The 71,014-nt window shown below is 42.0% G+C and overlaps 3 protein-coding genes and 1 pseudogene across 12 annotated transcripts; all 4 read left to right on the top strand.

The window, feature by feature from the left end:
* The first annotated feature begins 13,881 nt into the window (after positions 1-13,881).
* On the top strand, positions 13,882-18,649 carry LOC147356403 (PRAME family member 8-like). 6 transcript variants are annotated; one of them, XR_015142725.1, is made up of 5 exons: positions 13,901-13,980; positions 14,749-15,059; positions 15,413-15,985; positions 16,388-16,842; positions 16,997-17,124. XR_015142725.1 is itself a non-coding variant. In XM_086342475.1 (4 exons), exons 2-4 carry the CDS (start codon positions 14,677-14,679, stop codon positions 17,547-17,549), a joined length of 1,509 nt encoding a protein of 502 aa, XP_086198601.1. In that variant the 5' UTR covers positions 13,898-13,980; positions 14,413-14,676; the 3' UTR covers positions 17,550-18,649. The 6 variants fall into 6 exon arrangements, 5 of the variants coding, with proteins under 5 accessions (XP_086198603.1, XP_086198601.1, XP_086198602.1 ...); XM_086342475.1 differs by lacking the exon at positions 16,388-16,842 and having other exon boundaries at positions 13,898-13,980; positions 14,413-15,059; positions 16,997-18,649; XM_086342476.1 differs by lacking the exon at positions 16,388-16,842 and having other exon boundaries at positions 16,997-18,238.
* Positions 18,650-24,783: 6,134 nt separating this feature from the next.
* On the top strand, positions 24,784-30,325 carry LOC147356402 (melanoma antigen preferentially expressed in tumors-like). Of its 3 annotated transcripts, none has more exons than XM_086342473.1 (4): positions 24,784-24,879; positions 26,262-26,572; positions 27,006-27,578; positions 28,568-30,325. In XM_086342473.1, exons 2-4 carry the CDS (start codon positions 26,286-26,288, stop codon positions 29,139-29,141), a joined length of 1,434 nt encoding a protein of 477 aa, XP_086198599.1. In that variant the 5' UTR covers positions 24,784-24,879; positions 26,262-26,285; the 3' UTR covers positions 29,142-30,325. The 3 variants fall into 3 exon arrangements, with proteins under 3 accessions (XP_086198599.1, XP_086198598.1, XP_086198600.1); XM_086342472.1 differs by having other exon boundaries at positions 26,253-26,572; XM_086342474.1 differs by lacking the exon at positions 26,262-26,572.
* Positions 30,326-42,868: 12,543 nt separating this feature from the next.
* On the top strand, positions 42,869-49,356 carry LOC147356401 (PRAME family member 8-like; annotated as a pseudogene). The gene is made up of 4 exons (XR_015142893.1): positions 42,869-42,932; positions 45,888-46,167; positions 46,592-47,161; positions 47,932-49,356. The product of XR_015142893.1 is annotated as a PRAME family member 8-like (transcript).
* A 9,573-nt stretch (positions 49,357-58,929) lies between these two features.
* On the top strand, positions 58,930-64,474 carry LOC147356400 (PRAME family member 15-like). 2 transcript variants are annotated; one of them, XM_086342470.1, is made up of 4 exons: positions 58,930-59,038; positions 59,765-60,075; positions 60,496-61,068; positions 62,317-64,474. In XM_086342470.1, exons 2-4 carry the CDS (start codon positions 59,789-59,791, stop codon positions 62,360-62,362), a joined length of 906 nt encoding a protein of 301 aa, XP_086198596.1. In that variant the 5' UTR covers positions 58,930-59,038; positions 59,765-59,788; the 3' UTR covers positions 62,363-64,474. The 2 variants fall into 2 exon arrangements, with proteins under 2 accessions (XP_086198596.1, XP_086198595.1); XM_086342469.1 differs by lacking the exon at positions 62,317-64,474 and having other exon boundaries at positions 60,496-61,379.
* The last annotated feature ends 6,540 nt before the right edge of the window (positions 64,475-71,014 follow it).

The raw sequence follows: 71,014 nt of genomic DNA, 5'->3' as shown, positions 1-71,014 counted from the left end.
TACAGTATGTGGGATCTTCCCAGACCAGGGATCCAACCTTTGTCCCTTGCACTGACAGGTGGATTCTTAACCACTGGCCCACTAGGGAAGTACCTTTCCATGCTTTTTTATGTATGTGAGAGGGAAGAGTCTGGGCTTCTTTAAGTCATTCATATGATATGCATCTTAACTACCTTAGGGCACACTGTCTTGGGGGGAGGTGGAATTTAGTAGATAATGGCCTTTTGGCTGCAACAGGCTTTGTTTACTAAGATAGCAAGTGAAATATTTGTCCCCAAGAAAAAGCTTAGAAGACCGAAAGTTAACTGAGAGAGAATGTCTACTGTGTCCCCTCTAGATGTTTCTGCTCACCAGGTTACAGAAGTGAAACTGAGAAATCATTCTTATTCTGACCAAAATTTATTCAGGCTCATGAACCTTCTCCTAGAATTATCTGAGAGCTTCCTTGTAAAATTCAGTTTGAACAAGATTCTAAGTCAGTTCAGCAAGAACCCAACTCTTGATATATGATCACTGCAAAAATCTGATCAAAATTCCTCACTGTTCTCTATTAGTACCCAGTCCAGCTGGGCTGCTGTTAGCAGAAAATCTATTAGCTTGGTTCAGCCAGAATCCTCCACAGACCTCATGTCTCCCCTTAGGAATTTACCAGCTAGGAAACACACTGCTTCTTAGCTGTGAGTACCTACCACCTGGTTCTGTTGAACTTGAACGAAGACAGATGCTAGGGTATCCTTGCCTCTATTGTCATCATCCTAAGTAATATTTGATGTCACCTCTCACACCTGTCTCTGTCTCTGATTATCCTTGGACATAATTCCTTCAGCTGACTACTGCTCAGGCAAGAAGGCTTCTTCCACATATCCCCAGATTCTCATACACCAAGAATGACCCACTTGGAGTCTGGCTACTTTGGTAGCTTCTGTGACTTTGGTAGCTTCTGTATCGAAACCTGGAGTTTTTTCAGAGAGTTAGTTTCAAATAGCTACTTTAAAACAATGTTCTTTCTGATCTCATAGTAATTGTAATCCCATGGGAACGTCCCTAGCTTATATTCTGAAATTTCCACATTTGCACTCACATCACGGGAAGTCTCCTGAACAGCCCTTTCCTACATTTGTATTGTCTGACAATTGGAGGGATCCTTCTCATCCCTTCAGCTAATCATTCACTACTCAGAAATGGGCAGATTCCTCCACCTGGCAAAGACCTTGGCTCGCCAGCCTAAGAATGGGGGAATAGTAGTGATATTCAGATATCAGTAGTGAATAAAAACTGCCCACAGAATTGCCTACCCAGTTGTCTTCAAAAAACAGAGATGTTTATGAGTAACATTATTACTAATCTCACCCTATTGTAGGTTGTTAATAAAAGGGATTGATGACTTAGGGTTTAAAATGTCTATTGAATAAAATCAATTTAACCCTACTTTGATGGACTTAGAAAAGCCTATAAAAGTCTCAAGTACTGAAGAAGATAAGCAGAATCTTCTGGCTCTGGAGTGACCAGTTAGGTTCTCCACAGAGTCTGAGGTCTGAGTACCCCTCCAGTCACATCAGAGTAACTTTCCAACCTCATATAAGGACACCCTTTTCTTACCCATGGTTAGCTAATCTTAAAGAGTAACGTATATTTCTTGATGGCAAGGAAAGTTTTTCAAAAAAGTATTTTTCATATAACCACATTTAGGAGTACATCATGAGAAATACTGGGCTGGAAGAAGCACAAGCTGGAATCAAGATTGCCGGGAGAAATATCAATAACCTCAGATATGCAGATGACACCACCCTTATGGCAGAAAGTGAAGAGGAACTAAAAAGCCTCTTGATGAAAGTGAAAGAGGAGAGTGAAAAAGTTGGCTTAAAACTCAACATTCAGAAAACGAAGATCATGGCATCTGGTCCCATCACTTCATGGGAAATAGATGGGGAAGCAGTGGAAACAGTGTCAGACTTTATTTTTCTGGGCTCCAAAATCACTGCAGATGGTGACTGCAGCTGTGAAATTAAAATATGCTTACTCCTTGGAAGAAAAGTTATGACCAACCTAGATAGCATATTCAAAAGCAGAGACGTTGCTTTGCCAACAAAGGTCCGTCTAGTCAAGGCTATGGTTTTTCCAGTGGTCATGTACGGATGTGAGAGTTGGACTGTGAAGAAAGCTGAGGGCCGAAGAATTGATGCTTTTGAACTGTGGTGTTGGAGAAGACTCTTGAGAGTCCCTTGGACTGCAAGGAGATCCAACCAGTCCATTCAGAAGGAGATCAGTCCTGGGATTTCTTTGAAAGGAATGATGCTAAAGCTGAAACGCCAGTACTTTGGCCACCTCATGTGAAGAGTTGACTCATTGGAAAAGACTGATGCTGGGAGGGATTGGGGGCAGGAGGAGAAGGGGACGACAGAGGATGAGATGGCTGGATGGCATCACTGACTCGATGGACGTGAGTCTGAGTGAACTCCGGGAGTCGGTGATGGACAGGGAGGCCTGGAGTGCTGCGATTCATGGGGTCGCAAAGAGTGGGACACGACTGAGTGAACTGAACTGAACTTGCGTCACAGTGTAGTTTTGCCTGAATCCCAAACATTTTAATTTGTGCTTTGCCTGATACTGTTTGTATGTATATGTGTAAATTAATTTATTTACTTTAAGTGAAGTGAAGTCGTTCAGTCATGTCCGACTCTTTTCGACCCCATGAACTGTAGCCTATTACGCTCCTCCGTCCATGGGATTTTCCAGGCAAGAATACTGGAGTGGGTTGCCATTTCCTTCTCCAGAGGATATTCTTGTCCCACGGATCGAACCCAGGTCTCCTGCACTGTAATTAGCCTCCAGTTAAAGAAAATAAATTTATTTACTTTAACTGGAGGCTAAGTACTTTACAATATTGTGGTTTTTGCCATATACTCACATGAATCAGCCATGGGTGTACATGTGTTCCCCATCCTGAACCCTCCTCCCACCTCCCCCACCATCCCATCCCTCAGGGTCATCCCAGTGCACTGGCCCTGAGCACCCTGTCTCATGCATGGAACCTGGACTGGTGATCTATTTCACATATGGTAATATACATGTTTCAATGCTATTCTCTCAAATCATCCCACCCTCACCTTCTCCTACAGAGTCCAAAAGTCTGCTCTTTACATCCGTGTTTCTTTTTCTGTCTTGCATATAGGGTCATCATTACCATCTTTCTAGATTCCATATATATGCATTATTATACTGTATTGGTGTTTTTCTTTTTGAATTACTTCAATCCGTATAATAGGTTCCAGTTTCATCCACCTCATTAGAACTGATTCAAATGCATTCTTTTTAATAGCTGAATAATATTCCATTGTGTATATGTACAACAGCTTTCTTATCCATTTGTTTGCCGATGGACATCTAGGTTGCTTCCATGTCCTGGCTATTATAAACAGTGCTGCGATGAACACTGGGGTACACGTGTCTCTTTCAATTCTGTTTCCTCAGTGTGTATGCCCAGCAGTGGGATTGCTGGATCATAAGGCAGTTCTATTTCCAGTTTTTTAAGGAATCTCCACACTGTTCTCCATAGTGGCTGTACTAGTTTACATTCCCACCAACAGTTTAAGAGGGTTCCCTTTTCTCCACACCCTCTCCAGCATTTATTGCTTGTAGACTTTTTGATAGTAGCCATTCTGACCAGCGTGAGATGGTACCTCATTGTGGTTTTGATTTACATTTCTCTGATAATGAGTGATGTTGAGCATCTTTTCATGTGTTTGTTATCCATCTGTATGCCTTCTTTGGAGAAATGTCTGTTTAGTTCTTTTACCCATTTTTTGATTGGGTTGTTTATTTTTCTGGAATTGAGCTGCAGGAACTGCCTGTATATTTTTGAGATAAATTCTTTGTCAGTTGCTTCATTTGCGATTATCTCCTCCCATTCTTAAGGCTGTCTTTTTACCTTGCTTATAGTTTCCTTCATTGTGAAAAAGCTGATACTGTTTTTAAGTGACCTGACTAATTAGATATTTTAAATGAAAGCCATCAGTTTGAAATTGTATTTATCCAAACTTAAAATGATTTTTATACACAAATATAATTCAAGTTAGGTGTATATCCTTCATTTTACCAACCACTTTAATGGGAGCAACTGAGGATGGAGGCTGTGTTGATACACATGACTCTCCTCTTCCTATAGATTTAGGGCTCTAAGTCATAGTTGGAACATTTTCTGCAAATAAATATTGGAGTGAGCTTTCAGGCTCCTTGGTACTGACTTCCAGGTGAGACATGAATTAGGCAAAGCAGTGGATGTACCTGAATGGGCTAGTGGTTGCATTTTTCCTCATCAGTACTTGTGAGATGCTTGTGCCAAATCCAGTAGGGAAAGAGGTATTGCTTTGTGCCCCTGAGCTCACCGTGTAATATGGGCTGTTTTGCCTCATTTCCACCTTTTCCAGCTTCTTGTTGTGTGCTGTGTGATATTTGAAGAAAAAAAAGTTATGTGCCCGAAAATATCTCCTACCTTCCTGTACACTCTTTCTATCCCATTTATGTGTGTCTGAGTCAATTCATGCCATTATAACCATACTCATTGAGGGGCTTAAACAAAGAAAATTTACATCTTCCAATTCTGGAGGTTGAAAGCCTGAGATCAGAGAGGCAGTGAAGTTAGGTTGTGGAGGGAACAAGCTTCCTAGTTTCCTCATTTGGTGTGTGAAGGGGAGCACAAGTCTCTTCATTTGATTCTAAGGGCACTGAATGACTCAAGGATCTCCAGCTCCATGATCTCATTCAAATCTAGTTATATCCTAAGGTAACTTCAACTTCTATCACCCTGGGGAGTAAAGCTTCAAGGTATGAATTTGTGGTGTGTGTCTGGGGGGGGAGGTGTGTGTGTGTGAGGTAGAGTAGGAGATAGGGAACAAATATTCAGTTCATAGAAACCCATCACCGTGAAGAAAAGGCAAGATTACAGTGTACCCATCAATATTCTGGTGGTCATCCTCCTCTCTATGTTTTTGCCACATCCACACCCAAGCTGCCTGCAAACAGCCAAGGCCATGGCATCTCCTGTGTCTGTCCACCTATGTGTGTCCAACATGACTGCTCTGATCAAGCCAGGATGCAGGTTGTGCCCTTTCCTTTCTCTCCATTCCTGCTTCTCTGTCTAGCAACAAAATCATTTCCCAACAAACATTGCAGAGATTGAGAGAATATTACTCAGATCATGGAAATCTTACAAAGTATTTCCTCTTTATTCCAAGCCCATGTGACCTGCCTGACCCCTCCCTGCCCAGCAGCAGTGATCTTCACCTGTTCCCAAGTTGGCCACACACTTCACTACATCAGTGTTTGCTCAGTCCACCCAGTGCCCCAACAAAATCCTCTCAACTAAAACCATTCTTTGTTTGATCAACAATTATTCAGGTTCCTGAACTTCTCCCAGGAGTGTCTGAAGGTTTTCACATAAAATTCACTTTGAATAAGAATTGTAACTCTGTTTAGGAAGAAACCACACTCTTAATATCAGGTCACCCCCAAAATGTTACCAGAATTCCTCACTGTCCACTCTTGTTATCTGATAAAGTGTTCAGCAAGAAAATTGGTTTAGCCAGAATTCCTCCCAGAAGTGATATCATCTCTTCAGAATTTACCAGCCAGCAAAACTCTGCTTCTTGGTATTGAATCCATACTTGCACCTGTTGAATTGTGAATGAAGTCCATTTACATAACGGGGTATGTTTTCCTGTATTGTATAGTTTTGAATAAAAGTTGACTTTACCACTGACACCTGTGTCTGTGTCTGAGTTTCTCTGTCACAACTTCACAGGTGATTACTTCTCAGGCAGGAAAGGTCCCCTGAATACCCTCCATGTTCCCAATTCCTTGAATGGCCTACTTGGAGTCTGGCTACATTTAGAGCTTCCTTATCAGTCTTTGGGGGACTTCTCTGATAGCTCAGTTGGTAAAGAATCTGCCCGTAATACAGGAGACCACAGTTCAATTCCTGGGTTGGGGAGATCTGCTGGAGAAGGGATAAGCTACCCAGTCCAGTATTCTTGGGCTTCACTTGTGGCTCAGCTGATAAAGAATCCACTTGCAGTGTGGGAGACCTGGGTTTGATCCCTGGGTTGGGAAGATCCCCTGGAAAAGTGAAAAGCTACCCACTCCAGTATTCTGGTCTGGAGAATTCCATGGACTGTATAGTCCATGGGGTCACAAAGAGTCAGACACGATGGAATGACTTTCACTTTTCACTATCAGTCCTTGCTCCCAGCATGTCCCACACTTCTGAAAACTGCCACATCATCGCAGCACAGTGTGAATCACCTGGAGGTCTATCACTCTGTCAGAGAGCAAGTGGCTTCAGATATACTCTCAATTTTAAAGAGGACCATCTGTGAAGTCTTGGAATCACAATCTGTGTTATATTGTTCCTGCCCCTCCTCCAAATCTTCCCAGTTCATGCAGTGGTAAGGAACCTGCCTGTCAATACAGGAGACCCAAGAGACTTGGGCTTGATCCCTAAGTCATGAAATTCCCCTGGAAGAGGAAATGGCAACCTACTCCAGCATTCTTGCCTGGAAAATTGATGGGCAGAGGAGCTTTTGGGCTACACCCCTCAGGTATGACTGAGCATGCATGCATGCACCCACTTCCTTCAAACCTACAGGTTCCTTTCTTTACAAGTCCACAAATAAAGAAGTGTCAAACAAGGAGTATCATGAGTGCAGAAGACAGGCTTGAATGTCAGGAGAAACTGGAGGGACCTGCATTACCTCCATTTCACACAAGAGAAAACTTAGACCTAGAGATATAACATGACTCCAAGTTCTCAAAACTTGTTACAGACCCTCAATGAGTAATGTTCATTGAATGAATGACTGATGGGAGAATAGGAAAGAGAGGAAGGTTGGGGTGAAGACACAGTGACAGCTGAGCTGGAGTCAGCTGGCCTCCTCACACCTCCTGCACCATCCATTCATCCCACAAACATCTATTGAGCCACAGTCAAGCCAGACTCTGGCCTTCAGTCCAGAAGGAAAGAGATATTAAGCAAATACTGATGTGAGAGTGTGATGTCAGGGGGCAGGCTTACAGAAGTGGGTACTTTGTAGGTCAGTGGGTCCTAAGGGAGTTCCCTGGGGGTGTGTTGAAGTGGAGGGGCACATGGCAGCAGCAATGGGGTTATGAGGACATGACCTAATCAGAGACAGCTTCTTTAAAGAGGAAACATTCATGTTGAGACTAGAATGCTGTGAGGAACCATCCAGGTGCAGGGACATTGGGATGGAGGACTAGGTGATGCAGACTGTAAAGATGGCATGTGTTGGCACAGCTGGGAAGGAGCTTCAAGGGTTTGCTGAAGTCCCAGAAAGATGGTGTATTAAGTCCAATTGCAGCTGTAACAATAAACAAAAGCTCCAGTGTCTTAAAGCAACACAGGTTTATTCCCTTAGAGCTCTAGAAATGAGAAGTCCACAGGACGTTCTGTGCTCCCTCTGGAGGCTCTAGGAGTAAGTTGTTTGCTTGTCTTCCAGGAAGCACCTGCATTCATTGGCTCCTGGCCTCCTCCTCCATTTCTAAAGCCAGCAGTATAACATCTTCTTTCCTTCCTGTCTCCCTCTCTGTAAGGACCCTGTGATTACATCTGGCTCACTGGATAACTAGCCTGATCTGCACATCTCAAAAAAGTTCATCACAACTGCAAAGTTCCCCCTGAATATAAATGATCAAATTCACATATTCCAGGGATAAGGATGTGAATATTTAGGGGATGGGCATGATCAATCTGCATCCTGGAACCAGGCAGGAGTCCTCTGGCTTAGTACCTGTTCCATAACTTAGACCTCAACCTATCTATTCCTTTCTGGGCAGTTGAGAAGGTGGAAGACAATGGTTGGGGGTTGAGGTGTACTGAATGGATTCCAGTGCTCTATAAACTTACACACATGAACACACATGCACACACATGCACATATGCACACACACACAGAGTCCAACGTTGACTGTTAACCCTGCACTAACTGGAAGTCTGTGAGACAGACTGCTAAGCGTTCAGACATAAGACTGAAAGTTTGCTACCGGGTTAACAATGGGGCTGCCTGACCACTAGCTCTAAAAGAGTGGAAATGAGGGTGGAACTGAGCCAGAGAGGACCTTCATCCCACATCCCTGTTTCCCCTGCACTCTCACAGTGAGGAAGCTCAGCCTCTTTGATGGATGTGGTGAGGACTAAGGGAAGTGCTTATTCAAGCACTGATGTGGGTCTCACCCTCTGAGTTTCTGGATCAGTAGGTTTGGCATGGGGCTCAAAAGTCACTTTTTAAAAAGTTCTCAGGGCTTCCCTGATGGTCCAATGGTTAAGAACCTGCCTTGCAATGCAGGGGACACTAATTCTACCCCTGGTCTGAGAAGGTCCCACCTTTCATTGACTACTACTGAGCCAGTGATCTAGAGCCAATGAATCACAACAACTGAAGCTGGATTGCTTAGAGCCTGTCCTCCACAGCAAGGAATGCCACCGCATAAATGGCAGGCACATCAAAAACTAGAGTGTAGCCCCACTCTCTGCAGCTAGAAAAAGCCTGATAGCAGCAGTGAAGACCCACCACAGCCAAAAATAAAATAAATGGTAAAATAAATGAAATCTTTAAAAATAAAATTTTTAAAAGTTCCCAATTGATGTTGATGCTGCTGGTTGGGGGACAAGACATTGAGAGCCACTGTAGTGGGTGGAGCTACTCCATTGTTATTTTATCTGTACAGTTTTTGGAGTAATAGATTCTTCAGAGAAAACAATGTGGAAAAAATCTGAATCTCATGCTCCTTAAAACTTCCTCCTGGAAGTGAAAAGCCTGTGACTCCAGGATTTTATTACAAAGCTCAAAGTGGGCAGAACACTGCTGGCACAGTGCAGTATTTAAGAGCATCAACAAAAAGAACTTCCAGTTCCATGACTTACAGGCTGTGTGCCTTGGAAGAAGTTACTGCCCCTCTCTGAATCTCTCTCCCCTCTACTGAATGGGTTCCATATTGGACTCAGATAAAAACACTAAGCTCAGAGTTTGGTGCAGAATAAATCCTCCATAAGTGGCAGGGCTATCTGACATTCAAAGACCACAAGCATTGAAATAGCCAAGGCCACAGGGACAACCAGAACCTGAGGCAGAGTCTCACATGCTAGCCATTCCCCCTTCCAAACTGTATTGTTTTGATCCTAGAAACAAGTACTTTAAGAGAAAACCCTGGGAACCAAGTTCAGCCCATTGACTGGGAGAAACCTGGTGGCCAATTGGACAATTACCTATATTTGGCTACGGCTCAGGCTCCCAGGTGGCCCAGTGGTAAAGAATCTGCCTGCAATGCAAAAGACCCAAGAGGCAGAGGTTCCATCCCTGGGTTTGGAATTTCCTAGAATAGGAAATGGAAACCTTCTCCAGTGTTCTTGCCTGAAAAATTCTATGGACAAGGGAGTCTGGCAGGTTACAGTCCATGGAGTGGTAAAGAGTCCATGGAGTCCATGGAGTTACAGTCCATGGAGTGGCACCTTTATGACTTAGACTCAGGATTTCTCTGATTGGCACTAATCCAGGGAGCAGATGTGAAAGAAAATCACATCTTTCAGATGTGAAAGTAAACCATAGTTTACTTCCATGACCTGGCTATTGTAAATAGTGCTGCAATGAACAATTGCATTAGTTCATCTGTGAAAAGAAATTCACAGAAAGATATGGTAGGAAATATCTACCAATGGAGGAGAGGTTAAAGATGTGACATTTATATGACAGAATGTTGCTCAGCCTTAAAAAAGGAACACAATTGTACCACATGCATAGATACGGATGGAACTAGAGTCTATCATACAGAATAAAGTAATTCAGAAAGAAGAAAATCAGATTTTATTTCAAAATTTATTCCCTAATGTCCCTTGGGGAAAAAAATAGTAAAAGAAACATGTAGCAGCACTGATGCACCTTCTTAAAGGGCATCACTCAGCATTAACTCAGAAACAGCTTCTCTGATATGAGCTCCCCTGCCCTCCAGGTTTCCCTGGTCCCCACCTACAGTCCTTCACTCACCCACCACCTGGCCTTGGGGATATATGATTTCTGTCTCTTGCAGGAAGATACCAGACAGTTTGAACTGAGACTGGAGGTTTATACCAGAGAGAGAAGAAAACTGTTCTCAGCAGTGAGCAATGGGTGAGAAGACCCCCAAGTGTGGGTTGGGGGCCAACCAAGTCCAAGTCCAATGAACTTAGTCCAATGAACTTTCACAATGAACTTAGACTCAGGATTTCTCTGATTGGCACTAATCCAGGGAGCAGATGTGAGAGAAAATCACATCTTTCAGATGTGAAAGTAAACCATAGTTTACTTCCATGACCTGGCTATTGTAAATAGTGCTGCAATGAACAATGGGATGCATGTATCTTTTGGAATTATGGTTTTCCTTAGGGATATGTCCAGGAGCAAAATATATATGGAATCTAGAAAAAATTGTACAAATGGACTTACTTGTAAAGCTGAAATAGAGACATAGATGTAGATAGCAAACATATGGACAACAAGGAAGACAATGGAAGGGATAAATTGAGGGACTGGGATTGACATGGACACACTACTATGTATAAGATAGATAACTAATGAGAACCTACTGTATTACACAAGGGATAAAAAATGTACAGTCTGTTTGTAGGATGTATATTAATTAACCTTAAAAATGCAACCAATGGATTGCAGCACAACAGGCTTCCCTGTCCTTCACCATCTCCTGGAGTTTGCTCAAACTCATGTCCATTGATTCAGTGATGCCATCCAACCATCTCATTCTCTGTCACCCCCTTCTCCTCCTGCCCTCCATCTTTCCTAGCATCAGGGTCTTTTCCAGTGAATCGGGTCTTCATATCAGGTAGCCAAAATATTGGAGCTTCAGTCATCTTCTTGCTCTATTGAATGATTACCATGTAATCTCTAACAGAAAAAAGCTCTGAGCCTACAGTTTGGTGCAGAATAAATCTTCTGTAAATTACAGGGCTGCAAGCATAATCAAGACAATATTGAAGGCCACATCTGATGCAGAGCCTCACATGCCAGCCATTTCCTCTGCCAAGTTGCGATGTTTAGATTATGGAAGCCAACACTTTAAAAGCAAGCCTGGGTGTCTCTGCCTGGAGTTCAGTCTATTGGCTGGGAAAAGTCTGTCCTCTGATGGCCAATTTGACAGTTCTTTAACATTGGCTTTGGCTTCAGGATCAGGGTTTTTCTGATTGGCACTAACTCCAGGGAGCAGGAGTGAAAGAAAATCTAAATCAGATTTCCCCATCCAGTGACTTTCTCTTTATTCTTGGAAATTTCCTGGGTCCTGTTGGTGATTGTAGGTTTAGGGATGCTCAGAGAATTCATGCCTAAATTGGAAGGCTAAGCCCTGTAGACCTACAAACACTTCGAGGCTCACTGCCAGGTCCCATTAAATTTCTGGCAGCTCAATTCATGCCCCAGGCCTTGAGTGAGTTCTTTTTTTGAAAAATAGTTTTTGGGGTTTTTGTGACACTGTAGGTGCCCTGGATTGCTCATGAATCTGGCTTTTAATGTTGTATTTTGTTTATTCTTAATATGGACTCCCATGGCCACTGGAAAAAAAGCTTGGGCATATGTGGTTCCTGAGACCCAGGACTCCAACTCCCACCTGGGAGTTAACACCATCACCCCCAGCCCCCATTTCCCACTGAAGTTGTGGGAGAACAGAATTCTTCTTTCCCTGGCGCAAATCTCCAGTCTCAGATCCAATTGTCTGGGATCTTCCTACAGGAGACAGGAGCCCCACATCCTTCAGGGCCAGCTGGAGGGTTAGTGAAGGATGACAGGTGAGTAGGGAGACCTGGAGCGCATGGGACCTCACATCAGTGCACTGCTTTTGAATGAATGCTGAGAGAAGGTCTTCAGGAAGGTGGGTTCAGTGTTGTTACATTTTTCTTTAAATATTTTCCCCCCAAGGGACACTGGAGAGTAAACTGTGGTGTAAAACATGGTGTTCGGTCTCTGGTCACAAATTTTATTTAAAATCTTGTGTGTGGTACATATGTGGCCACCCTGTAGCCTCTGGTTTGAGAAAACTGTTAAGCCTGGAACTCTAACCTGTCCCACAGTGACCCTTACAATATCAGAGGAGAAAATGCATGTCTTTGTTGTTCTAGACCTAAGACCTCCCTTGGTCTGTGGGCTTGGTGGGGATGTTGCTGGGGCTGGAATTGCCTTCGCCCCTCCATGATTCTGCCACACCAAATACAAAATTTAAATTTCATAAGAGACATTTACCATTAGCACTTGAGTGAGTATGTGTATGATTTTATGTGAATAGGATTTTGTTTCAGGTGCTATTCGGTACTTGATATTTCTTTTTACTTAAGGCTGTCACTATTTCAAATCTAATGTGACTTAATAGATTACTTATTTTATTTTTCCATACCTGCTCCTGCCTCATCCTTCCCAGTCTCAGGAACCCACAACATCCTTATAAGAGCAAGGTGCTTCTGATTCTGCCCCCAGAACATCCTCAAAGCTGTCCTGAGGCCCACTCAAGTGCTGTCCCTCACCTCCTGCCTGGAGCAGCAAAAGGCCTCCTGCTGGTGTTCTGTTTCCTTGTCAACCCTCCCAACATGGTCCAACAGCAACCAGGTGAACTGGGAAATGGGCAGCAAGTCATGTCTTTACCCTACTCACAAAGTAAGTATCAAAGTAAGTCAAGTATTATCAATGTAATATCAGTAATTACTTAGAAAAGGGGCCAATGTGGTTATAGTTCCATTCCAAGAGTCCAGAGAATATGCCTGGGGTTAATTGCCATCTCAGGTGCATCCTCTGTGGGAAGAACTGCAAAGACAATATTTACCGGTAACAGCTGCTACATTGGGGACAAGGTTAGATGGGACTGATCCATGCTTATTTCACTCCTCACCCTAAGTTCGAAGAGTCGACACTGACCACCTTCACTGGCTCTCAGATGTGAAAATGTACTCCTTCATAGAACTAACTAGCCACGTCTCCCTATGCTCACATTTTCAGATTTAGTCTTTGCAAGTCAGTTTGCTGTCCTGACCTCAATATTCTAGGAGGAAAACCCTCAAAGAAGACTGTCTCCTCAGCCACACCTGTTTATTTTCTAAATATCACCCAAATAAAAGTCTTTAATGTCTGTCTTCCTCAGATAAAAAATAAAAAACATCCATGAGGCTGTTTGAGTCATTCATAGGGTCCCTTTAGGAATGGCCACTACCACACTGCCCAGCAAGCACCCTCAGTTCTCACTAGGATTTTGACCAGATATCCTTTAGAAAAGTTAGGACTTAAGCCTGAATGGTCAACTGCATTGCCAATTGCACATTCCTTGCTCTCTGATTACACTCACAATCTGCTGTGTTTTCCATATAATCCCTAAGAATAACTTGGAAGCAAAAGGAGTTAATTTTGTTTCCTTTGGAAATGACACCCCTACCTTTATGAAGCTGCTTAATTTTGATATTTAATCAATTTATTTGGCCAAAGATCTCCCAACAATGATGTATTCAGGACACTTGGTTTTGTTTTTCATATGATGTCAGGAACTCATAACCTTTCTCCTACTCAGAAACACAACTGCCCATTTTAGCAAAACTCAATTCAATTGTATGGTGTGAATCAAGAAATAAGTCCTGGATTCCTCGCCCCCCCCCCCCCCCCCCCCCCGCAACAAACCACATTCTTTCTCTTTCAAGAATGGAGTCTGACTCAATCAATTCACCAGGAGATTGACAGTAACCCAATCAGGATTAACCCGATGGACACTCTGGAATCTAATCAGGTAGTGCTTTGTGATTGGAAGTTAGCAGTTAGAAGGAGGGCAGACGTGGTTAAAAAGTTCTATAAAAGCCTAAAGCAACAAAGAAGAGACACAGAAGCTTTTCACTCTAAAGTCAATGCCTGTGTTCTCCACCAGGTTTGGTCTGAGAAGCCTGCAACATCAGATCTGGTAAGTTACCAACTTCAGGGAAGATATTCTGCCAATGCCAGCATGTATGAAAGATGGAATGTAGTCTGACATGACAAGAAGAATTTTCCTCTTTCTTTTCTTTTGGTTAAACAAATTTTAGGCTTTCTTTTTGGCTCAAAGTGTAGCTTTGCCTTCATCCTAAACATTTTGATTTTGGCTTTGGTTTATATCATTTAAATGTCTTATCAAGCAGTTTTTCTGGATAATAAAAGACATCTGTTTGAAATGCTATTTCTTGACATTTAAAGTTTCAATCTATGCACAAATGGCATTTCTTTTAAGGTATCTCCGTAAGCCTTCCAATGAAAGTTAACTTTGGGAACTGAGAATGGAAGCTCAAGTTCCACATGAACTTCTAACCCCATAATTTGGGCCCTATGCGATACTTTACATGTTTTCTCCTTTGAAAAGGGGAGTCAGCTTGTTCAATCTCCTGAAACAAATGCACAACAAGGAAACACATTAAGCAAAGCAGTGGAAGGAAATGAATGAGCTACTGGTTGCCTTTCTTCATTCTTCATACTGGAGAGATTCTTGCTCAAGTGCCAGAAGGGGCAGACCTATGGCTTAATGCCTACCAAATCCAGACTGGAAGTCAGACAAACTGAGTTTCTTCCATTCTGGTTCATCATTCCCAAGACAATGACTTTGGCTCTGATTTGATTTTCCTGAAGGATGGGGAGAGAGACCACCCTAATGGGTATGATTGACCTGAGAAGAATGCTTTGTTCCCTTGCATTTTCACAGGATTCCATTCAGAGAAGAGTCATTATGAGTGCTTATGACCCACACAGACTTGTGAATTTGGCAGCAATGAGCCTAGTGAGAGATGAGGCCTTGGCCATCTCCTCTTTGGAGTATCTGCCCATGGAGCTGTACCCACCACTATTCATGGCTGCCTTCTCTGGAAGACACAGTGAGACCCTGAAGGCCATGGTGCAAGCCTGGCCCTTTGCCCACCTGCCTCTAGGAGGCCTGATGCAGAAGCCTCACCAAGGAACCATACAAGCAGTGCTGGATGGCCTTGATGTCCTGTTGGCCCAGAAAGTTCACCCCAGGTGAGTCCAAACCAGGTAGCTTGGTAGGATCTTGGGTGTCCTGGAAGACACTGCTGGTGTCAGGGAGAGTGAATGACCAAGGGGTGGACCAGAGACTTCTGAAAATGCTCAGAAGCTTTGAGCATTGCTGAGATCACATTGGGAAATACCTTACAAAAGTATAATGAGAAGGATGGAAGGGGAAAAGGAGCTGGAGGAAAGTGAGCAAGAGAGGAAAGAGAAAAGACAGAAGGTATATCAGGAATGTGATGTAAAAGCACAGATGGGAAGTTAGAATGTTGCCTAAGTTCTGAAGCTGTAGTTTCGTTGTGAGTATTTTAAAGAATCCCACCCAATCTTCTGTTTCCCCACAGGAGATGCAAACTGCGGGTGCTGGACTTGAGAAATACTGGCCAGGACTTCTGGAACATGTGGTCTGGAGACATGGACCATGTGCCCTCAAGCTCACTGATGGCACCAGTGGCTGAGGACATGTCACGGACAAAGCACCCATTGACTCCCTTGGTGGTATACATAGAACTTTGTCTCAAGACAAAGACCTCGATCAAATTCCTCACCTACCTCCTCAGGTGGGTGGAGCAACGGAAAGGCTCCATGCACCTGTGCTGTAAGAAGATAAAAATTATTTCAAGGTCCAAGGAAAATATTAAGAAAATTCTCAGTATGGTGAAGCTGAACTGTGTACAAGAGGTAGAATTGAGTCTCACCCAGAAGCTGTCCACCCTGGCCAAGTTTGCTTCTCTCCTGGGCAAGATGAGAAATGTTCAGAGACTCCTTCTTTCCCCGATTCATGGGTCTGTTGCTGAGGAACAGGACCATCAGGCTCTTGTTCAATTTACCTCTCAGATCCTCAGGCTGCAGAACCTCCGGGATCTCCGTATGGAAGGTCCATCTTTCCTCGAAGGCCGCCTGAACCAGATGCTCAGGTGAGGGGACTAGCAATGATTGAGTAACAGTGAACACAATAGTAAAGTATCAAGTGCATTGTCTCATTTGCTGCTCTACTGTGACCTGTGGTAACACATATGCAGAGCAATCAGGGTGTGAGAAAACCAGTATAGAAAGGTTAGCAAAGGGACATCAGGTTAGGAATCTACAAATAGGGGGGCATAAATATAGTGCAGACATGTATGTGATTTCTTCTTTGGGAAGGGATATCTCTGTTCGGATGACTTAGGCAAACAGGTTAGTGAAGGTGGCATTGACAAGGAAAAACCACATCAGACCTTAGCATTTCTAAACAGAAACTCTGTCGTCACTAATCTGTGACCACAATGAGCCTGTCTTAAAGTCCCAGCCCTTAAAGGTGGTCTTGTGTTGCACATAAGGTAATATTCTGGAAGTGCATGACTCTAAAGTTAATGGTAATGAAGCAGAAGCAAAAGGAGAGTGAACAATGATAGAAGGTTTGTAGATGATGCCTGGTTGGAAGTTGCTGAAGTTTGGCAGCCCCAGGGCAATGTATGGGGTCTTATTGTTTCTACACGTCTTCCAAGTGCTTGACCTGGCCAGAGATACAGGCATCTGGAGCCCAAGCATCGACTGAAGGGATCTGAATTAAAAGCATATTTATCTCATCTCCTGATACTAAAATTCAGTGGTGTCCACACTTGATAGTGACTGTCTCAGGCTCTCCTTTGAGCATTTCTAGTGCATTCTATTATCTTCATTCATGCTCCTAAGGAAGTGGAATGTGTTGTACTCTGCTTGACATATGAGGAAAAGGAATTTTCAAGATTCTTTGAGCTTGATCCAGTCACAAAATGAAAATGGCAGGACTTAGGTAAAATGAGACTTGACATTCTGGGTACTGAGTTTTATCAGATGGTAATAACAAACTTGGCTTCAGGCCAATCATTTATCTCTCAAGTGGAGATTGCTTATCACTCTGGTATTCCAGATCTAATTACTTGTTTTTCTTTTTTTTTCCCCTCCAGATGCCTGAAGACCTCCTTGTACAACATCTCAATAACCAACTGCCTGCTTACAGAATCAGACTTGACTCATCTGTCCCAGTGTTGGAACATCTGCCAGCTAAAGGGCCTGAATCTGAATGGTGTTACCTTGACCAACTTTCATCCTGAGCTCCTCCAAGTTCTTCTGGAGAAAGTTGCAGGCACTCTTGAAGAGCTAGACTTAAACCTGTGTGGGATCATGGACTCCCACCTCATGGCCATCCTTCCTGTCCTGAGCAGCTGCTCCCAGCTCAGGGTCCTCAGCTTGTGTGGAAACCTCATCTCCATGACTGTCCTGAAGAGTCTCCTGCGTCATACTGATAGGTTATCTGCTTTAAGTCTAGAGCTTTATCCTGCCCCTCGGGAGAGTTACAGCTCTCTGGGTATTCTTCACCAGGAGAGACTTGCCCAGCTAAAAGCTGAGCTTTGGGAGTTCCTTACAGACTTAGGATGTCCCAGGAAGATTTGTGTTAGCCCCAGCCCCTGTCCTCACTGTGGTGATGACATGTGTGATCACCTGAGTCCCAATGCATAATACTGTAATACCCTGCTTGCTGCTGCTGCTGCCAAGTCGCTTCAGTCGTGTCTGACTCTGTGCGACCCCATAGACAGCAGCCCACCTGGCTCCTCTGTCCCTGGGATTCTCCAGGAAAGAATACCTGAAGTGTGTGGCCATATATTTCCTTCTCCAAATACCCTACCTAGGTGGTTCCTTCTATCGAAAACTTTCTTCTGGATACTTGGAAACTGAAATCCAGGGCATAGGTCCATTATGAAGGGAAAATGCACCCCTGGTTTCTGATATCTGCTCAGTGTGATTGAGAGAAGCAAATGTGATCCAGCAGGGGTGCAGGATTCTAGAAGGATGTGTTGATTTGGGTAGTTGCTGGGGACTTTTAGAGACATATTTATAAAGTCAAATATGAACTTGAATTTCTGGATGATTCAGTTTGAGTTATTTCTGTATGCACAGTTGTACAAATGATCAGAAATAAAGAGACCTTCATTGCAAATGAAAAATGTTGTCCATGATATCATCATGCTTTCTGTGTTTACATCTCTGGAATCTCCAGTTTCTGATGTGAGTGAAAAGCACTTCATAGACTATGATCTGAAACTCCATCATTCCTTTATATTTTTTTCCTTTTGATTTCCTTACTTTCTTCTATTGGTTAATACAAGCAACAAAGGAATCATACTCAGTGTCCTCAACAACACATTCCAGTTGGGAACAAGATGGCAGAGGAGTAGGTCGATGTACATCTCTCTGCAGGTACATCAGGAATACACCTTCAGACACAGAAGTGCTTGCAGAACTCCAGCTGAGAGTAGGCAGGAGTACCTGACCACTGGAAAAGAATATATAGAACCACGCAAAACTCAGTAGGATGAAGGAACTAGGGGGAAAAACCGGAGTGTTAGTAGGACTGGACCTGCCCTCAGTGGGTGGGGGAACTGAAGCAGGGGTCTGATCCCCACATTGGGGCAATTGTCTTGGTCAGAGGAGAAACATTTGAGGCCAAGAGTGAAGAAGCTGATCTTTGACAGCCTAAATGGAATGAGAATCAGACAATCCTTGCCACAGCCCTATTTACCCTAGACAGGGATGCAGGTAACCTAGAAATAGCTAGGAGCTGGAGCTTAGGGATTGTGGAACGATCCCAGGGCAAGGGCTGCTGTTGACTGCTGGGAGACTGACCAAGGGGATGTGAGGGAGGAGATTGTGGTGAGAAATGCCTGTGGAGGAAAGCCAGGCAGCCACGGAAACAAGACAATACTGCTGAGTCATGCATAGGGGGTGGGGCCATCACCATAACCTCTCCCCACCTGTCAGCATTGGCAGCTGGACAATAGAGAGGCTGCCCATCAAGCGCCTGATGCATGGAACAACAGAGTAGGACCCCACCCAGGGTGCATGATGCAAAGAACAACAGGGTAGGACCCTAGCCAGGGTGGCCACTTTATGTGCCTGAGGCACTGAACAACAGAGAAGGACCCCAGGCAAGAGAATCCTCTAAGTGCCTGAACCAGTGGAGCAATGGAGAAAGACTAGCCAAAGAGGTCTGATCACCAGCTGCCAGAGGCTCCAAAAGACTCTGTTAGGGCCATAACTCCTTAAGCTGAGGCAGTCCGTGTCCCTGAACACTTGGTGCCTCCAGGGTTCCCATGACCAAGCAGCTGTGCCACCTTCAGGCTCAGCCCTCACTAGGGCAGAGTTGCCATAGGTAAGAAAAGTCTTGCTTCTATATATGTGGGGTTGCTTCAGTCATGTCCAACTCTGAGACCCTGTGGACTGTGGCTTGCCAGGCTTCTCGGTCAGTGGGGTTCTCCAGGCAAGAATAGTAGAGTGGGTTGCCTTCCAGAGCACTATTTTTCCTACTTCTCTAGGCACCACCTCCCCTGAGTACCTGGTGCTGCCAGGGCCCCTGCGACCCAAACACCTGCTCCACTTCCACACTTGACACTCACTGGGGAAGACCCAAGTCCTCCAGGACAGCCCCAGGAGCAAACCCCAGTGGACGACCCACATACAGAGGTGAAGATAAAACCACAGGTGAAACCCAGGGGTAGTGTGGCTAAGGAAGAGGACCCAAAACCTTCCCACCAGCTGTACAAGCTGCAGGTTAAATCTACATGATCAACTAGGCAGACTCTGTCTATGGAATATATAAAAGGACATTGAGAGCTCCCACAGAAGGAAACACACTAGTTCTGACAGCTGTGGACAGTGGGGGCAAGAACACACAGGAGCAGGACCAGATTAGAGTCTGAGCCTGCCCCACAGCATGTTCAGAGTCCAGCACAGTGTTGGAGGACATCCTAGGGAGACAAGGTGGACTGTGACTCCCAGCGAGGGAAAGGGCACTGACAGCAAAAGCTCAAGAAAAGCATTTATTAACCTTATATTTTGACTTTTTCTGTAGTTTATTCTGATTTTTTTTTCCCTTTTTCCTCCCTCTGTTGTCGTTGTCAATTTTATTAGCACTATGAAATCTATTTAAGCTTTTGAGATTTTTTTTAATCACACTTTTTGTTTCTGTTATAAACTTCTGCCTCTATGCTGCCCTTTTGCAGTTCTATAAAGTTTTCCTTTTGTACTTTTCCCCTTTTTTTAATTTAAATTTTTTAAGTTTATTATTTTTCTACATTTATTCCTTTGTTTGCTTTTCCTACTGTTCTTTTCCTCTTGCAATTAATCTTATATATATATATATATATATATATATATATATCTTCTTTATCTACCTCTAACTTTACATTTCTATTCTTTCTTTTCTTTCTTTTTCTCACCATATTTGTTCATTTTGCTTTCATTGCTTTTTTATTTCCAATTTGGTACCTTGCTTTAGTTTTGTTTTCCAGATTTTTTTAAAGTTAGTTTTGTTCTTAATTGATGGATATCATTTTTGGTTTTCTTTGTTCACTGGGTCAATCTATTGTACTTTATTTTTGTTGGACTATTTGATTTTGCTTATGGGTGTATATGTTCTGTGTATATTATTTTAATTATTATTTGCCTGATTTTGTAATTGCTATTTGTCTGGGATTTGCCTTTGGTTTCTCATTTTGGGGTATTTGTTTTAAACCCATTTAATGTCATAACAGACCACCTGTGAAATTTCCATTCCTGGCCAGAGATCAAGCCCTGAGCCTTTGGAGTGGGAGTGCTGACTCCAAGGCCCTAGAGTAACAGAGAAATCCTAACCCTGCTGCTGCTGAGTCACATCAGTCATGTCCGACTCTGTGCGACCCCACAGACAGCAGCCCACTAGGCTCCCCCATCCCTGGGATTCTCCAGGCAAGAACACTGGAGTGGGTTGCCATTTCCTTCTCCAATGCATGAAAGTGAAAAGTGAAAGTGAAGTCACTCAGTCGTGTCTGACCCTCAATGACCCCAAGGACTGCAGCCTTCCAGGCTCCTCCATCCATGGGATTTTCCAGGCAAGAGTACTGGAGTGGGGTGCCATTGCCTTCTCCGAATCCTAACCCTAGGGAGTATCAAATAGTGAGAACTCCCACAAAGACAAACACTTGTATATAAGACCAAGTATCACCCAACTACCAGCAGCACCCTGTACAGGCCACCTCATCCAAACAACAAACAAGACAAAAATACAAATCCAGTCATCAGCAGACAGAATTATCAGCTCACTCAGCCCTGTCCATCAGAGGGAAAAATAAAACTCACCTCCTCCCACTAGAATGTAAGCACAAAGTTATACCCTACATGCAGCTTATACAAACCACTGGGACAATCTCAAGCGGGCAGAAACCAAAAGAAAGAAAGAGTTCAGCCTTGAAACCTGGGAAAAGGAGACCTCAAACACAATAAGTTAAAAAAAATAATGAAAAGGCAAAGAAATACTGCACAAATGAAGGAACAAACTAGAAACACACAAATCCAAATAAATGAAGAGGAAATAGGCAAACTACCTGAAAAAGAATTCAGAATAATGGTAGAAAGATGATCCAAAATCTTGAAAATAAAATGGAGAAAATGAAAGAATCAATTAACAAAGACCTAGAAGAATTAAAGGATAAACATGCAGAAACAAACAACACAATTACTGAAATTAAAAATACTCTGCTACTGCTATGTCACTTCAGTCATGCCCGACTCTGTGCGACCCCATAGATGGCAGCCTACTAGGCTCCTCTGTCCCTGGGATTCTCCAGGCAAGAACACTGGAGTGAGTTACCATTTCCTTCTCCAATGCATGAAAGTGAAAAGTGAAAGTAAAGTCCCTCAGTCGTGCCCGACTCTTAGCGACCCCATGGACTGCAGCCTACCAGGCTCCTCTGCCCATGGGATTTTCCAGGCAAGAGTGCTGGAGTAGGTTGCCATTGCCATCTCCAAAAAATACTCTAGATGGAATCAATAGCAGAATATCTGAAGCAGAAGAATGGATTAGTGAGCTGGAAGATAAAATGGTGTGGAAATAACTGCTGAAGAGCAGAATAAAGTAAAAAGAATGAAAAGAACTGAGCATAGTCTCAGAGATCTCTGGGACAATCTTAAATGCACCAACATTCAAATTATAGGGGTCCCAGAAGAAGAAGAGAAAAAGAAAGGGTATGAGAGAATGTTTGAAGAGATAATAGTTGAGTTTGAGTAAGCTCTGGGAGTTGGTGATGGACAGGGAAGCCTGGTGTGCTGCAGTCCATTGGGTCACAAAGAGTTGGACATGAATGAATGACTGAACTGAACTGATAGTTGAAAAATTTCCCAACATGGGAAAGGAAATAGTCAATCAAGTCCAAGAGGTGCAAAGAGTCCCATACAGAATAAACCCAAAGAGAAACACACCAAGACAAATACTAATCAAACTAACAAAGATTAAACACAAAGAAAGGCTATTAAAAGCAGCAAGGGAAACCCCATATGTTTAACAGCTTACCTTTCAGCAGAAACTCTGCAGGCCAGAAGGGAATGGCAGGATATATTTAAAGTACTGAAAGGGGAAGATGTACAATGAAGATAACTCTACCCAGCAAGGATCTCATTCAAAATTGGTGGAGAAATCAAAAGCTTTATAGAGAAGCAAAAATTAAGAGAATTCAGTTCTACCAAATCAGCTTTACAACAAATATTAAAGGGACTTACATAGTCAGGAAATACAATAGAGGAAAAAGATCTACAAAAACAAACCCTAAACAATTAAGAAAATGGCAATAGGAACATATATATATATCACACAGTCAGTCAGTTTAGTTACTCAGTCGTGTCTGACTCTTTGCAACCCCATGGACTGCAGCATGCCAGGCTTCCCTGTCCATTACTAACTCCTGAAGTCAGCCATCTCTTCCTCAGTCATCCCCTTCTCCTCCTGCCTTCAATCTTTCCCAGTATCAGGGTCTTTTCCAGTGAGTCAGTTCTTCACATTAGGTGGCCAAAGTATTGGAATTTCAGCTTCAGCATCCGTCCTTCCAATGAACATCCAGGACTGATTTCCTTCGGGATTGACTGGTTGGATCTCCTTGCAGTCCAAGGAACTCTCAAGAGTCTTCTTCAACACCACACTTCAAAAACATGAATTCTTCAGTGCTCAGTTTTCTTTATAATCCAACTCTCACATCCCAACATGACTACTGGAAGAACCATAGCTTTGACTATATGGACCTTTTTTGGCAAAGTAATGTCTCTGCTTTTTAATATGCTGTCTAGGGTGGTCATAGCTTTTCTTCCAAGGAGTGTCTTTTAATTTCATGGCTGCAGTCACCATCTGCAGTGATTTTGGAGCCCGCCCCCCCCCCAAAAAAAATAAAGTCTTTCACTGCTTCCATTGTTTCCCATCTATTTGCCATGAAGTGATGGGATGGGATGCCATGATCTTCATTTTTTGAATGTTGAGCCAACTTTTTCACTCTCCTTCTTCACTTTCATCAAGAGGCTCTTCAGTTCTTCTTTGCTTTCTGCCATAAGGGTGGTGTCATCTGCATATCTGAGGTTATTGATATTTCTCCTGGCAATCTTGATTCCAGCTTGTGTTTCATCCAGCTTAGCATTTTGCATGATGTACTCTGCATAGAAGTTAAATAAGCAGGGTGACAATATACAGCTTTGACATACTTCTTTCCCAGTCTGGAATCAGTCTGTTGTTCTATGTCCGATTCTAACTGTTGCTTCTTGACCTGCATACGGATTTCTCAGAAGGCAGGTAAGGTGGTCTAGTATGTGCATCTCTTTAAGAATTTTCCATAGTTTGTTGTTATCCACACAGTCAAAGGCTTTGGTGTAATCAATAAAGCAGAAGTAGATGTTTTTTCTGGAATTCTCTTGCTTTTTTTGTGATCCAATAGATGTTGGCAATTTGATCTCTGGTTCCTCTGCCTTTTTAAAATCCAGCTTGAACATCTAGAAGCTCATGGTTCACGTACTGTTGAAGCAGGGCTTGGAGAATTTTGAGCATTACTTTGCTAGCATGTGAGTTATCTCGAAAGAGAAGATGAGTGCATGTCCTTCTACTCTGCCAGCAGTAAATAAATAGATATACATCAATAATTACTTTAAATGCAAATGGACTAAATGCTCCAACCAAAAGACACAGACTGGCTGAATGGATAAAAGAGCATGACCCATATATACGCTGTCTACAAGAAACTCACTTCAGATCTAAAGACACATATAGACTGAAAGTGAGAGGATGTAAAAATATATTGCACGCAAATGGGAAGCAAAAGAAAGCTGGAGCAGCAATCCTCACATCAGACAAAATAGACCTTAAAATAAAGAATATTGCAAGAGATAAGGAAGGACACTACATAATGATCAAGGAATCAATCCAACAGGAAGACATAACAATTGTAAATATCTATGCACCCAACATAGGAACACCTCAATACATAAGACAAACACTAACAGACATAAAAGGAGAATTTGACAGTAACACAATAATAGTAGGAGATTTTAATACCTGACTTACACCAATGGACAGATAATCAAAACAGAAAATTAATAAGGAAACACAAGTCTTAAGTGATACATTAGATTCTTTGCCACTGAGCCACCCAGGGAGCCCCCATAAGTGACCCTATTAGTCGAATTCAGTCAGTGTTCATAGAGTGAATCCATGGTTGAATATTTGACTCCCTTCCTGCCATGTATTCCTTTCTGAATGAATACCTGATTCAGTCAAATCATGTGATTATAAGCAAAGATCCAATCAGGATTTACCTGATGGACGTTTGGAAATCTAATCAAGCCTCACTTTCTGATTGGATGGACAGAGGAAAGATGTGATCAGAAAAGCGCATAAAAACCTGAGGCATCAGGAAGAGGTGTAGAAACTTCTTCCTCTGGAATTGCTGCCTGGTTTCTCCACAAGATCTGACCTCTGAGCACCCTGTCAACGCCAGCAGAGCTGGTAAGTTACAGACCTCAGCAAAGGAGCCCTCCTCTTTCCTATGGTTAGCAGGTTTCCACTGGTGGCATGCAGCAGTGGATGTCAGGGAGATGTCTTTCTTTTCAGATGTATACATGTAAGCCTTTGGTTTTACCTCTAAGTGTAATAATGCATTAATCCCAAACATTTTGTTATGTGCTTTCCTTTATATCGTTTAAAAATATCTTAACCAATAAGATTTTATTTTCTAATGAAAACATCTAAATTTTTGACATTTTATTTCTTGACATTGAAAAATATCCAGTTTGTGCAAATGATATTTATTGAAGGAATATCTGTTTCATGTTTCTCAGTTCAGTAACTGTGGGAACTGAGGATGGAGGCTGTGCCGGGCTACATGATGCTCTTATTCCCATAGTTTTAAGGCTGTAAGTGATGATTTAAATATTCCCCCCCCAAAAAAAGATGGAACTTAACCTTCAGCTCATGGTACATGCTTCCCAGTGAAACCTGATTAAGCAAAGCAGTGAACGGATATGAATGGACTAGTGGGTTGGGTTTTTTCCTCTTTCAGTTCAGTTCAGTTCAGTCACTCAGTCCTGTCTGACTCTTTGAGACCCCATGAATCACAGCAGGCCAGACCTCCCTGTCCATCACCAACTCCCGGAGTTCACTCACTCATGTCCATCAAGTTGGTGATGCCATCCAGTCATCTCATCCTCTGTCATCCCCTTCTCCTCCTGCCCCCAATCCCTCCCAGCATCAGAGTCTTTTGCAATGAGTCAACTCTTTGCATAAGGTGGCCAAAGTATTGGAGTTTCAGCTTTAGCATCAGTCCTTCCAATGAATACCCAGGACTGATCTCTTTTAGAATGGACTGGTTGGATCTCTTGCAGTCCAAGGGACTCTCAAGAGTCTTCTCCAACACCACAGTTCAGAAGTATCAATTCTTCGGCACTCAGCTTTCTTCACAGTCCAACTCTCACATCTGTATATGACCACTGGAAAAAACATAGTCTTGACTAGACGGACCTTTGTTGGCAAAGTAATGTCTCTCCTTTTGAATATGCTATCTAGGTTGGTCATAACTTTCCTTCCAAGGAGTAAGTGTCTTTTAATTTCATGGTTGCAATCACCATCTGCAGTGATTTTGGAGCCCCCCAAAATAAAGTCTGACACTTAGTCCTTGTGAAATGCTTGTTTTGGTGTCTATGGGTCATAGCTATCACTTTTTCCTCACTTAGCCTGGACTGGCATGAAATTGTGCAAAACTGAGGCTATTCCACAACTATCAGAGCAGAGACTTTCACTCAGAGATGGTTCCTCTGAAGTGTGGGGAGACAGATGAAGGGGTGTTCATATTTACCTGAGAATGACGCCTTCTTTCCTGCAAGTTCTCACAGGATTCCTTTAGGAGTAGAATCAGGATGAGTGCCCCAAACCCCCAGAGACTCCTGAACCTGGCAGGAAAGAGCCTACTAACTGTTGAGGCCTTGTCCATTTCTGCTCTGGAGCATCTGCCCATCGAGCTCTTCCCCCCGCTCTTCATGGAAGCATTCTGTGGAAGACGCAGAAAGACCCTAAAGGCCTTGGTGCAAGCCTGGCCCTTTGTCCGCCTGCCTCTGGGAGGCCTGATGCAGACGCCTCATTTGGGAACCTTACAAGCAGTGCTGGATGGCCTTGATGTCCTGCTTGCACAGAAGGATCAGCCCAGGTGAGTCTGGTGCAGGTAATCTGATAGGTTATGAGCAGTCAAGAAGAGACAGCTGACATCCGGAGAGTAGATGACACATGTATGGATCAGTCACTTCTAGTGATGCCAATGAAGAAACACAGAGACTTGGCCATGGCTGAGCTCCCTTTGGGAAATGCCTTCCAGCAATGTAGGAGCACCTAAGATGCAAGGAAATGTGAAAGTACATGCACCAGCCTCCTCACAAGGATGCTTAAGGGAACTAGAGTAGAAAGTTAGGGAAAATTTAAATGGAAAAGGAGATGGAGGAAGGTGAGGCAGAGAGGGAAGAAGAGGGCAAGGCAGCTTGTGACATTGGGAATGTGAAATAAAAGCTCAGATGGGAAGTCAGGGTGTTGCCTAAATTTTTTGTGGATCTTAAAACCATCACTGCCAATTTGCTGTTTCCCCACAGGAGGTGCAAACTGCGTGTGCTGGATTTAAGGAATACTGGCCAGGACTTCTGGAGAATGTGGTCTGGATCCAGTGTCCAAGTGTCCTCAAGCTTTTCAATGGCACCAGGGGCTGAGGACAGGTTGAGGACTGAGCAGCCCTTGGCTCCCTTCGAGGTGTTCATAGAACTTCACCTCAAGGAAAGGAGTGTGGATGGATTCCTTACCTACCTTATGAGATGGGTGGAAGAGAGGAAAGCTTCCATACACCTATGTTGTAAGAAGCTGAGGATTATTTCATTTTCCATGGATAATGTTATGAAGGTCCTGAGTATGGTGCAGCTGGACTGTATCCAGGAGTTACATGTGAATTGCACCTGGCATCTGTCTACCCTGGCCATGTTTGCTCCTCTCCTGGGCCAGATGAGCAATTTGCAGAGACTCCTCATCTCCCACATCCACATGCCTGATCCTGAGGAGCGGGAAGAAGAGCACGTTGTCAAAATTACTTCTCAGTTCCTGAGGCTGCACTGCCTCCGGAATCTCCATCTGGAATCTCCCTTCTACCTCGAAGGCTGCCTGGACCAGATGATCAGGTGAGTGTGCACCACTGACCAGGTAACAGTGAACCCAACACTAGAATATCAAATGCACCGTCCCCTTTGCTGCTCCATTGTGAACTGTGGTATCACATAAACACCCAAATCTAGGTAGGGGTCCAAACTGGGAGAGAGGCTCTTGAAAGGGGCACTATGATAGGAAGCTCTAGACTAGGGGTTAGAATCTAGGGTGTGGGTATTTGATTTCTTAGGAAGAGATATCTTTCCTAAATGACTTAGGAAAATAGGTAAGGAAAGGGGGCATTGAACACAGAGAACTCCTCTAGCCCTGAGCATTTCTGAACTGATGCTCTGTGTTCTCCAATTTTGTGACCACGATGAGCCTATCTCAAATTCCCTGTCTGTAAAAGGTTGTTTTTTGCTCCAGATATGGCAAATAATATATGGGAAATGCATGATTCTGGAGATGATGGCAATAGGGCAGGTGTCAAAGGGATCATAAAAATTGGTAGATGATTTGCAGATCCCTTGCAGACTGGCATCCTCTGTGGATGCTGTGGGATTTTGCCCAGGTTGGTCCTCTATGCATGTCACCCAGAAGCCTCACCTGCTTGAGATGGATGTCTGGGGCCCAAGCATGTTCAGAAGGTAGCCTGCCTAGGTAGCTAGTAAGTATATCTCTTACTATTAACATTCAGTGATGTCCACTCTTTATTGAGACAAGATGTTAGGCTCTCCTCTAAGTTTGCCTGGTACATTCCATTATATTCATTCCTCTTTGTAAGGAAGCAGAGTACATTTTTCTCTGCTTGAGTACTGAGGAGAGAGAGCTTTTAAAACTCTGTGTGCTTGGCCCAGTCCCACAAAGAAGGTGAAATGACTGTCTACAATGAGATTAGCCATTCTGAGTATTAATCTTATTAGATGATCAGACCAAACTTGGGCTTGGGCAGATCACTTGTCTCTCAACTTGTGATCACCTTCCACCTCAGTTTCCAATACCTAATTCCTCTCTTTCTCCTCAGGTGCCTGATGACCCCGTTGGACAACCTTGAGATAACTCACTGCCTGCTTACAGATTCAGACCTGACCCATCTATCCCAGAGCCCGAATATCAGTCACCTAAGGGGCCTAGATCTGAGTGGGGTTACCATGACCTACTCTAGTTCTGAACTTCTCCCAGCTCTGCTGGAGAAAATTGCATCTACCCTCCAGGAACTGTACTTAGAGCAATGTGGGATCAGAGACTCCCACCTTGAAGCCATCCTGCCAGCCCTGAGCCACTGCATCCAGCTCACGTGCTTCAGTTTCTGTGGTAACCTCCTCTCCATGGCCATCATGGAGAAGCTGCTGCAACACACCTCTGGGCTGCCCAGTTTAAGTCAAGAGCTGTACCCTGTCCCTCAGGAAAGTTTCAGCTCTGACAGGATCCTCCAACATGGGAGACTTGCCCAGTGTCAGACTGAACTGCTTGAGATTCTGAAGGACTTAGGACGCCCCAGGACCATCTGGATTAGCTTCACACCCTGCCCACACTGTGGAGATAACACATTCCGTCGTCCTGAGCCCATCATATACGGTGGTAACAGCCTTGCCTAGTTTGGTGCATCGATCAAAGCTTTCTTCTGAGCACTTGGAAACTGAGATCTAGGACAAGATACATCATGAAGGGAAAATAAAGCTGGTTCCAGACATCTGCTCAATGTGAATGTGAAAAGGAAAGGTGATCCTGCAGGGGGAGCGGGACTGCAGGGGGAAATGTAGTCTCCCTGGTAAAGGAATGCTTGTGGACATGTGTTCGTCCTGTAGTGTCAGAACTAGGAACCTAAATTTCTTTAGGTGGATTCAAGCTTGAGACTCACCTGTTGGAGTTATCCTTGGGTATATAGTTGTAAAGAAATGGTCAGAAATAAGAGACCCTCATTGTAAATGGATTGCTGTCATCCATGATGTATTATCTTAATTTTTCAGTTTATACCACAGGAATCTCCGGACACTGATTTTTTTTTTAAGGCACTGTGTTGTCTATGATTCAAAACCTTACCATTCCCACCAGTTCTTTATTCTTTGGGGGCATCTTTGACCTCCATTGTTACTTCTGGGGCTGTTCTGTGGGTTAATACACACAGAGAGGAGCATACTCAGTGTCCAATGAGCCACTCGAGTGAAAGCCCAGCCAGGATCTTTACGGCTGACTCAGGCCATGACCCTGGTCATGAGGAATCCTCATCATTTCCTGGTCCCTCCATAAGTTTCAGTTTTTGACCTTGACCTTTCTTTGTGGGAGGAAAGGGTTTAACTGCAAAAGGCATAGGTACCAATTCTAGAAGGGGACTTCAGGACTTCAGATAAACTGAACTTCTGGACTTTGCCAACTCATTACCCAGGTGGATAATGATCCTTCTTAATTAATCTGCTGGGCTAGGGAAGTTATTATATATCTTTTAGCAAAACACACAAATCATAGAGGCATATAACATGGTTTTAGTATTTCTATAACTCATTAAAATTATATTCTTTCAAGGACAGGGAAGCCTGCCTTGCTGTAGTCCAAAGAGTAGGACACACAACTGAGGGACTGAACAAAAAATAATATAAATGTGTAGGATATAAAACAAATAATACTTGCAGGCAGTATATATTTTCACATGAATTGCCTATAACCTGAATTAATGAACAACTGTTAGAGTCATAGGGAATTTTATGCAAGAGTGGATTACATTATAAAGTCAATCATACCACCTGTATTTTACTTTAACCTACTATATAAAGCACCAACTTCTTATGTGTTGTGTGATTTTTCAAGAAAAAGAAAATCATGAGCCCACAAATATCTTCCACCTTCCTTCACAATCTTTCTATCCTATCATGCGTGACTGAGGCAATTCAGGCCATTATAATAATCCAATGGACTGAGGGGCTTAAACAAAGAAAATTTACATCTTCCAATTCTGGAGGCTTGAAGACTGAGATCAGAGAGGCAGTGAGGTTGGGTTATGGAGAGAACAAGCTTCCTAATTTCCTCACTTTGTCAGGGGAGGGGAGCTCAAGTCTCTTCATTTGATTCTAAGGGCACTAAATGGCTCAAGGATCTTCAGCTCTATGATCTCAGCTAAACCTAGTTACCTCCTAAGGTAACTCCAAATCCCATCACCCTGGGGACTAAGGCTTCAAGATATGAATTTGTGGGGTGTGGGGTGTATGGGAGGTGGGGTAGGAGTTCATAGAAACCCATCACCATGAAGAGAAAGCAAGATTACAGTAAACTCATCAATATTCCAGTGGTCATCCTCCTCTCTATGTTTTTGCCATATCCACACCCTAGCTGCCTGCAAACAGCCAAGGCTGTGGTGCCTCCCGTGTGTCCAATACGAGTGCTCTGATCAAGCCAGGTTGAAGGCTGTGCTCTCTCCCCACTCTCCACTCCTGCTCCTTTGTTGGCTGACAAAATCATTTCCCTGCAACCACTGGAGAGAGAGAGAGAATATTACTCAGATCATGGAAATCTTACAAAGTATTTCCAGTTTATTCCAAGCCCCACGTGACCTGCCTGAACCCTCCCTGCACAGCATTAGTGACCTTCACTTTTTCCCAAGTTAACTACATACTTCACTACATCAGTGTTTGCACAGTCCACCCAGTGACCCAACAAAATCCCGGTAATTAAAAGCATTATTTGTTTCACATATGATAATATACATGTTTCAATGCTATTCTCTCAGATCATCCCACCCTTGCCTTCTCCCACAGAGTCCAAAAAAGTGTTCTATACATCTGTGTCTCTTTTGCTGTCTTGCATGTAGGGTTATCATTACCATCTTTCTAAATTCCATATATATGCATTAGTATACTGTATTGGTGTTTTTCTTTCTGGCTTACTTCACTCTGTATAATAGGCTCCAGTTTCATCCACCTCATTAGAACTGATTCAAATGTATTTCAGGATGCGGAATACATGTAAACCCATGGCTGATTCATGTCAATGTATGGCAAAAACCACTACAATATTGTAAAGTGATTAGCCTCTAATTAAAATACATAAATTTTAAAAATATATAAATAAAAGCATTCTTTGTTTGATCAACAATTATTCAGGTTCTTGAACTTCTCCCAAGAGGGTCTGAGGGTTTTCATGTAAAATTCATTTTGAATAAGAATTGTAACTCTGTTCAGGAAGAAACCACACTCTTGACATCAGATCACCTCCAAAATCTGATCAAAATTCCTCACCACCCACTCTTGTTATCTGATAATGTTGTGTTCCCTTCAGCAAGAAATCTTCTAGATTGGTTCATCCAGAATCCCTCCCAGATCTGATGTCTCCTCTTAGAAATTTTACACCTAGCAAAATCCTGCTTCTTAGCATTGAATCCATACTTGTGCCTGCTGAATTGCAAATAAAGCCCATTTTCATAATGGGGTATATTTTCCTGTATTGCATAGTTTTGGATAAAATGTGACTTTACCACTGACACCTGTGTCTGTCTCTGATTTTGCTGTGTCACAACTTCACAGCTGATTACTGCCCAGGCAAGGAAGGTCCCCTGAATACCTTTCATGTTCCCACATCCTCGAATGGCCCATTTGGAATCTGGCCACATTTAGAGCTCTTGTATTAGCTCTTGCTCCCAGGATGTCCCACACTTCTGAAAACTGCCACACCACCACAGCACTGTATGACTCACCTGGAGCATCATCTCCACATCTCAAAATCCTTCATCACAACTGCAAAATTCCTCTTGAATATAAACAATCTTATTCATATATTCCAGGGTTGAGGTTGTGGATATTTTGATCGGGGAGGGCATGATTCATCTGTATCCTGGAACCAGGCAGGAGTCCTCTGGCTCAGAACATGTTCCATCACTTAGCCCTTGATCTATGTACTCCTTTCTGGGCATTGAGAAGGTGGAGGACAAAGGTTGAGAGTGGAAGTGGGCTGATGAATTCTAGTGCTCCATGACCTTACACACACACACACACACACACACACACACACACACAGTCTAAAATGGGCTCTTAAACTGAACTGACCAGAAGTACTTGAATCAGATTATTAAGGGTTCCAATGTAAGTTTAAAACTTTGCTACCAGGTTAATAATTGGGCTCCTTGACCAGTAGCAAGCACTAACATGGTTGGTGGAGGATTTCCCTACTCTCTCTAAAAGAGTGGAAATGAGGGTGGAATTGAGCCAGAGAGGACCTTTATCCTTCCTCTCTTCTTTACCTGGTCTCTCAAAGTGAAGAGGCTCAGCATCTCTGGCAGATGTGGTAGGTACTGGTGGGGGGTGGGGGTGGGCGGTGCTTGTTAAAACACTGATGTTGGTCTCACCCTCTGAATTTCTGGACAGTGGGTCTGGGCTGGGGCTGGGAAGCCACTTTTTGAAAAGTTCTCAGGGTTTCTCTGATGATCCAGTACTTAAGAAGTCTCCTTGCAATACAGGGAACACTGGTTTGACCCCTGGTCTGTGAGAGTCCCACATGCCATGGAGCTGTGGGCCCCTGCACCACCACTACTGAGCCAGCGCTCTAGAGCCTGAGATCCACAACTAGGCAGCCAGATCGTTCAGAGCCTGTGCTCCACAGGAGAAACCACCACACGAGAAGTGTGTAGCCCCTCTCTCTGCAACCAGAGAAAGCCTGAGAGCAGAAGTGAAGACCTACCACAGCCAAAAATAAAATAAATGGATAAAATAAATAAAATCTTTAAACATAAATTTTAAATAAGTTCTCAATTGATGCTGATACTACTGGGGGACCAGACATTGGGAACCACTGTAGTAGATGGAGCCACTCCACTTTTATTTAATCAGTGCAGTTTTTGGATAACAGGTTCTTCAGAGAAAGCAATGTGGAAAAATCTTAATCTTGTTCTCTTTCATACTTCCTCCTGGAAGAGAAGAGCCCATGACTCCAATATTTAATTACAAAGCTCAAAATGGGCAGAACATAGCTGGCACAGAGCAGTATTTAACATCAACCAACAGAACTTCCAGTTCCACGACTTCCAGGCTGTGTGCCTTTGAAGAAGTTACTGCTCCTCTCTGAATCTCTCTCTCCTTCTATGGCATGGGCACCATATGCTAACTCAGATAAAAACACAAAGTCCAGAGCTTGGGGCAGAATAAGTCCTCTGTAAATGGCAGGACTGTTGTTTGACATTCAAAGACCACAAGGTGAAACAGCCATGGCGACAAACAGAACCTGAGGCAGAGTCTCACATGTCAGCCATCCCCGCACTGGGACGACCCAGAGGGATGGTATGGGGAGGGAGGAGGGAGGAGGGTTCAGGATGGGGAACACATGTATACCTGTGACGGATTCATTTTGATATTTGGCAAAACTAATACAATTATGTAAAGTTTAAAAATAAAATAAAATAAAATAAATCTTTGCCTAAACAATTTAAATAAAATTTTGCCTACACAAAAAAGAAAAATTGTGATGCTTTGATTCTGGAAGCCAGTAACTTAAGAGAAAACCCTGGGAGCCAAATTCAGCCCACTGGCTGGAACAAGGCTGTCCTCTGGTAGCCCATTAGACAATTATTTATAGTTGGCTATGGCTTAGGCTCCCAGTTGGCACAGTGGTAAAGAACCTGCCTGCAATACAGGAGACTCAAGAGGTGGGGGTTGAATCCCTGGGTTGTGAACACTCCCTGAAGTATGAAACAGCAACTCACTCAAGTATTCTTGCCTGGAAATTTCCATGGACAGAGGAGTGTGTTGGGCTACAGTCCTTCGAGTGGCAAAGAGTCGGACTCAATTGAGCATGCAGACACCTATAAGGCTTAGGTTCAGGGTTTCTCTGATTGGCACTAATCCAGGGAGCAGATGTGAAAGAAAATCTGAATCAGATTTCTCCATCCAGCGACTTTCTGTTTTTTCTTGGAAACCATCTGAGGTGTTTTTAGGTGTACAGATGCTAGGAGAAGTGATACTTAAAATTGAAAGACTAAGCCTTGCTGCCCTACAAACAATTTGGGACTGATTCCAAGGTCCCAGTTTTGAGCCAGACATTATCTTGCTCCCAGCTCACTTCACACCCTGGATCTCAGGTTCTTTGTTTGAGGAAGAAATTGTTTCTGATGTTCCTGTGACATGTTAGGTACCCAGGCTAACCTCTGAGTCTGACTTTCCTGCTGGGTCCTGTTTATCCTGGAATTTGACTCCCACAGTCACTGGAAAAGAAGTTTGGCTGCAGGTGATTTCTGAAACCCAAGTCCCCAACTGCCACCTGGGGCTCTTCTCATCCATTGTCCACTTCAGTTGTAGGAGAGCAGTTTCCTCCACTCAAATCCCCAGTCTCTCAAACTGTCTGGCATCTTCCAACGGGAGACTGTAAACCCACATCCCCAGGGCCAAGTGGGAGGTGGGTGAAGGACTGTAGGTGGGGGCCAGGGAGACCTGGAGGACACTGGACCCCACATCAGGGAAGCTGCTTCTGAGTTAATGCTGAGTGATACCGTTTAGGAATGTGCATCAGTGCTGCTACATGTTTCTTTTACTGTTTTTCCCCAGGGGATATTGGGAGTAAATTGTGAAACAAAACTTGATTTTTCCTTCTGAAATACTTCATTCTGTATGACAGTCTCTAGCTTCATCCATGTGTATGCAAGTGGTATATTTTTTCCTTTTTAAGGCTGAATAATATTCCCTTGTGTATATATGTCACATTGTCTTTAACCACTCCTCTATTGATAGACATTTATGTTGCTTCCACGTCCTGGCTACTGTAAATAGTGCTGCAATGAACATTGGGATACATGTATCTTTTGGAATTACAGTTTTTTCTGGGTATATGTCCAGGAGCAAAGGATATATGGACTCCAGAAAAAAATAGTACAACTGAATCTACTTTCAAAGCAGAAATAGAGACATAGACATAGAAAACAAACTTACGGACATCAAGAAAGGAAGGGGGAGGGATAAATTGGGAGACTTGGGTTGACATATGCATACTGCTATGTATAAAATAGATAACTAATAAGAATCTACTGTATAGCACAGGGGATAAAAGAGAATGTACAGTCTGTAGGATGTATATTAAGTTAACTTTTAAAATACATTCCAAAATACAGTAGGTTCAGACAGATATTGCTTGATTTCACTTATATGAATTACCTAGAATAGGCAAATTCATAGAGTCAGAAAGTACATTGTTGGGGGTGTGGTGTGTGGGGGTGGGGAAGGACTTAGTATTTAATGGGGACAGAGTCAGTTTCAGTTCAGTTCAGTTCAGTCACTCAGTCGTGTCCAACTCTTTGTGACCCCACGAATCACAGCACGCCAGGCCTCCCTGTCCATCACCAACTCCCAGAGTTCACTCAGACTCACATCCATCGAGTCGGTGATGCCATCCAGCCATCTCATCCTCTGTCATCCCCTTTTCCTCCTGCCCCCAATCCCTCCCAGTATCAGAGTCTTTTCCAATGAGTCAGCTCTTCGAATGAGGTGGCCAAAGTACTGGAGTTTCAGTTTTGATGAAATAGAGTTATATCATTTTTGTGTTGACCAATCATGATACAATGGTATTAAGTGAGTAATAGTTACATAATCATAGTAGTGAAAGATGTTAATTATTTTCACAATCAATAGCCAGACAAAAATAAAAGATAATTACAATTGCAAGCCATAATGTGAACATGATTAATGATTCCCTGGTGGCTCGGATGGTAAAGAATCTGCCTGTGATGCCAGAGACCTGGGTTCAACCCTTGGGTCAGGAAGATCCCCTGGAAAAGAAAATAGCAACCCACTCCAGTATTCTTACCTGGAAAATCCCATGGATGGAGGAGCTTGGCAGGCTACACTCCATGGGGTCACAAAGAGTCAGACACGACTGAGTGACTTCATGTTCGTTCATAAAATAATTAAGTACAGTTTGGGGGCGGGGGTCAAGCCAAGTGATGTGGTAAGTGGAAGTGAATACATGCATATGTTTTCATCCACCCAGTCTGTCTATGTCTTTTGAATGGTGCACTTAATCCATTTACACTAAAGGTAATTATAAATATGTATGATCCTATTACCGTTTTCCTAATTGTTTTGCGTTTATTTTCTGTAGGTTTTTTCCTTCTCTTGTGTTTCCTGCCTAAAGAAACTCCTTTAGCATTTGTTGTAAAGCTGGTCTGTGGTGCTGAATTCTCTTAACTTTTGCTTTACTGGAAAGCTTTTGATTTCTCTATCAAATCTGAAGGATAGTCTTGCCGTGTAGAGTATTTTTGGTTGTAGTTTCTTCCTTTTCATTACTTTACATATATCATACCACTCCCTTCTGGCTTGTAGAGTTTCTGTTGAGAAATCAGCTGATAGCCTGATGGGACTTTGAATGTTATTTGTCATCTTGCCCTTGGTGCTTTTAATATTTTTTCTTTATCTTTAATTTTTGTCAGATTGATTACTATGTGCTTGGTGTGTTCCTCCTTGGGTTTATCCTTCCTGGGACTCTGTGCTTCCTGGACTTGGTTGACTATTACCTTTCCCATGTTTGGGAATGTTTTAGCTACTATCTCTTCAAATATTTTTTCAGGTCCTTTCTCTCTCTCTTCTCCTTCTGGGACTTCTATAATGCGAACATTGGTACGTTTAATGTTGTCCCAGAGATCTCTTAGGCTGTCTTCATTTCTTTTCATTCTTTTATCAATATTCTGTTCTGTGGCAGTGATTTCCATCATTCTGTCCTCAGGTCATTTATCTGTTCTTCTGCCTCAGTTATTCTGCTATGGATTTCTTTTAGTGTATTATTCATCTCTCTTTGTTCTTTAGTTCTAGCTCTTTGATAAACAATTCTTGCATCTTCTCAATCTTTGCCTCCATTGTTTTCCCAAGATCCTGGATCATCTTCGCTATCATTATTCTGAATTCTTTTTCTGAGAGGTTGCCTATCTCTACTTCATTTAGTTTTTTAGTTTTTTAATTTATTTATTTATCTTAATTAGAGGCTAATTACAATATTGTGGTGGTTTTTGCCATACATCGACACGAATCAGCCATGGGTGTACATGTGTCCGCCCATCCTGAAACCTTTCCCACCTTCATCCCCACTCCATCCCTCTGGGTTGTCCCAGAGCACCAACTTTGAGTGTCCTGCTTCATGCATCAAACTTGCACTGGTCATATGTTTTACATATGGTAATATGCATGTTTCAGTGCTATTCTCTCAAATCATCCCACGCTTGCCTTCTCCCACATCATCCAAAAGTCTATTTTTTACATCTGTGTCTCTTTTGCTGTCTTGCATATAAGGTTGTCATTACCATCTTTCTAAATTCCATACATATGCATTAATGTACTGTATTGGTGTTTCTCTTTCTGACTTACTTCACCCTGTATAATCAGCTCCAATTTTATCCACCTCATTAGAACTGACTCAAACGCATTCTTTTTCATCGAAAGTGAAAGTGAACTCTCTCAGTCATGTCCAACTCTTTGTGACCCCATGGACTGTAGCCTGCCAGGCTCCTCAGCCCATGGGATTCTCTAGGCAAGAATACTAGAATGGGTTGCCATTTCCTTCTCCAGGTTATCTTCCTGACTCAGGGATCAAACTGGGTCTCCCACACTGCAGGCAGATTCTTTACTGTCTGAGCCACCAGGGTCTCCTATATTCTTTTCCATAGCTGAGTAATATTCCATTGTGTATATGTGCCACAACTTTCTTATCCATTTGTCTGCCAATGGACATCTAGGTTGCTTCCATGTCCTAGCTATTGTAAACAGTGATGCAATGAACATTGAGGTACACGTGTTTCTTTCAGTTCTGGTTTCCTCAGTGTGGATGTCCAGCAGTGGGATTGCTGGGTCACATGGCAGTTCTATTTCCAGTTTTTCAGGGAATCTCCACATTGTTCTCCACAGTGGCTGTACTAGTTTGCAGTCACACCAAGAGTGTAAGAGGGTTCCCTTTTCTCCACAGCCTCTCCAGCATTTATTGTTTGTAGTCCTTTTGATGGCAGCCATTCAGATGAGTGTGTGATGGTACCTCATTGTGGTTTTGATTTGCATTTCTCTGATAATGAGTGATGTTGAACATCTTTTCATGTGTTTATTAGCCATCTGTATGTCTTCTTTGGAGAAATGTGCGTTTAGTTCTTTGGTCCACTTTTTGATTGGGTTGTTTATTTTTCTGGTACTGAGCTGCATGAGCTGCTTGTATATTTTGGAGATTAATTATTTGTCAGTTGCTTCATTTGCTATTATTTTCTCCCATTCTGAAGGCTGCCTTTTCACCTTGCTTATAGTTTCCTTCATTGTGCCAAAGCTTTTAAGTTTAATTAGGTCCCATTTGTCTATCTTTGCTTTTATTTCCATTATTCTGTGAGGTGGGTCATAGAGGATCTTGCTGTGATTTATTGTCAGAGAGTGTTCTGCCTTCTAAGAGTTTCATAGTTTCTCTCTTACATTTAGATCTTTAACCCATTTTGAGTTTATTTTTATGTATCGTGTCAGAGAGTGTTCTAGTTTCATTCTTTTACAGGTGGTTGACCAGTTTTCCCAGCACCACTTGTTAAAGAGATTGTCTTTTGTCTATTGTATCTTTATCTTTTTGCCTTCTTTGTCAAAGATAAGGTGTCCATAGGTGTGTGGATTTATCTCTGGGCTTTCTATTTTTTTCCATTGATCTGTATTTCTATCTTTGTGCCAGTACAATACTGTCTTAATGACTGTAGCTTTGTAGTATAATCTGAAGTCAGGAAGGTTGATTCCTCCAGTTCCATTTTTATGGGATTTTATCTCGTCCTTTCATCTGGGACATGACTTTCTTATTTTTTTATCATGATTAACTCTGTAATATAGTTTTTGTTTCAGCTGCTGTGAGACTATGCTTCTTCTTGCTTCTTATCTGTGGCCTCTGGTGGATGAGGCTAAGAGGCTCGTGCAAGCTTCTTGATGGGAGGGAATAGCAATGGGAAAACCTGGCTCTTGCTCTAGTGGGCAGGGCCTTGCTCAGTAAAGCTTTAATCTAATTATCTGCTGAGGGTTGGGGTTGCATTCCTTCCCTGGTAGTTGTTTGGCCTGAGGCAACACAACTTGGGGTCTATGGGCTCTATGATAAGGTTAATGGTGAACTCCAAGAGAGTTTATTCCACTAGAGACCTTCCAGTGCATCAGTCCCTGTGATGAGCCCTTGCAGACCCATGCCTCCACAGGAAACCCCCAAACAATGGCAGGTAGCTTTGATTCAGGCTCCTGTAGGGTCACTGCTCCTCTCCTCTGGGTCTTAGCGTGTGCAAAATTTTGTTTGTGCTCTCCAAGACTGGAGTTTCTGTTTGCTTCAGTTCTCTGGAAGGCCTGTAATCAACTCCCATTGGCTTTCAATGCCAGATTCCCTGGGGATTCCCAGTCGCTTTTCAGATTCTTAAGCTGGGAAGCCTGATGTGGGGTTCAGAACCTTTAAAATAGCTCAAGAACTTCTTTGGTATTATTGTTCTCCAGTTTGTGGGTCAACCACCCATGTATGGGATTTGATTTTTTCATGATTATGCCTTTTCTACAGTCTTGATGGGGCTTCTTCTTTGCCTTTGGATGTGGGGTATTGACTTTTTTTATTTTCATTTTTTAGCAGGTTCCAGCATCCTCCCGTCCATGGTTGTTTAACAGCTGGTTGCACTTTTGGTGTTCTCGCATGATGAGAGGACCACATGTCCTTCTACTCTGCCATCTTGAACTGAAAGCCTAATGCACTGTACTTATTATAATTCTCTGGATCTCCTGTCTTACTAGTCTATTAAGATGCAGAAAATATTTTCCCTTGTTCTGTCTTCTCATATCTAGAGTTGTACTATTACAAATATTCTCTGTAAGGTTATAGATATGCCTCATGACCTCAAGATGTTTAACTATGTCAGAAGCCTGAGTTCAAATTGAGTAGTGCAAGAGACACTGATTTTATGAAGTAGATGAGATATAAGATATATAGGTAGTTACACTTATAAATTCATAATCAAACAAAGAGAGGCACAAGACACAAATAATTTGAAAACAAGTGAGAACAAATTAAGCAATGATTAGTAGAACTAATTATCATCTGATGTCAGTAATCCATCAGGTTCACAGGGTAGCCATCTGGAAAAGCCAAATTCTGGAAGAGTCAGTTAGAGAAAAAAAGATAAATGCTTCATCTTTGTTTACAAGGGTATAAATTACCAACTCTTTGAAAGTCATTGTAAAAGGAAAGGTTTTGTGGAAAACAAAGATTAATATTAAAACCTGTACAAAAACCACTGAGCTGAAGTTGAGACCAGAAATAAAATTTCCAAACCGATTTTTGTTTGCTTGTTTCATTCATTTTAAACCAATGGACATCTTAGGTTAGTTATTATATGTTTGTATTTTTATCTACTTTTAAGGTTTTTTTTTTTTAATAGATACCAATAAAGTGGCTCTTCATAAAAATAGGGGTGAGAGGGAAATTCAAGAGAGAGGGGATACATGTATGCTGATGGCTGATTTGTGCTGTTGTGTGGCAGAAACCAACACTACATTGTAAAGAAATTACCTTGAAAATTAAAATTCAATTGTTAAAAGTTGATAACATATTCTTTTGCAACTTATGGAGTCTTGAAGCACAGTATTATTTTTAGAAAAACAAAATTTTCCAATTGAGAAGTTTCTCCAGTTTAAGGATTTACTGAAGAGTAGTATTTTAATAGCAATTTATACCAATAGAGATGCAAGAGGCATTCACACATGATGGTGCAAACGATGTGGCTTTCATAACCTCTAGAAACCTCAGTCCCAATAAATAGACTAAGAAAGTAAAAAGTCTCTTTTATACAGCTGATGAAACAAAGGTTAAGTTGACAAAGGTCTCTGAAAGTTGGCATAGAATCCCAGTTTATTAGATTGGTTGTCAGATGTATAACATATGTGTACCTTCCTCATGGCAGTGACCAAGGTATCAATACTTCTCAAAGAAGCAGGATGATAAATACAAGTTACTCCTCAAAGTCCTTTGCATTTGTTTTTGTTTGTTTGTTTGTTTCTGTAAGATTAGAATTCTGAAAATATATTTTATCAAGCTGGCTTTTCCTAAGTATTTGCAAAACTATCAAATTTGGAATATCAAAAGAACCCCATTTGGTCCTCTGTTGTCATAGTCCTGAATAAAATTTATCTCCAACACTTAAACTTGGGTCTGTCTCTCATTTTCTTTGGCACAATTCCCACAGCTGATGACTGCTCAGACAGGAAAAGTTCTTCTCGGTATCCCCAGGTTCTCACATACCCAAGAATGACAAACCTGGAGTCTGGTCACTGTTGTAGATTTCCATATCAGCTGGCGGGTTTTCTTCAGAGAATTATTTATAATTTTTTTTAAAAACAACTTTTGGCTGTGCTCAGTCTTTGTTGCTGCATGGGCTTTCTCTAGTTGTTGTGAATGGGGGCAACTGTTTACAGCAGTGCTTGGTTTCCTCATTGTGGTGGCTTCTCTCTTTCTTTTTAATGGCTGGATAATATTCCATTATACACACTCACACACAACTCATCTTCTGTTTCCATTTTTCTTTTGATGAATGTCTAGGCTGTTTCCATTCTTGGCTACTGTAAATAATACTATGAATATAACTATGTGTGTATCTTTTTGAATAATTGTTTTTTTCTGGATATTTGCCCAGCAGTGAGATTGCTAGACCATGTAACAATTCTATTTTTAGTTTTTGGAGGTGTCTCCATACTATTTTCCATAGTGGTTGCACCAATTTACATTCCTACCAACAGTGTAAGAGGCTTCCCTTTTTGTCACACACTCACGCATTATTAAGTAGTTTAAAATTCCCTTTTATTTATTACTTGACTGGAGATGCTAACTACAAAGGAATGAAGGATGAGCCTTCAGAACAGTGCCTCTTTGGAATTTAATAGAAGCTGTGATCCCATAGAGACAACTTAGACTTCTCAATTTCCAAATTTCCACTAACATCACACTAAGTCTCTCTGACCATTGTTTCCAACATTTAGGTTTCCTGGCAACTTGGGGGACTCCTTCCAATCCTGTCAGCTAATTATTCTCTGCACAGAAATGGGCAGGTTCCTGTACTTGGCAGTGACCTTCGTTCAACAGTTTACACATAGGGAAAATATGAGTGAAGTTTAGGTTTTCTCTTAAGGTTACCCGAAGGAATGCATAAAAAGTGTCTGTGTGGTTGCTCACCCAGTTTCTGTTCAATAAAAGAGATGTCTATGCTTATTGTTGTTACTAATCTCAATCTAATTGCAGGGCATTAATAAAAGATATTGATGGCCTAGGATTTAAAATGTCACGAGTAGAATCCAGTTTAAACCTATTTTATGTAAAAGCCATTTATATAAATGAGAGAAATATGGTAAAAGTGATCTTCCGGAAAGTGACCAAGACAGAATACCCCTCAGAGTATCTTCATCTTGGTGGCCACAGATGTTAAGAATAATTTGGGCATCAAATAACTGGGGTGGGTGTTAAACTGACTTAAACTAAAACTGAAGTCGCTCAGTCGTGTCTGACTCTTTGTGACCCCATAGACTGTAGCCTACCAGGCTCCTCTGTCCATGGGATTTTCCAGGTAATCGTACTGGAGTGGATTGCCATTTCCTTCTCCAGGGGATCTTCCCAACCCAGGGCTTGAACCCTGGTCTCCCGCATTGTAGACACTTAACCATCTGAGCCACCAGGGAAGTCCAGGGTGGGTGTTAGGCATGGAAAATTATTAAAGGTGGACAAAGGGTCTCCCTTTATGTGTGGCCATAGACTTCAAAGAAATCCTTGTATGATGCAGCCTCAAGTGGAAATCATACCTGAATGTGGTAGAACATTAAATACCAATAAGTGTTTCCATATTTAGTGCAGAAAAGTTGTTGGTATTTATGAAGAGAAAAACAGAAACTTATTTCTGTGCCTAATGGTGTCACTTTGATCAGAATCTGTGTTGAACATAGCTAGTTAGGAGGAAACAGTAATGATCTAAATGCACTAGGGAAGGGGCCAATGCAATTATGGTTCATTTGGCTTCTACTCCAGTATTCTTGCCTGCAGAATCCCATGGATAGAGGAGCCTGGCGGGCTACAGTTCATGGGGTCCTAAAGAGTTGGACATGACTGAAGTGACTTAGCATGCACCCATGAAAAATGGCTGGGAAGTTTGCTATTTGAAAATCGTCCTCAGTGAAAAAAATAAATAAGTAAATAAACAAACCTCAGCTGGTAGCACTTGCCCCTGGATGACAGGGTTATTTGGAGCTGAACAAGGTTTATTTCTTCTCTGGCTCCAAGTTCCCAACGAACCCAGAGTGCCCACCTTTAGTGCCTCTCAGTCTTGGAAATATCTGATTCCAGTATTCACACCCCTTCCTCTTCTCACATCTTAGATTTATTCTTTTCTTGCAGTTGGTTGTTCTGATCTCAACTTTTGGGGAAAAAATGCCATCTAAGATGACAGTGTCTCCTCTAAACCATTCTCTTTTCCTATATTTCTTTATTTTATTTTATTTATTTTTGTAGCCCGGAGTCATCATTTCTGTGGGGGCTTTTCTCTACTTGTGTTGAGAGAGGGCTACTTTCTAGTCGCTGTGCATGGGCTTCTCACTGCAGTAGCTTCTCATTGTGATAGCTTCTCTTGTTGTGGAGCACAGGCTCAATAGTTGTGGCACATGGACTCAACTGCCCTGTGTCATGAAATCTTCCCCAACCAGGGATCAAACCTGTGTATCCTGCATTGTTTGGTCAGATTCTTCACCAATGAGTCACAGGGAAGCCCTCTTTTACTATCTTAACATCACCTAGAGCAATGTCTTTAAATTTCCCTGTTTCCAAAAAAATAGAAATAAAGAAGAAAACTTTAAAAAAGAAACATTGCTGCTATCACTCACGTTGTCTCTTTAGGAATGCCCAGCTGCAAACTGTCCAAACCCCTCTTATTCTCGCTGAGATTTTGACCTGTCCACCTTCAGAGAAGGCTTGACTTAAGGCTGGAAAAACCACCACATCCCCAAAGCTCTTCCCTGGCTGCCTGAATAGGCTCACAATCTCCTGGGTTTCCCAAATAACTCCTGAGTGAAAAGCTGATACAGGGATGAGTGTATTTTGTTTTCTTTTATAACATACCATTGTTTTCATGAGACTGTTTTAATCATGGACATATTGCTAATTTTGATTTGGCCAAAGTTCCCCCAACAATGTTTCTGTCAACTTTTTTTTTTCCTTGTTCAGTGGCAGGAACCAAAAATCCCTTTCCTGTCTGACACACAAGAATACAACTGTCCATATTGGTAGAATTCAGTCAGTATTAGAGAAGTGAGTCTGTGAATAGGTCCTGGATCACCCAGACACACCATCATTCTATTTGTTTCCTGAATGTGTATCTATTTCAATCAACTACTCTAGATAAATATGATGATCTAATCAGGATAAATCCAATGGATCCTCTATATTCTAATCAGGTGTTCCTTTCTGATTGGATTAACAATGGGATAGAGGGGTTATGGGGGAAAAAAAGGTATATAAAAGTCTGAAGCACTGGAGAAGAGAGGCAGAATCTTCCTGCTCTGGAGACATAAGCTGAGTTCTCCAGTGTCTGGGGTCTGAGCACCCTGCCAGCCACTTCAGACCAGTAGGTTACCACTGTCATAAAAGAATACCCTTTCCTTCCCCACAGTTAGCTACTCTTGAAGACTGACTTGTAGTTCTGGATGGCAGGGAGAGTTTTCAAAATTTTATTTCTTTATGATGAACCCATTTCAGGTGTTAGTTTTGCCTCTCAGTGTAGTTTTGCCTGAATCACAAACATTTTCATTAGTGCTTTAGCTGGTATCATTTTTTTTAACATCTTTACCCATATTTAAAATATCTGTTTGGAGTTTTGTTTCATGAGATTTCAAATACACATTTTTTACACAAATGGCATTCATGTCAGGGGAAACTAAGGATGGAGGCTGTGTGGGTCCCCATGACCTTCCTCCTCTCATAGATTGAGGGCTCCAAGTGGTGGTCTGATGTCTTCCGCTCATAAAGATTGGAGTGAGCTTTCAGGCTCCTTGCTACTCACATCCAGGTGGGACACAAATTAAGCAAAGCACTGGGTGGAAATGAAATGGCTAGTGGTTGCCTTTCCTCCTCATTGATACTTGTGAGAAGCTCGTTCTGAATCCAGTAGGGAAAGAGTCATAACTTTGTGCCCATTGAGGCCTGAATGTCATATGGTCTAATCGAGGCACTTACACGTCTGCCAGAGCTGAGACCTCAGTCCTGAGTAGATTTCTCTGAAGGGTTGGGGGATTGTCTTAGATGTGTTCCTCTTTGGCTTGACATGGATTCTTTGTTCCTTAGCAGTTTCCAGAGGATTCCTTTTGAAGCAGAGTCAGGATGAGTCCCGACCCCACCCAGACTTTTGGACCTGGCTGGAATGCACCTGGTCAGGGAAGATGCCTTGGTCTGTTCTGCTCTGGAGTTTCTGCCGACGGAGCTCCTCCCACTCCTCTTCATGGACGCCTTCCATGGGAGACACATCAAGACCCTAAAGGCCATGGTGCAAGCCTGGCCCTTTGTCTGCCTGCCTCTGGGGGGTCTCATTGACCTGCCTCATGTGGGGCCCCTACAAGCAATTCTGGAAGTACTTGATGTCCTGCTTGCCCAGAAGGTTCGTTCCAAGTGAGTCGGATCCAGATAGCTTGATAGGGTTCTGGGCATCCTGGAAGAGATATCTGGGCTGGGCTAAGTGGATGGCCAATGGATGGGCCAGAGGGTTCTGAGGATGGCAGTGAAGAAGCTCAGAGGCCTTGGATCACTATGGAAAATATTTTACTGATGTGTAAATGTGCCTACAATGCAAGGGGGATTGAAAGAGCATGCCCTATCTCCTTCCTATGATGCTTAATCCCACTAGAAGTGGAGAACTAGAAAGGAGAAGAGGAGAAAGGGAGTTGGAGGAAAGAGAGGCAGAAGAAGGCAAGGCAGCAGGTGATGAGATATCTGAAATAAAAGCATGGGTGGGCAATCATTTATGAAATTCTGAGACTGTGGTTGCATTCTGTGTGGATTTTAATGCATCCCTGTTAATCTCCTGTCCTTATAGGAGGTGCAAACTGCAGGTGCTAGATTTGCGGAATACTGGCCAGAGCTTCTGGAGCATGTGGTCTGGAGCCAGCACCCATGGGTTCTCAAGATTAGGAATGGCACCAGTGGCTGAGCAGAGCTCAAAGACCCATCAGCCCTTGGCTCCCCTGAAGATTTACATAGAGCTTTGCCTAAAGAAAATGACCCTGGATAACTTCCTTACCTACCTCCTCAGGTGGATGGAGCAGAGAAAAGCTTCCATTCACCTCTGCTGTAAGAAGCTGACCATCTTTGCAATGCCCGTGGAAAATGTCATGAAGATCCTGAATATGGTGCAGCTGGACTGTATCCAGGAGGTGCAAGTGAGTTGGATTTGGCATCTGTCCACCCTGGCCAAGTTTGCTCCTCTCCTGGGTCAGATGAGCAACATGCAGAGACTCCTTCTCTCCTGCATTCACATGTCTGCCCTTGAGAAGCAGGAGTAGCAAGTTGTCCTATTTACCTCTAAGTTTCTCAAGCTGTACCATCTCCAAGATCTCTATTTAGACTCTCCCTCCTTCCTTGAAGGCTGCCTGGACCAGATGCTCAGGTGAGTGTGTACAACTGGCTGTTAGCAGTGAACACAACATTGGCAAGTCAAGCACACTGGGTTCTTTGCTGCTCTATCCTGAGCTGTGCTATCATCACCACCGAAATCAAGGTAGAGGAACAGGGACACCATACTAGAAAGCTGTGGATATGGTTGTTTGGATCCAATGAGGGTGGGCATGGGTTCTTCCTTAGAAAGGGAAAACTATGTCAGATAATTTAGTAAAATAGGTAGGTGAAGAGGGCATTAAAGAAGGGAAACCACCTCAGACTTGAGCAGTTTCAAAAAGATGGTCTGGGATTTCCCTGATGGTCCAGTGGTTAGGACTCTGCTCTTTCAGTGTTGAATACTCAGGTTTGATCCCTGGTGGGGGAAGTAAGGTTGCATAAGTGGCATATGTGGTACAGCCAGAAAAAAAGACAGTGAGGGAGAGAGACAGAGAGAAGAGGTCTGAACACAATGAGCTTGTCTCAAATGACTAGTCCCTAAAATGTTATCTTTTGCTCCAGTTAAGTTAGTTAATATTTAAGATATACATGATTCTGAGAGGATGGTAGTGAAGCATGTCCAGAGATCATACAAAGCTGCAGGTGGTTTGCTGGTGATGCAGAGATGAAATGTCAGCTAAAAGGAGAATAGTCATTCTGGGTACTGATGCAGTTAGTAGGACCTTGTCTTTGTGCAAATCACCTATCTGACAACTTTAGCTCAGCTGCTACCCTGCTTTCTCAGACCTAATTGCTTCTCCCCGCCCCCCCCCCCCCCCCCAGATTTCTGAGGACCCTCTTGGATCACCTGGCAATAACTAACTGCTGGCTTACAGAATCAGACCTGACCCATCTGTCCCAATGCCTGAACATCCATGAGCTGAAAGGCCTGGATCTGAGTGGGGTCACCATGACTGACTTTAGTCCTGAGATCCTCTGCATTCTTCTGGAGCAAGTTGCAGCCACCCTCAAGGAACTGAACTTAGAGCAGTGTGGGATCACAGAGTCCCGACTTGAGTCCATCCTGCCTGTTCTGAGCCTCTGTTCCCAGCTCAGGACCTTCAGTCTCTGTGGGAATGTCCTCTCTATGGCCATCATGGAGAAGCTGCTGAGTCACATCACTGGGCTGATCAACTTAAGTGATGAGTTTTACCCTGCCCCTCAGGAGAGTTACAGCCCTCATGGAATCCTCCAGCTGGGCCGACTGGCTGAGCTTCGGGATAAACTCATTGAGATTATGCAGGATTTAGGATTTCCAAGGGCCATCTGTCTTAGCTCCAGCCCATGTCCTCGCTGGAGCAATAAGACATTCTATCCTGAGGAGCCTTTTCTGTATCAATGTTACATGTCTGCCTAGTTGGATGAATCTGTCAAAGCTTTCTTCTAAGCACTTGGAAACTAAAATCTAGGCAATAGATGCACCATGAAAGGAAAACTGATCCATGGTTTCGGACATCAGTTCAGTATGAATGGGAGAAGGAAAGATAATACAGCAAGGGTGATTATAGAGAACTGTAGACTCTGGGAGTGACAGGACATTTGGGAATATGTGTTTATACATTCAAATATGAACTTATAGTTTTGGAGGTCAATATAGGCTTGAGATCCACATGTTGGAGCTTTTCCTGGGTAGATGTTTGTAAAGCAATGATCAGAAATAAAGAGATCCTCAGTGAAGACCAACTGTTGCCCTCCATGATTTATTACTCTCTTTTTCAGTTTATACCTCAGTAATCTCCAGTTATTAATCTAGAAAAAGGCACTGAGTTGTCTATTATCCAAAGCCTTATCAATTCTGCACATTCCTTATTCTGTCTGGAGCACTTCTTACCGTATCTTTGCTTACATCTTTTGCTGTTCAGTAGATTAATAGACAAAGAGGAGCATACTCAGTAAGATGGTCAGCAAGCCAAATGACAAATCCTGAAATTTACAGCAGAATCAGTGTTTATTTACAAGACAGTCACAAGATGAGACAGGAGAACAAATCTGAGACCTAGCACTTCAAAGAGAAAGGAGCAGGGATATTTGTAGTGAAGAGCATAGGGAGATTGCAGGTTCAAGAAAAGGTTAGTGAATGCAGGGAAAATCTGAGGTAGCTGCTGCTCTCTGCAGGTTTATCAGAGTTTCATGCCTTTTCATGGAATACACATCCAGAAGATGGTAGCATTAGCATGATCTGAGGATAGAGATTTTGGCCTTCTCTTGGAAAAAGGTCATCTACTGTACACTCATGGAAACCTAATTGAAAGTTCCACGGTCAGTACTGGAGTGAACTGGGTAAGGCTAGATCCATGATCCAAAAAAACTTCAAGAACCATTACTATAGTGACTGTATACCAGAGATGTTAAAATGGGTGTGGTTAAGGGAGTCTTGTCATAAACTGTTTAAACTCTGGGATACTTGCAGGGTAATGCAATTTGCTTGAACACTGAAAGTGAGCATGACAGGTAAAGACAGGTGAAGACATTTGTTGTTGTTGTATTTAATTTAATTTTATTTTTTAACTTTACAATATTGTATTGGTTTTGCTATGTTGTTGCTGTTCCATAGCTAAGTCATGTCTGACTCCTTCTGACCCCAGGGACTTAGCACGCCAGGCTCCTCTGTCCTTCAGTATCTCCCAGAGTTCATTCAAATTTAGGTCCATTGAGTCAGTGAAGCTATGTAACCGTCTCATCCTCTGTCACTCCCTTCTCTTTTTGCCTTCAATCTTTCCCAACATCAGGGTCCTTTACAATTAATTGGCTCTTCACATCAGGTGGCTAAAGTATTGGCACTTCAGCAACAGCCCTTCCAGTGAATATCCAGGAATGATTTCCTCTAGGATTGACTGGTTTAATCTCCTGTCAGTCCAAGGGACTCTCAAGAGTCTTCTCCAGCACCACAATTTGAAAGCACCAATTTTTTGGCAGTCTTTCTTATGGTCCCACCGTCACATTCGTACATGACTACTTGAAAAACCATAGCTTTGTATGAATCACTGTCAGCAAAGTGATATCTTTGCTTTTTAATACTCTGTCTAGGTTTGCCATAGCTTTCCTTTTAAGGAGCAGATGTCTTTTAATTTCATGGCTGCAGTCAATGTCCACAGTGATTTTGAAGTCCAAGAAAATAAAATCTGTCACCTCTTTCACTTTTTCCTCTTCTATTTACCATGACATGATGGGACGAGATGGCATAATCTTATGTTTTTTAATGTTGAGTTTCAAGCCAGTTTCTTCACTCTCCTCTTTCACCTTCATCAAGAGAATCTGTTTTTCCTCCTCAATTTCTGTTATTAGAATGGTATCATCTGTATATCTGAGGTTGTTGATATTTCTCCTAGAAATCCTGATTCTAGCTTGTGACTCATCCAGCCTGATATTTCACACGATTAAACTCTTCAAAGCAGTTAAATAGGCAGGGTGACAATATGCAGACTTATCAAGCTCCTTTCCCAATTTTCAACCAGTTAGTTTTTCCATGTTGGATTCTAACTGTTGGTTCTAAACCCTCATACAGATTTCTCAGAACACAGGTAAGGTAGTCTGGTACTACCTCTTTCAGAATTTTCCATAGTTTGTTGTGATACACACAGTCAAAAGCTTTAGTGCAGGCAATGAAGCAGAGTTCAGTTCGGTTCAGTCAGTCACTCAGTAGTGTCTGACTATTTGTGAACCCATGGACGGCAGCACGCCAGGCTTCCCTGTCCATCACCAATGCCCGGAGCTTGCTCAAACTCATGGCCATCGAGTCGGTGATGCCATCCAACCATCTCATCCTCTGTCATCGCCTTCTCCTGTCTTCAGTCTTTCCCACATCAGGGTATTTTCAAATGAGTCAGTTTTTCGAATCAGATGGCCAAAGTATTGGAGTTTCAGCTTCAGCATCAGTCCTTCGAATGAATATTCAGGACTGATTTCCTTTAGGATTGACTGGTTTGATCTCCTTGCAGTCCAAGGAACTCTCAAGAGTCTTCTCCAACACCACAGTTCAAAAGCACCAATTCTACAGCACTCAGCTTTCTTTATGGTACAACTCACATCCATACATGACTACTAGAAAAACCATACCTTTGACTAGACAGGTCTTTTTTGGCAAAGTAATGTCTCTGCTTTTTAATATGCTGTCTAGGTTTATCAAAGCTTTTCTTCCAAAGAGCAAGCATCTTTTAATTTCATGGCTGCAGTCACCATCTGCAGTGATTTTGGAGCCCAAGAAATTAAAGTCTCTCACTGTTTCCATTATTTCCCCATCTATTTGCCATGAAGGGATGGGACTAGATGCCATGATCTTTGTTTTTTGAATGTTGAGTTTTAAGCCATCTTTTTCACTCTCCCTTTTCACTTTCATCAAGAGGCTGTTTAGTTCCTCTTCACTGTATGCCATAATGGTGGTGTTATCTGCATATCTGAGGTTATTGATATTTCTCCTGGCAATCTTGATTCCAGCTTGTGCTTCATCCAGCCTGGCATTTCACTGATGTATTCTGTATATAAGTTAAATAAGCAGGGTGACAATAAACAGCCTTGATGTACTCGTTTTCCAATTTGGAACCAGCAGAAGACTTTTTTCCTGAAACTCTCTTGCTTTCTCCATGATCCAATGAATGTCGGCAATTTGATCTCTAATTCCTCTGGCTCTTTGAAATCCAGCTTATATATACATCTGGAAGTTCAAGTACTGTTGAAGCATAACTTGAAGGATTTTGAACATTACCTTACTAGCATGTGAAATGAGTGTGATTGTGTTAATGAGGTAGTTTGAACATTCTTTGGCATTGCCCTTCATTAGGACTGGAATGAAACCTGACCTTTTCCCATCCTGTGGCCTCTGCTGAGTTTTCCACATTTGCTGGCATATTGAGTGCAGCCCTTTAACAGCATCACCTTGTAGGATTTGAAATAGCTCAGCTGTAATTCCATCACCTCCTCCTGCTTTGTTGGTTGTTATTCTTCGTATGGCCCGCTTGATTTCACACTCCAGGATTTCCAGGTCTAAGTGACCATACCATTTATGGTAACCTGGGTCATTAAGACCTTTTTTGTGTAGTTCTTGTGTGCATTCTTGCCATCTCTTCTTAATCTCTTCTGCTCCTGTTAGGTCCTTACCATTCTGTCTTTTATCATGCTCATCCTTGCATGAAATTTTCCCTTGACACCTCCAATTTTCCTGAAGAGAGCTCTAGTCTTTCCCATTTTATTGTTTTCCTCTATTTCTTTGCATAGTTCATTTAAGAAGGCTTTCTCATCTCTTTTCTGTTCTCTAGAACTCTGCATTCAGTTGTGCATATCTTTCCCTTTTTCCCTTGCCTTTTGCTTCTCTTCTTTCCTCAACTAACTGCCAAACCTCCTCAGACAACCACTTTTCCTTCTTGCATTTGTTTTTCTTTGGGATGGTTTTGGTCACTGGCTCTTGCACAATGCGGAAGTCTTTAACCAAGCTGTTTCATTCTCTGCTTCTCTGTGAAGCAAACTCAAGGATTTCTGTTAGTTACCAGTTTCCATTAACTCCAAGAGGCAGATTTCAATTCAGCAAGAGTGGAGCTCATGTAATCTTCACTTCCCAAACCCCATATAGATCCAGTGAAACCTCTGGAATATAATAAAGAATTTGTATTTTTTACAAAATTTTTTACAAATTTCAACTTATGTTGAAATAATGAATGAAAGAATGATTCTTTTATTCATAAGAAATTTTATGTAAGAATAGATTACATTATAAAGTCATTCATGTGACCCGTGTTTTCCTTTAACCTGCTATGGACAGCATCACTTCTTATTGTGTTTTGTGTGAGTTGTCCAAAAACAAACAAAAACACACACACAATAACACGAGTTTCCATATACTTTATGCCTTCTGCACAGTGTTTCTGTCCCATTCATTATGCCTTAGTTGACTCAGTCTATGAAAACAAAACAGAATATCATAGACTGGGTGGCTTCAATAAGGAAAATTTATTTCTTATAGTTCTGGGGGCTGGAAGCCTAAGATCAAGGAGGTAGCACAGTCTGATTGTGGAGGGATCCAGGTTCCCAGTTTTGCCACATGGTGGTGAAATAAGTGGGGCACAGGTCACTTCATTTACTTCGAGGGGCATTAAACCTATCTTGGGGCTTCACCTTCACCATCTCATTCAAAACTAGTTACAGCCTAAAGGCCAATGTCCAAATACCATTATCCATTACCTTGGGGGTTAAGGCTTCCAGATATGAGTTTGTGGGTTGTGGAGGGGCATGTACAGGAAGTAGGATATGGAGAACACATGTTTAGTTCATAGCAATCCATTAACATAAAAGACCAATCAACACTTCAATGAGCATCTTCTTCTCTTTGTTTCCCCTACACCCACACCCAAGCCTCCTGCAAACTACCACTGCTATGGTGACTCCTGTGACTGTCCACCTCTGTGAGTGCCCAGTAAGACTGTTCTTTCCAAGCCAGGGTGCAGGTTGAAATCTCTTCCTACTCTGTTTTTCTGCTCCTTTGTCTATCGACAATATCATCTCCATGCAACAACTGAAGAGAGTGAGAGAGCATTAATCAGATCATGGAAATCTTTCAAAGGCTCCTCTCTTCATTCCACATCCAATGTGACCTGCCTGTGCCTTCTCTGCCCAGCATCAGTGACCTTCACCTATTCCCAAGTTGGCCACATGCTTCACTACATCAGTATTTGCACCATCCACCTAGCATGGTCTCTTCAACTGAAAACATCTCTGTTTAACCAAAATTTATTCAGACTCCTGAAACTTCCTCTACAAGTGTCCATGAACTTTGTTCTAAAATCAAGTTTGAACTAGAATTCTAAGCCAGTTCAGAGAGAATATTTACCCTTGATATCTGATCACCTCAAAAATTTGATCTAGAGGCTTCCTTGGTGACTCAGTGGTAAATAATCTGCCTGCCAATGCAGGAAACATGAGTTTAACCCCTGGTCCATAAAGGTACCCCATGCCATGGGGCAACTCAGCCACAACTATTGAGCCTTTTCCAGGAGAGGCAATTACTAAGCCCTCATGCTGCAACTAGTGAAGCCAGCATGCCCTAGAGCCCGAACTTTACAGCAAGAAAAGCCTCTGCAATGAGAAGCCTGCGTCCTGCAGCTGAATAGTAGCTCCCACTCACCACAGCTAAAGAAAAGGCTTTGCAGCAACCAAGACTCAGTGTTGCTAAACAAACAAACAAAAAAATCTGATCAAAATTCTTCACTGCCCACTCTTGGTATCTGATCATGCTGAGCTGTCTTCAACAAGAAATCTATTAGACTTGTACAACCAGAATGGGCTTCCCTCATAGCTCAGTTGATAAAGAATTCGCCTGCAATGTGGGAGACCCTGGTTCGATTCCTGGGTTGGGAAGATCCATTGGATAAGGGATAGGCTACCCACTCCAGTATTCTGGCCTAGAGAATTCCATGGACTGTATAGTCCATGAGGTCTCAGAGAGTCGGACATGACTAAGTGACTTTCACTTTCACAACCAGAATACTGCCCAGATTTAATGCTTCCTCTCAGCAACTTATGAGCCAGGAAGCATAGTGCTTCTTGGTTTAAATCGCTGCCTGTATCTGCTGAATTGTGAATGAAGTCCATTTACATGATGGAAAATATTTTCCTCTGTTGTCATAGTTCTGAATTAAATTTGCCTTTACCACTTACACCTGTGTCAGTTGCTGATTTTTATTTTTGGCACAATTTCCCAGCAGATTACTGCTCAAGAGCAAAGGTCCTTCTGAATATCCCCAAGATTCCCACATATCTGAGAATGACCAACTTGGAGCTTGTCCACTGTTGTAGATTTCTATATCAGCTCAAGATGTTTCTTCATATAATTAGTTTCTTTTTAAAAGATTTAATTTAAATATAGTTGATTTACAGTGCTGTGTTTAATTTCTACTGTATAGCAAACTGACTCAGTTTTACATATATATATATATACACACACATTATTTTGCATATTATTTTCCATTATGCTTTATAACAGGATACTGAATATAGTTTCTTTTGCTGCACAGTAGAATCTTGTTGCTTACGCATCCTGAAGATGGTGACTGCAGCCATTAAATCAAAAGACGCTTGTTCCTTGGAAGGCCAGGAGGAGGGCATGGCAATCCACTCCAGCATTCTTGCCTTTAGAATCCCATTGACAGAAAAGCCTGCCAGGCTAGAGTTCATGGAGTTGCAAAGAGTCAGAGTTGCTACACAACTGTAGCAACTTAGCACCCATGTTCCTTGGAAGAAAATCTATGATAAACCTAGATAGCATATTAAAAAACAGAGCCATTACTTTGCCTACGAAGATGTGTATAGTCAAAGCTATGGTTTTTTCAGTAGTCATGTATGGATGTGAGAGTTGGACCATAAAAAGGCTGAGTGCTGAAGAATTGATGCCTTCAAACTGCAGTGCTGGGGAAGACTCTTGAGAGTCACTTGGGTAGCAAGAAGATCAAATCAGTCAATTCTAAAGGCAATCACCCCTGAATATTCATTGGAAAAACTGACGCTGAAGGTAAAGCTGTAATACTTTCGCCACCTTATGTGAAGAGCTGACTCATTGGCAAAAAGCCTGATGCTGGGAAAGATTGAAGTCAGGAGGAGAAGGGGACAACACAGGATGAGATGGTTGGGTAGCATCACTGACTCAATGGACAGAGTTTGAGCAAGCTCTGGGAGATGGTGAAGGACAGGGAGGCCTGGAGCACTGCAGTCCACGAGGTTGCAAAGATTCGGACACAACTGAGCAACTGAACAACTATATATGACAGTTTGAATCTGCCAATCCAAACCTCCCCTTCCCCATACCCCTCCCCAGTGGCCACCACAAGTCTGTTCTCTATGCCTTTTATTCTGTTTCATTTTCATAGGTGAGCTCATTTGTGCCACATCTTTGACTCCATATATACATGACAACATAGGGTATTTGTCTTTCATTTTTTCACTTGCTTCGTTAGTATCGTCTCTAAGTTCATCTTCATTACTGCAACCAGCAATAGTTTATTCTTTTTAATGGCTCAATAATATCACATCTTCCTTATCCATTCTTCTGTCAGTGGACATTTAGGTTGTTTCCATGTCTTGGGTATTTTAAATGATGCTAATATGAACCCAGGGGAACACATATATTTTTGAATTACAATTTTTTCTTCTGGGTATATGCCCAGGCGTGGGGTTGATGGATCACATGAGAATTCCATTTTTAGTTTTATGAGGAGCTTCCATACTGTTTTCCCTGGTGGCTGCACAATTTACGTTCCCACCAACAGTGTAAGAGGATTCCCTATTCTTCAGAGGCTCACGGGCATTTATTAATTTGATTTAGAGTCCCTTTTATTTATCATTGAACTGAAGGTGCTGGACTGCAAGGGGATGAAAGGTGAGCCTTTAAAACAGTGTTCTTTTTAGATCTCATAGAAGCTTTGATCCCATAGAATCATCCCAACCTTAGACTTTGAAATTTCAAAATTTCTACTAACATCACGTGAAGTCTCTCAGACAGTCCTTTCTAACATTTAGGTTTCCTGTCAGCTCTGGAGCAGACAGTGGTCCTTTGGATACTGTCAGCTAAATATTCTCTGCAGGGAGTTGGGAAGATTCCCCTGCTTGACAGTGACCTTGGTTCATCTGCCTACAAATGGGGAAAATATGAGTTAGGTTTAGGTTTTCTCTGATGGTTATCTAAAGGTTATATAAAAGTGCCCACACGGTTGCTCCCCAGTTTGTGTTCAAAATCAGAGATGCTTATGATTATCATTGTTACTAATCTCACTCTATTGTAAGTATGTATTGATGGCCTGGGATTTAATATGTCTGTTGAGTAGAATCCAATTTAACCATGTTTTATGCAAAGGGCATTCAAACCCATAGAAGAAACATGGTGAATGGAATCTTCAGGAAAGTGACCAAAGGAGTGAACAGCTTTCAAATAGTCGTCACTAAGGTGGCCAGAGGTGTACAAGAATAGTTTGGGCATCAAATAAATGGGGTGGGAGAGAGGCAAGGAAATTGTTTAAGCTGGGTTCCCTTTCATGGGTGCCGTTACACTCAAAAGAAACTGTGTGGTGCAGCCTCGGGTGGGAGTCACCCCTGATTGTGGCACAACTTGAAACACCGGATTCTTGACCTTGGGACCACCAGGGAAGTTCCCAGAAAAGTGTTGATCTTAATGAGCACAGAAACACAATTTTCTTTCTGTACCTAATGGAGTCACCTTGACCAGAATCTGTATCGAACTTACCTAAGTTTGAAGAAATAGTAACTGTCTAAATACACTTATAAAAAAGGTGGATTCATGTTGATGTGTGGCAGAACCAATAAAGTAATTAGCCTCCAATTAAAATAAATAAATTTATTATACAGAATGAAGTGAGTCAAAGAAAAAGGTAAATATTATATTCTAACACATATATACAGAATCTAGAAGAATGGTACTGAAGAACTTATTTGCAGGGCAGCAGTGGAGAAACAGACCTAGAGAATAGACTTATGGACATGGGGAGAGGGGAGGAGAGGGTGAGATGTATGGAAAGAGTAACATGGAAACTTACATCACCATATGTAGCATATACAACCAATGGCAATTTGCTGTATGGCTCAAGAAACTCAAACAGGGGCTCTATATCAACCTAGAGGGGTGGGATCGGGAGAGAGATGGGAGGGAAGTTCAAAAGGAAGGGGATATATGTATACCTATGGCTGATTCATGTTGAAGTTTGACAGAAAACAATAAAATTCTGTAAAGCAATTATCCTTCAAGAAAAAAAAAGAAAAAAAAAAAAGAGGGGGCCAATAAGATTATAGCTTGGCTTCCATGACCACTGGAAAATGGTTCAGGCTGCTAGCCATCTGGAAGCTGTCCTCAGTGAGAAAAAAATCTTAAGAAAACCTCTTCTGATAGCACCTGTCCCTGGGTGACAGTGTTATTTTCCAGTGACCCACATTTATTTTCCTCTGGTGCCATGCTCCCGAAGAGTCCACAGTGCCCACCATTAGTAACTGTCTGTCTTGGAAATGTCTGATCCCAGGACTCCACCTCTCCCTCTTCTCACGTATTAGATTACATCTTTTAATGTTGTTTGCTGGACTGATCCCAAATTTCTAGAGGAAACACCCTCCAAGATGGCACTGTCCCCTGTGAGCCACCATATTTTCATTTCAAAATATCACCCAGAATAGCAGCTTTAAATCTTCCTTTTTCTTAAAATAAAGGAGAGAAAGACATGTATTTTACACTGTTGGGATCATTCACAAGGTCCCTTTAGGAATGCCCGGTTCAAAACTCTCCTGATCCACTCTTACATCTCCTTTGTTGCCTGTATAGGCTCACAATCTTCTATGTTTCCTACATAACACCTAAGTGACAAATTGATACAGGGACACTTTTTTATTATTTTTGTATCTTTTGGGAATATCTGGACTGTTTTTATGAAGCTGTGTTAATTCTGGGACATTCTGATAATTTTGACTGGGCCAAAGTTCCCCCAACAAAGTTGGTTTCAAGTTATTTTCTTTCTTGTTCAATGTCAGGAACCAATAAATTGTTCCATGACCAAACCCAGGGATATAATTGTCCATATTGGTGCATATCAACCAATGTTTGTGGAGTGAATCCATGTGTGAGTTCTTGATTCCCCGATCATTATTCTGTTTCCTGAATGTATATCTGATTCAGTCACCTAATGTGGAGAAAAATGAAGATCCAATCAAAATCAATACAGTGGGCATTTTATAATCTAATCAGGCACCCCTTTCTGATATTGCTAGTAGTTAGACAGAGGGTTGATGGGATTAGAAAAACCTGTAAAAGTCTCAGCCTCTGAAGAAAGGATGCAGAATCTTCTGACTCCTGAGTCACTGGCTGAGTCCTCCACAAGGCCTATGGTCTGAGCACCACACCAACATCACAGTGGTAAGTTACTGTCAGGACTGTTCTCAGACATCTTTAGCTGACCTTAAGGGTGGCATGGAACTCAAAATGACACAGAGAGGTTTTGTGTTTTTTTAATTATTTCTCTTTAGATGATAATATTTCAGGTTTTCATTGTACCTCTACTTGTATTTACCCTGAATCCCAATTATTTCGATTCATGCTGTAGCTGATACCATTTTCAGATAGCTTTACCATGATGATATTTTTAATAAAAATACCTGTAAATTTATTTTTTGAAATGTAAAATACTTTTTTTTGTGTACACCTGACTTTCATGTAGGAGCATTTTTTCAAATTTACTATTCGTTGTAACTGCAGTAACAGGATGGAGGCTGTGTTGCTCCACATGACAATCTTCTTCCCATAGACTAAATGATCATCTGAAAGTCTTCCCCAAATAAAGTTTGGAGTCAACTTTCAGGCTCTTGGTAACCACTTCTCAGTGGAACATGAATTAAACAAAGAAGTGGATGTATCTGAATGTGCTAGGGGTTGAGATGCTTGTTACTGAAACCAGTAGGGAAAAAGCTACAGCTTTGTGCCCAGTGAACCCACAGTATCAAAAGGAACAACTGAAGGGCTTCCACCCTTGCCAGTGCATAGATCTTGGCCTTGACTAGGTTCTTCTGAAGGGCTGGGAGACAGTCTATGGTGTGCTCACATTTGCCCTGAAATGGGTGCTTTGTTGCTTGGCATTTTCCACAGGATTCCTTTTGGCGAAGAGTCAGGATGAATGTCCCAACCCCACCCAGACTCCTGGACCTCGAAAGAACAAGCCTGCTGAGGGATGAGGACTCAGTCATTTCTGCTTTGGAGTTTCTACCCACGGAGCTCTTCCCACCCCTCTTCGTGGAAGCATTCCAAGGGGGACACATTGAGACTCTGAAGGCCATGGTGCAAACCTGGCCCTTTGTCCGCCTGCCTCTGGGGGCCCTGATTGACCTGCCTCATGTGGGACCCCTACAAGCAGTGCTGGAAGCACTTGACGTCCTTCTTGCCCAGAAGGTTCCCTCAAGGTGAGCCTGACTTGGGGAACCTGGTAAAATCCTGGGTGTCCCAGAGAAGACAGCTGGGGTGAGGGAATGTGGGTGCAAAGGAATGGACCAGACGGTTCTGAAGATGGAAATGAAGAAGGCTTGTCTCATTAAGGGAAGTGCCTCTGGAAGCATAAGAGTGCCTGTAATGAACAGGAGCCTGAAATATCATGTACTTCTCCTCTTAGTAATCCTTAAAGTTACTAGAAGTGAAGATTCAGAAAGGACAAGAAAAGAAAGCAAGATGGAAGAAAGTCAGAGAGGAAAGAGGGCAAGACAGCAGGTGACATCAGTAATCTGAAATTACAGCGGAGGAGAGCAGTGTGAGCTTAATTTTTGTGGCTATTTTTTCTTTCTGGGTGGATTTTAATGCATCTCTACCAATCTCCTTTTTCTCTATAGGAGGTGCAAACTGCAGGTGCTAGATTTGCGGGACACTGGTCATAAATTCTGGAGCATGTGGTCTGGAGCCAACAATCATGGATGTACAAGCTCAGGAAGAGCACCAGTGATTGAACCCAGCTCGATAACAAAGCAGCACTTGGTGCCATTGAGGGTTTTCACAGACCTTTCCCTGAAAAAAAGGACCCTGAAAAACTTCCTCACCTACCTTCTCCAGTGGGTGGAGCAGAGAAAAGCTTCCATACATTTGTGCTGTAAGAAGCTGAAGATCTTTTCAATGTCAATGGAAAATATTGTGAAGGTCCTGAGCTTGGTGCAGCTGGACTGTATCCAGGAGGTGCAGGTGAATTGCACCTGGCATCTGTCCACCCTGGCCACTTTTGCTCCTTTCCTCGGCCGCATGAGTAATCTTCAAAGACTCGTTCTCTTCCCTATCCACGTGTCTGCCTTTAGGAAGCACGAGCAGGATCACGTTGTGCAAATTACCTCCCAGTTCCTGAGGCTGGGCCACCTCTGGGATCTTCATCTGGAGTCTCCCTCCTTTCTTGAAGGCTGCCTGGACCAGATGCTCAGGTCAGTGTGCACCACTGTCTGGGTAACACTGAACATAACATTAGAATGTCAAAGTCACTGTCACTGAAGGGTGGTGTCCCATGACCATGGAAATAAAGATTGCGTGCTAAACTGTTATAGTGGCTCTTGAAAGGGACACCTTGCTGTGAAGGTATAGATTATTGACTGGGATGTTTGGATCTGGCCCTGGAGGGTTTGTAATTTCTTCATTCAGCAAAGGTGTTTATGTTCAAATGACTTCAAAATAGAGGAAATAAAGGGGACTCTGTTGGGGAATCACATCAGAGCAGAGCATTTCTGAAGAGAAGCTCTATGTTCACCAGGATTGTGGCCACAATGAGCTTGTCTTAAACTATCTGTCTGTATAACTTGTTTTTTTGTGCTCCAGACAAGGTAATTAATATAAGGGAAAGTGATGATTCTGGAGATTATGTTAATCCAGCTGAGCCAAATGGATAATAAATAGTGATGGAAAGTTTGTAGATGATCCAGGAATGTAAGTGAGCCCATTAGCCTGGCATCACATTTGATGTTGTAGAATCTTGTGTAAGTGTATTCTTTATGAATTTCTCTCTAGATCCACACCTGGCCAAAGATATAGGCATCTGGAGCCCAAAGTTGGACTGAAGGAATCCCTAGATTAAATAATTTTTTATTTCATCCACCTAGCAATAAAATTCAGTGACGACCACCCTTGATCGAGGCTCTGTGTCAGGCTCTCCTCTGAGCATGTTCTAGTGCCTTCCATTATACTCATTCATCCTCATAAGGAAGTGGAGTATGTTGTATTCTGCTTGATAGATGACGGAGAGAACTTTCAAGGTTCTATGAATTGACTCAATCACATAGTGAAGGTAACAGGACTGAGCCTAGATTGAGACCGGGCAATCAGTGTATTGACCCTCATCAGATGGTCAGACTTAACTTTTGCCCTGAAGAAACCATTTGCTATCACATGTAGCCACCATGGGGCTTCCCGGGTGGCACTAGTAGTAAAGAACCCGCCTGCCAGTGCAGGAGACACAAGAGACTCCGATCGGATTCCTGGGTCAGGAAGGTACCCTGGAGAAGGAAACAACAACCCACTCCAGTATTCTTGCCTGGAAAATGCCATGGACAGAAGAGCCTGGTGGGCTACAGTCCACAGTGTTGCCAAGAGTCAGACTCGGCTTAGCAACTGAGTACCACACCACCGTGTAGCCACCTGGCACCCAGTTTCCAAGAACTAATTGTTTGGTTTCTCCCCAGGTGCCTGAAGACCACTTTGCACAACCTCTCAATAACCAACTGCTGACTTACGGAATCTGACTTGATCCACTTGTCCCAGTGCCCGAACATCTGTCAGCTAAAAAGCCTGGAAATTGTTGGTGTCACCATGACTGATTTTAGTCCTGAACTGCTCCAAGTTCTGCTGGAGAAAGTTGCAGCCACCATCCAGGAACTGTACTTAGACCAGTGTGGGATCATGGACTCCCAGTTTGAGGACATCCTGCCTGCCCTAAACCGTTGCTCCCAGCTCAGTTCCTTCAGCCTATGTGGGAACCTTCTCTCCATGGCTGTCATGGAGAAGATGCTGTGACATACCACTGGGCTGCCCTGTTTAAGTCAGGAGTGGTATCCAGCCCCTCAGGAGAGTTACAGCCCTCAGGGTGTCCCCCTGGAAGGCAGACTTGCTCACCTTCGGACTCAGCTGTTAGAGATTCTGAGAGACTTAGGCCAGCCCAGGATCATCAGGATTTTCCTAAGTCCCTGTCCGCACAATGGTGAAGACTTATGTTGTCATGTGGAGCCCATTATATATAGCTATAGTACCCCTGCCTTGATGGTTGTCTCTATGAAAAGCTTTCTTCTGGGCACTTGGAAACAGAAATCTAGGACATGTGTACTTCATAACATGAAAATCTATGGTTTCAGACATCAGCTCAATGTGAATGGGCAAAGAAAAGATGATCCAGTGGAAGTTCAAGATTGTAAGGGGAAATGTAGACTCTGGAAAATGATGGCACTTTCAATGACATGGGTTAAATAGCATAAGAATACAGAATGTAATTTTCTGAGTATACTGAAATGGTCAGAAATAAAGAAATCTTCAGTATATATGGACTGGTGCCCTCCAGGATACAGAATCATTTTCTCTGTTTTCACCTCAAGATATTTAGTTACTGATGAAAGAAAATGCAATGAATTATCCATTATCTGAAACCTTACTATTCCCACTAGTTCTCCATTCTGTCTTGGATTCAGCATTTATACAAAGCTACCAAAGAATTATAGTTCACCTAAGCTGCTTTAGCAGCCAGCACAGGGAGGAGCAAGGGAAAGAGTCCAGTCCTCTCTCTAGAGATAGACATTCTGAGCCTCCAGACTCCTAGGTTACCTGCTGGTACATGAGACCAGGTGACATGAACTAACATGGTGAGCAGGACTGTAGGTTTTAGCATGCTATAAACATTTGCTGTAATGTACATGTTCATTTAGTACAAATATTTGTGCTGTGATTTATATAAATAAGATCCATCTTTCAAAACTGTAAAAAAAGTTGAGTACTTAAAAAAATGCATGAAAGGCCCCATGGATTGTAACCTGCCAGGCTCTGCCTATGGAATTCTCCATGCAAGACTACTAGAGTGTGTAGCCATTCCCTTCTTCAGGGGTTCTTCCCCACCCAGGGATCAAACCCTGGTCTCTTGCACTGCAGGCAGATTCTTTACTGCCTGAGGTACCAGGGAAGTCCCAGATAGAGGAGCCTGGTGGGTCCTCTGGGGTCCCATAGAGTTGGACAGGACTGAGCGATTAACATGAGGAAATAAATGAGAAAACTGTTTTTAAAAACTAAATTATAATACTAGGTAGTTCTCTGACTAATGCACGTGGATAATTTTATAAAATGCTTGAGTTCGTTTGGAGCCACCAAAGAAAATAAATTATTTTAATAATCATTCAAAAAGAACAGTTTCTTCTTTAAAAACTAATTAGAATAGGGACCTCCATGTTGGTCTAGTGGCCAAGACTCCATGTTCCCAATGAAGGGGCCCCGATTGGATCCCTGGGCAGGGAATTAGATCCCACATGCTGCAACTAAGGGTTCCCGTGCTGCAACTAAAGATGGATCCTGCATGCCACAATGGAGTTGGATGGACTGTCCTGAATGCCACAACCAGACCTGGAGCAGCCAAATAAATAAATGAATAAATAAATGTTTTTAAATTAAATAAGTCAAAATAAAAATCTGAGCCATGTGATTCCAATAACTATTTTTTAAATTTAATTTTATTTTTTAACTTTACAATATTGTATTGGTTGTGCCACACATAAAAATGAATCCACCACAGGTATACATGTGTTCCCCATCCTGAACCCTCCTCCGTCCCCATACCATCCCTCTGGGTCGTCCCAGTGCACCAGCCCCAAGCATCCAGTATCATGCATCGAACCTGGACTGGCATCTCGTTTCATACATGATATTTTACATGTTTCAATGCCCTTCTCCCAAATCTCCCCACCCTCTCCCTCTCCCACAGAGTCCAAAAGACTGTTCTATACATCAGTGTCTCTTTTGCTGTCTCGTATACAGGATTATTGTTACCATCTTTCTAAATTCCATGTATATGCATTAGTACACTGTATTGGTATTTTTCTTTCTGGCTTACTTCACTCTGTATAATAGGCTCCAGTTTCATCCACCTCATTAGACCTGATTCAAATGCATTCTTTTTAATGGCTGAGTAATACTCCATTGTGTATATGTACCACAGCTTTCTTATCCATTCATCTGCTGATGGGCATTTAGGTTGCTACCATGTCCTGGCTATTATAAACAGTGCTGCGACGGACATTGGGGTACATGTGTCTCTTTCAATTCTGGTTTCCTCAGTGTGTATGCCCAGCAGTGGGATTGCTGGATCATAAGGCAGTTCTATTTCCAGTTTTTTAAGGAATCTCCACACTGTTCTCCATAGTGGCTGTACTAGTTTGCATTCCCACCAACAGTGTAAGAGGGTTCCCTTTTCTCCACACCCTCTCCAGCATTTATTGCTTGTAGACTTTTGGATCACAGCCATTCTGACTGGCGTGAAATGGTACCTCATAGTGGTTTTGATTTGCCTTTCTCTGATAATGAGTGATGTTGAGCATCTTTTCATGTGTTTGTTAGCCATCTGTATGTCTTCTTTGGAGAAATGTCTATTTAGTTCTTTGGCCCATTTTTTGATTGGGTCATTTATTTTTCTGGGATTAAGCTGCAGGAGTTGCTTGTATATTTTTGAGATTAGTTGTTTATCAGTTGCTTCATTTGCTATTATTTTCTCCCATTCTGAAAGCTGTCTTTTCACCTTGCTTATAATTTCCTTTGTTGTGCAGAAGCTTTTAAGTTTAATTAGGTCCCATTTGTTTATTTTTGCTTTTATTTCCAATATTCTGGGAGGTGGGTCATAGAGGATTCTGCTGTGATGTATGTCGGAGAGTGTTTTGCCTATGTTCTCCTCTAGAAGTTTCATAGTTTCTGGTCTTATGTTTAGATCTTTAATCCATTTTGAGTTTATTTTTGTGTATGGTGTTAGAAAGTGTTCTAGTTTCATTCTTTTACAAGTGGTTGACCAGTCCTACTCAAACTCTTCCAGAAAATTGCAGAGGAAGGTAAACTTCCAAACTCATTCTATGAGGCCACCATCACCCTAATACCAAAACCTGACAAAGATCCCACAAAAAAAGAAAACTAAAGGCCAATATCACTGATGAACATGGATGCAAAAATCCTTAACAAAATTCTAACAATCAGAATCCAACAACACATTAAAAAGATCATACACCATGACCAAGTGGGCTTTATCCCAGGGATGCAAGGATTCTTCAATATCTGCAAATCAATCAATGTAATACACCACATTAACAAATTGAAGGATAAAAACCATATGATTATCTCAATAGATGCAGAGAAAGCCTTTGACAAAATTCAACATCCATTTATGATCAAAACTCTCCAGAAAGCAGGAATAGAAGGAACATACCTCAACATAATAAAAGCTATCTATGACAAACCCACAGCAAACATTATCCTCAATGGTGAAAAATTGACAGCATTTCCTCTAAAGTCAGGAACAAGACAAGGGTGCCCACTTTCACCACTACTATTCAACATAGTTTTGGAAGTTTTGGCTACAGCAATCAGAGCAGAAAAAGAAATAAAAGGAATCCAAATTGGAAAAGAAGAAGTAAAACTCTCACTATTTGCAGATGACATGATCCTCTACATAGAAAACTCTAAAGACTCCACCAGAAAATTACTAGAACTAATCAATGAATATAGTAAAGTTGAAGGATATAAAATCAACATACAGAAATCCCTTGCATTCTTATACACTAATAATGAGAAAATAGAAAGAGAAATTAAGGAAACAATTTCATTCACCATTGCAACGAAAAGAATAAAATACTTAGGAATATGTCTACCTAAAGAAACTAAAGACCTATATACAGAAAACTATAAAACACTAGTGAAAGAAATCAAAGAGGACACTAATAGATGAAGAAATATACCATCTTCATGGATTGGAAGAATCAATATAGTGAAAATGAGTATACTACCCAAAGCAATTTATATATTCAATGCAATCCCTATCAAGCTACCAACGGTATTCTTCACAGAGATAGAACAAATAATTTCATGATTTGTATGGAAATACAAAAAAACCTCAACTAGCCAAAGCAATCTTGAGAAAGAAGAATGGAACTGGAGGAATCAACCTGCCTGACTTCAGGCTCTACTACAAAGCCACAGTCATCAAGACAGTATGGTACTGGCACAAAGACAGAAATATAGATCAATGGAATAAAATAGAAAGCCCAGAGATAAATCCACGCACATATGGACACCTTATCTTTGACAAAGGAGGCAAGAATACACAATGGATTAAAGACAATCTCCAATAACTTTAAAAAATATTTAGAATAGCAAAATTTCAGAGCTGGAAGAATTACAATTGTGTTTTTAAAAATGCATTTTATATTTTAGAGAAGTTTTATCTTCTATCTAAAACTGAGCAGAAAGTAAGGGACTTCCTATGTAAATCCTGCCCTCAGCACATGCATAGCCTTCTGAGCTATCAACATTCCCCACTGGATTGGTATATTTGTTATCAATGATGAACCTACATTGATGTATCATTATCCCCCCTACATATATAGTTTATATTGAGGTTCCTTCTTGGTGTTGTGCATTCTCTGAGTTTTGTCAAGTACATAATGACATTGTAGAATCACACAGAGTGTTTGCTCTGCCTATTTATCCCTCCTCCACCTCAACCCGGAGAAAAATCTGATTATGTCACCATTCTCAGAGTTTGCCTTTTGCAAATTTTTTTTTTGCAAAAAAATATTCATAAAAAAATAATTGTCATGTAGTTGGACTCACTTATGTAGCCTTTTCAGATTGGTTCTTTCGCTTAGTAATAGACATTGAGGATACCTCCATGTCTTTTCATGGTTTGATACCATTTCATTGTTTGAATATATCACAGTTCACTGGTTCTTTCACCTTTTGAAGGACATCTTGGCTTCTTTCAAGTTTTGGCAACAATGAATAAAGCTGCTATAAGCTTCCATATGTATGCTTTTTTTGTATGGACAGAATGGACTGATACCAAGGAATGAAACTGTTGGATTGTAGGATAAGAGTACATATTAAAATTATTTTTTCTTGACAATCCCCCCTGTTAGACAGATACCTTTCCATGAAGAGTAGGAACAGTGTCTCTACCACCCTATGGTCCATATCAGACCACAAGGCTGTTAAGGTAGTAAATAATTACAACTGCATGATCCCTGGAAAGCTTTATCATCAGTTTATGGTCAAATGTTATTTTTTATTGAAATGTCAATTTGGGGAAGATCAATGTCATATTATTGAATACCAGCCTTTGACTGTGTGGATCACAATAAATTGGAAAATTCTGAAAGAGATGGGAATACCAGACCACCTGACCTGTCTCTTGAGAAACCTATATGAAGGTCAGGAAGCAACAGTTAGAACTGGATATGTAACAACAGACTGGTTCCAAATAGGAAAAGGAGTACGTCAAGGCTGTATATTGTTACCCTGCTTATTTAACTTATATGCAGAGTACATCATGAGAAACGCTGGGCTGGAAGAAGCACAAGTTGGAATCAAGATTGCCAGGAGAAATGTCAATAACCTCAGATATGCAGATGACACCACCCTTATGGCAGAAAGTGAAGAGGAACTAAAGAGCCTCTTGATGAAAGTGAAAGAGGAGAGTGAAAAAGTTGGCCTAAATCTCAACATTCAGAAAACTAAGATCATAGCATCTGGTCCCACCACCTCATTGGGAATAGATGGGGAAGCAGTGGAAACAGTGTCAGACTTTGTTTCTTGGGGCTCCAAAATCACTGCAGATGGTGATTGCAGCCATGAAATCAAAAGACGCTTACTCCTTGGAAGGAAAGTTATGACCAACCTAGATAGCATATTCAAAAGCAGAGACAATTTGAATCAGTTCTAATGAGGTGGATGAAACTGGAGCCTATTATACAGAGTGAAGTAAGCCAGAAGGAAAAACATAAATACAGTATACTAACGCATATATATGGAATTTAGAAAGATGGTAACAATAACCCAGTGTACGAGACAGCAAAAGAGACACTGATGTATAGAACAGTCTTATGGACTCTGTGGGAGAGGGAGAGGGTGGGAAGATTTGGGAGAATGGCAATGAAACATGTAAAATATCATGTAGGAAACGAGTTGCCAGTCCAGGTTCGATGCACGATGCTGGATGCTTGGGGCTAGTGCACTGGGATGGCCCAGAGGGATGGTATGGGGAGGGAGAAGGGAGGAGGGTTCGGGATGGGGAACACATGTATACCTGTGGCGGATTCATTTTGATATTTGGCAAAACTAATACAATTATTTAAAGTTTAAAAATAAAATAAAATTAGAAAAAAAAAAAAAAAGCAGAGACATTACTTTGCCAACAAAGGTCTGTCTAGTCAAGGCTTTGGTTTTTCCAGTGGTCATGTATAGATGTGAGAGTTGGACTGTGAAGAAGGCTGAGCACCAAAGAATTGATGCTTTTGAACTGTGGTGTTGGAGAAGACTCTTGAGAGTCCCTTGGACTGCAAGGAGATCCAATCAGTCCATTCTAAAGGAGATCAGTCCTGGGTGTTCATTGGAAGAACTGATGCTAAAGCTGGAACTCCAGTACTTTGGCCACCTCATGTGAAGAGTTGACTCACTGGAAAAGACCCTGATGCTGGGAGGGACTGGGGGCAAGAAGAGAAGGGGACGACAGAGGATGAGATGACTGGATGGATCACCGACTCGATGGACAAGAGTTTAAGTAAACTCTGGGAGTTGGCGATGGACAAAGAGGCCTGGCGTGCTGCAATTCATGGGGTCGCAGAGTCAGACACGACTGAGTGACTGAACTGAACTGAATATAAATATGTAAGATATAAAAGAAATAATACTGCAGTTAATATATATGTCCATGTGAATTACCTATAAAACAAAACTCCATGTGTTTTCCATGCTCCCAGTCATACAATAATGTCATAAGGATGTACTGTACAGTGTGGGGATAAAAATTACTAATACTATATCTTACATTTGAGTACTGCTAGAAGAGTAGGTCATAAAAGTTCTCACCACAAGAAAAAACTATAACTATGTGACATAATGGTTGTTAAGTATTTATCGTGATGATCATTTTTAAATATATATATCAAATTATTTACATATACACACAAAATAAATACAATGCTATATGTCAATTGTATTTTAATAAACATGGGAAAAAATGTAATCTGAGAAAATATGCCAGAAGAGAAACTAGAAAAAAAGAGACAAAGGTTTTACTATGAAAACAGTAACAAATATTTGTATTTCTGATTGATTCAGCTGCATAAACTGAAATGGCCAGCTGAGATGGAGCAGAGAAAGTGTTGCTGGGTGATCCTGTACTAATCTTCAACACTCAGACAAAACCAAGTGTGACTGGGTGGCATGGACGTGATTAAATACCAATTTAAGGAGGAAGGATCTGTCACCTAACTTTCTCATCAATAGAGGAAAACTACCCCTTATTTTTGGTAAACTTTCTTCCTAGATTAGCAGTATTCAAAGTTCTGGTCTCAAGACTCCTTTATATTCTTAAAATGTACTGAGGATCCTAAAGAGCTTTGTGTATGTGGGGTATGTCTATCAATATTAATCATATTAGTTAAAGTGGAAGGATGCTTAAAAACTCATTTATTAACTCAATTATGCATACCAATTCAAACCTATTTCATATTTTTACCAAAAGTGGTTATGTTTTACAAAAAAATGAGCATAATATAAAAGCCAATACAATATTGTAAAGTAATTAACCTCCAATTAAAATAAATAAATTTATATTTTTTAAAAAAGAGTCATACCTAAAAACTAACAATTTTATTGGGATGTAATTTAAATATTTTATAAAACATCCAGTTAATCTCACCTGGTGGCTCAGATGGTAGAGTCCACCTGCTATGCAAGATACACAGGTTCAATCCCTGGGTTGTGACGATCTTCTGGATAAGGGAATGGGAACCCACTCCAGTATTCTTGCCTGGAGAATTTCATGGACAGAGGAGCCTGGTGGGCTACAGTCCTTGGGGTCATTAAGAGTTGGACACATAAATTTGGTCACATAAAGACTAACACACACACATACAATTTATATATCTTACAAAATATACACTTAAAGTATGCAATTCAATGTTTTTCAGTATACTTACAGAACTCCATAGCTGTCACCAAAATCTTAGAACATTTTTATCACCCCCAAAGAAACTCTATACCCACTAAGAGCAATGCCCCATTTTCTCACAAATGTCTCAGGTCTTGACAGCCTCTGATGTACCTTCTGACTTCACGAATTTCCCCACTTCCACTGACATTCACGTG

This window comes from Bos grunniens, chromosome 16, assembly GCF_055505025.1.
Source record: "Bos grunniens cultivar Pamir isolate PY7600 chromosome 16, Bosgru_T2T1.0, whole genome shotgun sequence".
Classification (NCBI taxonomy): domain Eukaryota; kingdom Metazoa; phylum Chordata; class Mammalia; order Artiodactyla; family Bovidae; genus Bos; species Bos grunniens.
The sequence above is the reverse complement of the archived record's forward strand: the minus strand, read 5'-3'. Positions and strand labels throughout refer to the sequence as shown.

Bases quoted from the DNA above. Each gene is read 5' to 3' on its own strand.
- LOC147356402 (XM_086342473.1), top strand. From the start codon at position 26,286: ATGAGTGCCCCAAACCCCCAGAGACTCCTGAACCTGGCAGGAAAGAGC. The intron at 26,573-27,005 runs GTGAGTCTGGTG...GTTTCCCCACAG, and splicing joins GCACAGAAGGATCAGCCCAG to GAGGTGCAAACTGCGTGTGC. The intron at 27,579-28,567 runs GTGAGTGTGCAC...CTTTCTCCTCAG, and splicing joins TGCCTGGACCAGATGATCAG to GTGCCTGATGACCCCGTTGG.
- LOC147356400 (XM_086342469.1), top strand. From the start codon at position 59,789: ATGAATGTCCCAACCCCACCCAGACTCCTGGACCTCGAAAGAACAAGC. The intron at 60,076-60,495 runs GTGAGCCTGACT...TTTTCTCTATAG, and splicing joins GCCCAGAAGGTTCCCTCAAG to GAGGTGCAAACTGCAGGTGC.
- LOC147356403 (XM_086342475.1), top strand. From the start codon at position 14,677: ATGGGGAGAGAGACCACCCTAATGGGTATGATTGACCTGAGAAGAATG. The intron at 15,060-15,412 runs GTGAGTCCAAAC...GTTTCCCCACAG, and splicing joins GCCCAGAAAGTTCACCCCAG to GAGATGCAAACTGCGGGTGC. The intron at 15,986-16,996 runs GTGAGGGGACTA...TTTCCCCTCCAG, and splicing joins CGCCTGAACCAGATGCTCAG to ATGCCTGAAGACCTCCTTGT.